General features: G+C 35.2%; 4 protein-coding genes across 4 annotated transcripts; 2 read left to right on the forward strand and 2 right to left on the reverse strand.

Moving 5' to 3' along the window:
* Nucleotides 1–7147: 7147 nt before the first annotated feature.
* LOC136805969 (uncharacterized) lies at nucleotides 7148–8983 on the forward strand. Its single transcript, XM_067062556.1, has 4 exons — nucleotides 7148–7447; nucleotides 7906–8184; nucleotides 8388–8488; nucleotides 8819–8983. Exons 1-4 carry the CDS (start codon nucleotides 7325–7327, stop codon nucleotides 8889–8891), a joined length of 576 nt encoding a protein of 191 aa, XP_066918657.1. The 5' UTR covers nucleotides 7148–7324; the 3' UTR covers nucleotides 8892–8983.
* Nucleotides 8984–10530: 1547 nt separating this feature from the next.
* LOC136805892 (uncharacterized) lies at nucleotides 10531–15461 on the reverse strand. The gene is made up of 3 exons (XM_067062463.1): nucleotides 15193–15461; nucleotides 12198–12390; nucleotides 10531–11652 (listed from the first exon to the last, which is right to left on the reverse strand). Exons 1-3 carry the CDS (start codon nucleotides 15451–15453, stop codon nucleotides 11267–11269), a joined length of 840 nt encoding a protein of 279 aa, XP_066918564.1. The 5' UTR covers nucleotides 15454–15461; the 3' UTR covers nucleotides 10531–11266.
* Nucleotides 15462–16387: 926 nt separating this feature from the next.
* On the reverse strand, nucleotides 16388–19884 carry LOC136805893 (uncharacterized). Its single transcript, XM_067062465.1, has 4 exons — nucleotides 18944–19884; nucleotides 18169–18464; nucleotides 17664–17815; nucleotides 16388–17162 (listed from the first exon to the last, which is right to left on the reverse strand). The coding sequence occupies exons 1-4, from the start codon at nucleotides 19837–19839 to the stop codon at nucleotides 16776–16778; spliced, it is 1731 nt and encodes a 576-aa protein (XP_066918566.1). The 5' UTR covers nucleotides 19840–19884; the 3' UTR covers nucleotides 16388–16775.
* Nucleotides 19885–29350: 9466 nt separating this feature from the next.
* LOC136805907 (G-protein-signaling modulator 2-like) lies at nucleotides 29351–50330 on the forward strand. The gene is made up of 14 exons (XM_067062481.1): nucleotides 29351–29750; nucleotides 30243–30385; nucleotides 31325–31448; nucleotides 36522–36637; nucleotides 37492–37543; nucleotides 38924–39027; nucleotides 42662–42770; nucleotides 44181–44257; nucleotides 45466–45521; nucleotides 47239–47252; nucleotides 47711–47758; nucleotides 48065–48380; nucleotides 49368–49468; nucleotides 50079–50330. The coding sequence occupies exons 1-14, from the start codon at nucleotides 29370–29372 to the stop codon at nucleotides 50232–50234; spliced, it is 1797 nt and encodes a 598-aa protein (XP_066918582.1). The 5' UTR covers nucleotides 29351–29369; the 3' UTR covers nucleotides 50235–50330.
* Nucleotides 50331–57267: the final 6937 nt, after the last annotated feature.

The following is a 57267-nucleotide window of genomic DNA, read 5'->3' on the forward strand; positions in this document are numbered from 1 at the left end:
ATCGTTCTTTTATAGTTCGAAATTGGGCAAAAAATTAAAAAAAAATTTAATTTGAAGGCTATGACATACTTAAACCGATAATCCGGTTTTTAGAAATAGGAAAATCCCGAATTCAGGAAAATTTTTCCGCCAAATTCGATAAATATTTTTTGGAAAATCAGAAAATGGGGAAAATATTCTGATTTTACTTTCAAAATGCCGAAAAACCCAAAAATTCCGAAAAAAATAGAAATATATAGCTGATACAGATGTGACTAGCTCTCGATCCTGATTACTTTTTGGGAATTAATTTATTACCCATCTGCCTGGCCTAGCTTGAAAACAACCTTAGGCATAAACATTAAATGTTAGATAAATCATATTCCTTACTCGTATTGTGTTTTCTTGGCTCCAGAAGGCGATAACTTGTACCCAAATCAACAATTTGACATTAGAGTTCTCAAAAAACGAGTCTTTTCGAACAGAGTAAGTGTTGGTGCATTCATGACATCTCCTGAGGTAAAGAAGGAGAATTCTTCACATTATATCCCATTGTACCGGGTGACTCAGAAAAAAGTATAGGGGTTTGACAGTGTAATACACTGGATTAACATTATAGTAACTAGCAATTAGCTGACCCTACGAATGCTCCTCGCAACATTGAATTCAATGATTATAGACACTTTAAAAAGCCAATTGACGATTCAAATCAACAAATTAGATCGAAGGACAACCTTTGAAAGCAAATGGATTGTATACTTTAATCGTAGAAATTTTAGCGAGACTAATTTTAGCGTTTTAGCGAGTTTTCCCTATTTTCGCTAAAATGAATCTCGCTAAAACACGTCGAATCGACAGATCGCTAAAATTTATCCCTGCGAAATTTCTGAAAATATTGTCTTGATACATTGTTATCAATAGGAAGGGTTTCAGTGCAAAGAAATACTAGAACGAATATAGTCAATAATGTAATACAAGTATTCGCTAAAATTTGTCCACGCAAAATCTTTTGAAATCGTGATTCGCTAAAAAAAAATTAGTCTCGCTAAAATTTCTACGATTAAAGTATTCGATTATCACATACGTATAATCGAAAGACTATGCTCATTCTCGAACCGAATTGCCGAAAGCCAATTTCCCTTGGATCGCAAGTTATCGATTAGTTTCTTAAGAGTATAGATTTGATGCTTATAAGAAAAAAAGGCCATTGGGCAGTTTGTTATAAAGTTGAAAAATACGGTCCTTATTAAAAGGTATGCTTCTGTGCTAGGTATCTAGCGCCGTCGATAACTGAAGAAACATATCAACATCTTCTGACCACCACCGCCGCCGCAGAAAAACTATCGTAATAATATCGAAATTAATAATAAATCCACTACTTACCAACGCTTTTGATTATTTGAAAGCTCCATATCCACGTCATATTCGTGTTTATTTCTATTTTTACATCTTCGTGACCTCGCCAAAACACCACGCTGCATTAGTTCGTACGTTAAAATTCCTTCGTCGTCGATTTGTGTAATCAATGCAAAATTCATCTTGAAATTATTTTTGTTCTAAGTGAAGTGAAGTTCTCGTGTGTTTTTTATCCTTATATAAAAAGTTTTGGGGAATCACCTTTTCGTATGAAATCTTTTTAACCAATCAAATATACTTTTTGTCGGCCCATTCTTTTTATCTACCACCACCTGCGTGTATATTGTTGTATTAATTATCTCCCAATTATCTGTAGATTATATACTGTAGAAACAATTTTTTCTGAACACTGTCAAAATACTACAATTACATAACAAGATAATTGCTGTCAAATAATGTCGGTCCTTCAAAAAGCTCCAGAAGTGTGAAACTTGAATTTAGAAAGAAAGATAGAAAATTATGGAATATAATTGGTTGGAATTAGAGACACTTAGTCACCTGCCTGTCAAAGAAAAAGTTAAGCGGTTATTAATATGCTATGTAATATGTGGGCGTACAAGGATCTGTGTCACCGAAATACCGACGATTTTTTTTGAATTCACCGAAAAACCAACAATTATTTAGCCAAACACCGACACACCGACATAAATTTTTTCGAAACAAATGAATTCTTTTGCCGTTTTCGTGTTGTATTTTATCACCTTCTTCAACTTTCATTTGAATATTTGGCCAAAGTATTTTTTACTATATCTCTGTTCTACAGGTCTCATGACGGATATTTTCCTTTAAAGGCCTGTTTCCATCGATCGCGCGAGCGTGCACGCTAGGCCAAAATTCTTAAAATAGATTTGGCCGCACACTCCGCGCGATCAATGTTTGATTTCCATAAAAAACATACACAATCTGTATGTTTACATTTTTTTGTTTACTCAGCAGTTTTTCGCTTTCTTGATTGGTTAAAAAATTGTCAATTGAGATGTGCGCTCCTGTACGCTCAAAAAAGTTGAACATTTTCAGCGTAGAAAAGAGCACAAAAGCGTACAAGAGCGTACACTTTTTGTGTACAAGAAAATTTAATTCGTGACGTCAATAGGCTATTTTAGGAAATTTTGCCCTAGCGTGCACGCTCGCGCGATCGATGGAAACAGGCCTTAAGTATGTATTACATCAGGCCATGCATGGGGTGATCATACGAACATGCTGACGCATGCAACTCACTAGCAAGTGCGAAAATATCCCCGGTGGTTATTTATAAAAACTTACCCTTAAAAACGTCACAACCCGTAAGTTGGATTATATGAAAATCTAATGTTTTGCAAGAATTTTTCAAAATATCAACTGCAGCGGGAGAATTTTTCGATTAGTTCGATTGTATGTATGTGACGTTTGAGCACCCAGGCGTAATGCCAATTTTAATGAATGTCTGTACTTTCTGATCTGTAATAGACGTCTCCCCCTGCTAATTAAATTTTTCGAAATTTTTTTACCCAGGACATTCTCATTCCAATTCCCCCCCCCCGCTTATTATTTTTTGGGAAAATGTTTTTGAAAGTTCCTTCTTTTGCACTAATTCTTCTGTATGTAAGTTTTACATTTTTTTCCAACCCCCCCCCCCCAGCAATTACAACTAATACTTTTTTCCATTGAGTAAATTAATCTTTTTGTGATGTTTTGATGTGATTATTTTAAATTTTCATCCTTAAGGTAAAATTTTCCTGGATCTTTAGAAAACATCGGTAACATAGGCAAACGGCGGCCACCCAAGGGTAATCGCGGCCACTTATTTTAGAGGCTAAATTTCACACGTTTTTAAGTGGAAAAAAGGAAAGATTTTTTATAGCTTTGGAAAGCTCAGGATTTCTAATTTCCAAAATTACTATACCTACATACAAAAAGTCTGAGACAAAACTCAATTATTCTCAGCCCAAAATCTTTTTAAACTTTTCAAAAAGTGAAATGCAAGGGCATCTTTCTATTTTTTCCAAGGGTGGCCGCGATTTTCCTACGAATTTTGCAACCATACATGTTGCCGTTCAATGACTTTTAAAACTTATAAATTGCTTGGTTTTAAAAACAATTGAACCATTCGATTACTGATGTATTTTACTATACTCAGCCGAATTTTCTAACGAAACAAACAAAGAGTCTTGGAGAAATCCTGACGTTTGTACAAAAATCCAATGGAGGCAGTTATTTCACTTTTTTGCATTTTTTCAACATACCCCAAAGAAATCTCGCCTAACCGCCTCTAAATCTTCTTCTTTTAGAAAATCAAAACAGAATTGAAAAATCTTTACTCGTTATCCTGGGATTACGTTTTTAGTGACCCTTATTTTTTGACTGGTCAGCGGTTGATAAAAGGTTTGCGCGATACGTCACCGCCTGTACGGTGACGTCATCAATTCCAAATTTTTCCTGTGAGGTCCTTTCAAGGTACAGTATATGGCCCGCCCAAAACGGAGACGGCCCCCAAAACGAAGGTTTTCATTAAAATGAAAATTCTGACTTGTAGATTTATCAGAATCAAACGATTTTTGTTTATTTTGAAAGAATGATGGTTATACTTAAAAATGAGCATGTTTTTGCTGGTTTGAGACAGATTCAAAATAACATATTTGCGTCTAAAGGAAATATTTTAACACCTAAATTAGATAAAAATTGCATATAACTCACTCTAGCTCCTTGGATATTGAAAATAAGTTATGAAAACGTGGTATAGGAAACTTTCTACATCTAATGACGTTCAGAAAATGCAAAAACTATGTTCAAAATTTTGTATTCATATCTTAAAGATATCTCGAGAAATCGCTAAAGTTTCAAACCTCCGTTTTGGGGGCCATTAGAAAAAAGCTACCTATCTTTAAGCGATTGAAAAATATTGTTGAAATTGAAAATTTTGAAAAAGAACTTCCAGGAAATAAAGTAGAGATGTAAAAGATTTTCATGCAGCAAAAATTTTTGTAAAATCTCTTTTCCTCTAGATTTGAGAGAAATTTCAAATTTGATCGCCGTTTTTGGGAACACATACTGTAAGGCCCATTCCTGCAAAGTTTCACGATTAAAACCCAACTAGATCATAAGTTATTAAAGCCTGGTGGAAAACACCCTCCCTCCCCCTTAGGGATACTACTCTCAAAAAAGCTTAGGGTAAATAGGGTTAAAGTTATGTATATACCTGTACAATAAAATATAAATTCACAGATTGCTAAAGAAAGAAATCGAGCGAAAATAGGAATTTTGAAATAATAAACTAACTTATTGCTACACGGTGTTTCATGCTATGCAATCGTCAGGCAATTGGTTGCGGTTTTTTTTTTGCAACCATATATACCTGTACCGGGTGACCCACGAAAAAGTTCGGACAGTTTTCGGCGTCTCGAGGCCGAAAAAATGTCTCAAAGTGCTTGAAATTTTAATATGTAGAAAGTAGATATTCTAACTTAAAGTTTGAGCTATTACTTTTTAAATTTGACCCACAAGTTCCCTACTTATGAGCTTTTAAAGTCAAAATTCACTTTTCGGAAAGAGCGAAATTACGTCAAAAAAGAGGTATCAAATTGTTTTATTATCAATCAATCAAGCAATGTCGTTAAAAGAGCATGTTAGATATTTTTATTCAATTTTAAAACTTTTTTTAGATTCTTTACTTTCACAAAGTTTATTAACAAGTTATTCGTTTAGAAAAGAACCACCACCATGCACTCTCTAGCATATTCCAGGCAAACCCACACTTTCTGTTCTTTCATTTCATAAGACGCGACATTTTCATGAAGAGGCAAATTTTGCCTATTTGCAAAATATTTTTGATAAAAATATTTACAATAAATTTATATAAATCTACTTCGTTGTTAATTTATTACTTTCCAAACTTTAATTACCTACAACACTAATTAACGACGTCGTAAAACATCAGCCCCACATCAGCACACTCGAAAAACACAATGTTAAAGAAAACAATTATAATTTGATACTTCATTTTTGACGTGTTTTTTCACTTTCCAATAATTGAATTTTGACTTTAAAAGCTCATAAATGAAGAACCGCTGAACCAAATTTAAAAAGTAATAGCTCAAAGTTTAAGTTAGAGCATCCTCTATCTTTTAAAAAAAAGATTGAGTTTATATTACTTTTATTTCAGACCCTAGCCAACGAAAACCGTCCGAACTTTTTCGTGGGTCACCCGGTATATAAACAACAAAAAGATGAAAATGACTCGCTCAAAAATGAAAATATTATTTATAAACACATATTATTATCCATAAAGCGGTCATTAAGTAAGCCATTAAATATTCGAACGGTGGGCGGTATTGAAAGGTTCTATGACTCAAATAGTCATACCCGCGCTGAGAAAAGGCGTCGCGCTTCAGAGGGCTAAAATATCAATAACCGCCCTGGTTATAGGGCGATAACGTCATTTGCAGCCCGCTCAGAACTTTATTGAAGTCGTTGCATTGAAGCGAAAAGACTAAACTAACTCCGCTTCGCGTCGGGCCCAAATGACACTCTCGGGCTAATAATCAAACTGCGCGGGCAGAAAATAACAACAACGACCTCAAACCGAATGCTATTGTTATATTATTCCGAAGGAATTCAGCTTTGAAGGGGTTATTTAACAATTTTTATGGGGGGAACATGGATTTATCGGACTTTATCGTGCCAAAATTTCAAGTTTTATTTTACACACGCGCGAACAAGGAATGGTGTGAGTTGTTTCAAAGTATAACATTAAGAATAACACTCTCCCTTTGAAACGGCTCTTCACATTTTCAAAAAGCTCCAGAAGTGTGAAATAACTTGAATTCCAATTCCAATTATGGAATATAATTGGTTGGAATTAGAGACACTTAGTCACCTGCATGTCAAAGAAAAAGTTAAGCGGTTATTAATATGCTATGTAATTGCACCCCAATAAAAAAACTTCCCTTTCTTCCCTGCCCAACTTATTTACACGATAAACAATAGTAAACGATTTTACTAGTTACCAGGCTTAATGATTTGAGGATTCCCAGGATTCGAAAATTACTATTTATTTGCATGTAGTGGATTTTTGAACTAGTAATTGGGATCTAGTAATTTGTTCAAGTAGTATCACGGTAACATAATGGCAGCGAATGCAGTACATCGGGGATTCATGCAAAGATGGGGTGCCCTACTTTTTGGTCGTGATAAGGCAGCAATTATTCACTTTCTGCAAGCTAGAAGTTTGATTTCTGTGCGAAAAGATTGTCCAAATTGCCAAAATCCAATGCACATGGAAAGAGATGCAAGATGCACTGATGGTTACCGCTGGTAAGACTATTTAATTTTTTTGTTAAACAGTTTTTGTTTTTTTTTTGGTTTATTTTATTGGTCTATTTTAGCCATTTCAGACCGTTTTAGCCCCTCTTCGGGGACTGTAACTTCTGATACAAGAAAGATATGAAAAATCTGACTGAGCACAGATTTGAAATCACCAAAGTTTAAATATATTCTAAAAAGTATTACAGTACTTCATGATTTCTAAATCAGTAGAAAAAATCTTCATTTTTTCTTCTTCACTTTTCATCTCCATTTTTCAAATTTCAAAAAATTTTAAATCTATTAAAATATTCTGCAAAAAATTATCTTTCCAACGGTGTATAACTTTTTAATATAGAATGAATGGGTGCTGAGATAATATCAAAAAAAATAAAGTGTCCACATAATTTTGAGACAGACTATACAAGGATTTTAAGATTTTGATTAGAATTGGAAAATTTTATGGTACATTTTCAGGAGATGCAACCGACCATGTCGGAAAGCACTGCGAATCAGGGATGGTACAATCTTCTCAGACTGGAAAAGAAAATCGCTACCGGACCTTTTTTTAATTATATATTTGTGGTCGAAGAAGATAAGCTGCGTGAAAGTAGTCAATATTGTGCGAATCAACAAGGACCATGTAATTCAAATGTTTCAAAAGTTAAGAAGAGTGTGTCAAAATGATCTTCAAAGGAACCCCATCCGGGTTGGTGGTGGTGGCGCAAATTTTGTCGTTCAAATTGACGAAAGCCAGTTTCATCACAGACGAAGGGTATAATTTGATCAATTGATTTTGAGCTGTAAGGTACCGGGTGTTAAAAAAACGGAACAAGTTTGAAAAGTTGTGAAAAAATTTTACAAATGCTATCGACTTAATTTGTTAGGCTAACTTAAATTTTGAGTTTTTAAATTTGCTTTATTCGTTCAAAAGTTATGAAGAAAAACGACAAATTTTCTTTTAAAATAACATCAAAAAGTTTTTCCGTTTTTTTTAAACACCCGTGTAGTTCATAAAATTTTAAAATTTTAAGGATATCAGAAGATTTAGATATCCAACGTTGTTTGGAATTTTATTATTCTCGATGATTTGAAAATTTGAGAAGATTTCTAAAAGTCTCGAAAAGTCAAGAACAGCGCCGAGTCTCGACCAAATTTTATCCGTTCTTATAAAATAGTGTGCGCCTTGAGAGTCTTTAAACATGCATAAACAAGTATTATTTTCATTTTTAGGCTGGAGTAGGACGCGTTGCCCAAAATCCGGTATGGGTTTTTGGCTTGGCCGATACGAGGTTTGTACCCGCCAAAGGATATATGGAAATTGTACCAAGGAGGAATCGCGCTGTTTTGACTGGGGTGATCAATCGTGTCCTAAATGCCAACAGCATTATCCATAGCGACGAATGGAGGGCATACATCAATCTCCCACAATTCGTTCCAAATTGTATTGGCCATGACACGGTTAACCATACGTACCACTTTGTAGATCCTCAAACAGGGGCTCACACGCAGGTAAGCGATAATTACTACTCTTTAGAAGTTTGAAATTTGTCTTCAAATTTCTCATATATTTCTGAACGGATCAAAAGTTACAGACCAACAAGCTAGAGTTAAAATGGCAAAGATGGGCGAAACGGGCCAGCTTTTTGGAGCTATAACTTTACATAAATCAAGTTAAGATTATTTCGTTAGAAACCTATTTCTTATATTTTTAGAATATAGAGTCATATTGGAACCGCTTCAAATTGAAAATCAAGGCTATGAAAGGGATCAGGCGTGTTGATCTTCAAAGTTACATGGACGAGTTCATGTGGAGGTAACTAAAAATTTAATAGTTTTTAGAAATTATGTTTAAAGGTTTTGTTTTTGTTATGTAAAGTTTTCGTTTGCTAACTCAGCTTTTTTTAAATTACAAGCTATTTTGTATTGAATAGACACAGATGTTTAGCAATTTTCGATCGAAAACCAAGAAAATTCAAAATATTTGTTTATCTCAGCGAAAAAAGACAATATGCCGACTCTGGTCTAATATGAAATATATGCCCAATCTGAGACAGAGTTACTTAAGCTAATACAAAGCCTTTATTTTATCCAAAAATAATTTAAATAAACTCTGTTAACTATTGACTGTCTTGTTTTATTACAGAGATTGGTACGGACTTGACCAGCCATTCGACAACATCATCGCTTGTATTAATATCGACTACCCCCAAACATGATTTTGATGTTGCTCCAGCTATTTTGTTTATTCCCTTGTATATATATTTTTATAGTACTTTTTCAACATGTGAAAAAAAAGTTGAAAGTTGAACATCTTTGTCCATCTTCTTATTGAAATAACCATAAAACTTCAAAGTGGCCTAAATACTTGTAGCTTGAGAGTTAGACAATCGTTTTGGTACCATTAGAAGGCTATTTTTATTCTCTTTCTAAAAGCTTCCAGTATATGCCCCCTTTAAATTAAGCGGTCAGGAGTTATCACCAAAAGTCTGTGGTTGGTATTTTGCATTATTCTGGACACATAAACTAAACACGTCTTCCGATTTTAAAGGGTTAACATTGTCAGAGCTCCGGATAGATTTTAGGTATACACGGGGTAGATGATATTTACTTGTGGTTTTGGACCTTAGAAAGGTTATTTCCTTAACATTGGACATTGGGGGACATTGTTAAACTGAGTCAAGGGGGCATTTTTAAACCGAGTTAAGGGGACATTGTTAGGGAACATTCTTGAACTGAGTCAAGGGGATATTCTTAAACCGAGTTAGGGGACATTGTTAAATTGAGTTAGGGGACATTGTTAAACTGATTTAGGGGAGATTCTTGAACTCAGAGTTAACTTTTTTCTATTGTTTAAATCCGCTAATTTCGCCATTTTTTATCCGTTGGCATGAGATTTTCAGTAACGAGATACTCTACAGTCTTGGTTGAATCGTTAAACAGTTTCGGGTGAATCGTTAAACAGTTTCGGGTGAATCGTTATACAGTCTTGGGTCAATTGTTAAACAGTCTTGGGTGAATTGTTAAACAGTCTTGGGTGAATTGTTAAACAGTCTTGGGTGAATTGTTAAACAGTCTTGGGTCAATTGTTAAACAGTTTCGGGTCAATTGTTGAACAGTTTCGGGTGAATTGTTAAACAGTCTTGGGTCAATTGTTAAATAGTCTTGGGTCAATTGTTAAACAGTTTCGGGTGAATTGTTAAACAGTCTTGGGTCAATTGTTAAACAGTCTTGGGTCAATTGTTAAACAGTCTTGGGTCAATTGTTGAACAGTTTCGGGTGAATTGTTAAACAGTCTTGGGTCAATCGTTAAACAGTTTCGGGTAAATTGTTAAACAGTCTTGGGTCAATTGTTAAACAGTCTTGGGTCAATTGTTGAACAGTTTCGGGTGAATTGTTAAACAGTCTTGGGTCAATTGTTAAACAGTCTTGGGTCAATTGTTGAACAGTTTCGGGTGAATTGTTAAACAGTCTTGGGTCAATTGTTAAACAGTCTTGGGTCAATTGTTGAACAGTTTCGGGTGAATTGTTAAACAGTCTTGGGTCAATTGTTAAACAGTCTTGGGTCAATTCTTAATCTGGTGGAGGGCAGATCGTTGAACAGGTGGGCAGATTCTTTATCTGGAGGGGAGTACATTCTTTATCAGGTTTGGGGCAGATGCTTTATCAGAAAGGCAGATTCTTTAACAGTCTTGGGTCAATTGTTAAACAGTCTTGGGAGAATTCTTTAACAGTTTTAAGTGCTTTTTTTCAATAAATCTGGTCAGTAAAATCATCGTTGGGCGAATTCTTTATCTGGCTCGAAAACTGATAAAGAATTCAACCAGCGCCCACGGAAACCTTACCTGATCCCAAAAATCAAATGTACAGAGATATTTATATTTACAACATGATAAACCATCGGGTTTGTTTCACACCTTCAAATAAACAGTATAGATATGTATAAAAACAATGGGCTTTTATAGAAATTGCCCGTGCCCACCCCTGTTGAGGATATCGGACATCCAGGGGGGTTTAATGCTATCGGCAGATATCCATGAGGTAGGACCTTATTAGAGGGAGAGGATATCTGGATATCCAGGGTGTAGAGGACAAAATCCATGGATATCCTCAGGTCGGGTTATCCAGAGGTGTCTTTATTTCCAAGCCAGACATCCAGGGGGTTGTGGGACTAGAAAAAAGGAATTCTACAAGTTGGTCAAAAGCGATCTCCGCAAAACCTTTGACATCTGTTGAAGAAGATTGAACAAATTGAAGTCGTAACGAGCATGTTATTACTGTATTTTTTATGAATTTCAGATTGAAACATTCTCGCTTATCTCTCAAATAGACTAAAATGCAAAACAAGGCAAAAATTAATTGGGTTTCACTCAGTACAGGCTTCTTATGAAATGGAAAAATCAAAACTCTTTCGAATGAAACTTAATAACCTTCGACTGGCAATTTTTCTTTTACTGGGTTCTGTTTAAAATAAATAAAAATGGGAAACTTGACGAACTTGATGGTGTTTTTTAGAAATTTCCACTATCCCGCCATAGATACCGAGACTAATTAATTTTACATATCTCTTGGTAAAAATCTGAAAGCCTTTGTTTCAAACCAGTTCTGGTCCAATTTTTCTTCTTCTTCTCTGATCATGATCTCCTGGATCACCAGCCATTTCCACTAAAGGGATATCCATTGGATTTTCATCGTCATTTCTTGAAGATGAGTAACGTGAATGGCGAGAATATGGATTAGTATTTTGAATAGCATTCGAGAATCTATTGAAGCCAGAGCTAACCATTGATTTGACGGAACTTGTCGATGAGGAGACTGATCTAGAACCACTACTGCCATCTGATTGTTGGTTGATAGGTTGTTCACTTGGTGTAGGATTGAAAGCTCGGTATTCCTTTAAGTTGTTTGAGCCAACGTTTCCCTCCTGTTCTCCAATGGAAATCACGCTGTGACGTGAACGACTTTCTTTTGGCGATTTTTCTGCGAGTGCAAAGAATGAAGATAAAATCAGGTCAGTGAATGGCACACCCATGTGTCACAGACCTGCTGCGACCCCAGCTCCACTGGAAAATTTTCCAAAAATTTACCCACGGTGGAAAAAAATACGTAGGGTATTTTCAGCCCCACTGGGAAATTATTTTTGATTTCATCTCCACTTAAAATTCAATGGAAAAGCTTGCATTTACAAAACTTGACTTTTTGGACTTGGAACAATAGAATTTCTATCCCCATTGGAATTTCGATAGAAATTTTTATCACCACTGAGGCAAAACATCTACTGGGGCTGTGAGAAAGGGGTGTCGGGTAATTTTGAGAAAAGCCAGTAATTTACAAATAAAACTCTCTAAAAATTGTAATCTTTTAGATTCAGTTGTAAAATTCTGATGATAATATATTGGCATATTTTTGGTGAATTTCACCATGAAGATTTTTAAGAGTATTTTTCCTGGACTATACTTTCTTGTTAAAGTGTAGTATTCGCATATTTGAATACCATTGTGCTGATCGGCCCAATATGTCATTACCTGCAATACTGGAACCAGAGTAGCTAAGTCTTATCTTCCTGTTGCTAGCTGCTGGTCTTTGTTTGGTTCCATTATTGAACAACTTATCGTAGGCTTCTTTCGCGGAATCAGAAGCACCAGAAGTGGGAGTGGTTGTGGAAGCTCGTCTCGTTTTCTTTTCTTCTTGTTGAACTGATTGTGAAACATTTTTCCTCTGTCGAAAAAGAAATTCTAATGTATCTATTTTATCTGAAACAGATCAATTTATAATTTTTTCTCAGAAATTTTCAACGCCCTTTCATAAGTAGAAATTAAAAAAAAATCACCCGGGGTGAAATTCACTCCGGTCTATAAAGAACTGTTTCTGTATACACATGTTTAGGCGGGGTGAAATCGTTTTTAGGCGGGTTGAACTCACCCCGGGGTTGATTTCACCCCGGTCCTGAGGACCGGAGTGAAAATTTTTTTGAGAATTTTTTTTTGCAAATTTTTGCAGATTTTTACATGTATATAGTCTAGCAAGCTAGACGACTAATTCAGACATAGTAGAAATAAAGCAAAAAAGTAAATTTTAGTCGTCTAGAAACCTTTGTGCACTAACTCCAAACAAAAAAAAAGTGTCAATATCGCTATTAAAATTTTTCCCGCTCAAAAAAAATTTAAATGTGTGTGGATTTGTGTGTTAAAAGTTTTTTCATTTGAGTTGATTTTATTTTGAATGTTTGTTGTTGCTTGATAAATTGTTTTCTCGCTACGCAAGTTTCTGCGTAGCTAGCCCCGGTATCTATAAGGCTGGAACACCGGATTCTTCCAGTCGTTTATACAAACTAAATCCCGTATCATTATTTGTGTTTATTAGGGAGGTTAAGTATCTAAGATAAATCAACGCGACGAACGAACGGGTTTGGACCCGCAACCTGCAGTAAACATGTGGACCTGCATTTTCTTGAATCCAGGCTAAAACAGCTTAAGAACGAAAAACCGTCAAAATCTTCATTGTTGAACAAAGAAGATATAACATCTACTTTGCTACCCTTAAAAACTTTCAGAGAAAAGGTCCGTTCGTCGCGTAGATTTATCTTTGATACTTAACCTCCCTATTATTAGTATTACATCCATTATAAACGACTCCAGTCTAACATGTATACACAATTTCTTTTTCACCCCGGGTTGAATCTAAAAGTTATGCGTGATTAAAGTCTGTTCACGATAAGTATGCACTCTTTTTTCTTTTACCTATAGTTTTTGAAGGAATTCCTCAATCTTTACAAATTTGGTATCATTGGAAAGATATTAGTGAGTGGAAAAATTTGAAATAAAAAAATCTTTAAAAAAATTCTAAAAATGAAGATCTACAATCAGGGTCATAATATATTGGCACTTTTGGCTAATTTACAATTTTTCGAAAATTGAAGTTCGAGCGAGAATGTCAATTTTTAGGCCTTCAACTTGATTTCATCAAGTATTTTGATCTGGGAGGGATTTATGGGTTTCTAGGCTATATTTCAAGCCCTACTAGACCATTTTTGAACTTTTAGATCCTCAGATCCTAAGGTCCTAAGTCTTAAGTCTAGCGTTAAAACTCAGAGTTAAAACTCTACCCTTCGAACCTACTTTAGAGCACTTACAAATCGATTGTGGTTTCAAAACACCCCGGTGAATTTCCCTTTTGTGCCAAATATTTTGTCCCTGATTGTAAATGAAGAAGAAAAAAATGAAGATCTTGTAGAATTAATAGTAGGGGGAATTTTGTTCGATTTTTTGGAATCGCTCGACTGTTTTGTTAGAAGCACTTGTTATACATTTTTGGAAAGCTAAGGGGTAGGGGAATCGAAATTACTATGTTTCCAATTTTTTTTCGGACACTTTGGTGTGATTTTCGGACAAATATGACGGTCTCAGGCAAAAATCATAGGGTTAAAAATTAATGAAAATTTTAGCTCGAGAAAACGGAGACCTGTTGTATATTTTTGGAAAAGCTCTCAAAAAATTAGGATTAGAGATATATTGCAAGTATAGGTGATTTCAGTACCTAACTCGAGATATTGAGCTTCAAAAAGCGCAAAAACTGGACAAAATAGCTGTTTCTGGCTGAAAAACACGGTTTTCAAGGGTTAATATCTCGAGTTAGGTACAGAAATCACCTATACTTGCAATATATCTCTAATCTTAATTTTTTGAGAGCTTTCCAAAAATATACAACAGGTCTCCGTTTTCTCGAGCTAAAATTTTCATTAATTTTTAACCCTATGATTTTTGCCTGAGACCGTCATATTTGTCCGAAAATCACACCAAAGTGTCCGAAAAAAAATTGGAAACATAGTAATTTCGATTCCCCTACCCCTTAGCTTTCCAAAAATGTATAACAAGTGCTTCTAATAAAACAGTCAAGCGATTTTACAAAATGACCTCTACTATAAGTGCTATAACTAACATTTTACAAATACATTATACAAATTTAATAAACAGGGGATTGGAATAAATGAGGGGGTGAGAAAAATCGTCAAATTTTAATAATAAATGGGGAGAGGGGTAGCTAATTACCTTGGGGTTTGGAAATGTACCTCCAAAATAAGTAACTATAGTATAGTTACTTAAAACAAGTAACTATAGTATAGTTACTTATTATAGGCTAAAAACCTGGCCGTCAGCTGAAAAAAGTTCTTCAAAAATTAATAAACAGTTGATGGGGGGTGGTTGGAAAAAATCGACTAGCGGGTGGTACCCGGTAGGATTTTTTCTGCCAGTGGGGGTAAAAATAGCGGACTGACACTCTATGGTATTAATATTCCCCATATGTTTTTTATGGCTGGGTATTTGAATCCAATTGCTTTCAAGTCAGAAAATTCGAGAGGATGGAAAAAATAGCTCTGTACAGTTAGGATATTCTTATTTGAAAATTTCATGAAAAAAGACTGTCATCTCCACCTTTCCTTGTCACAAACAATTAATTTTCAACAGTATGCAAGCATTAGAATCTGCCCCCAAAGGATGCCCTCAGAAAGTGAATATATACCTGACGTAGTTGAGAAGAGGGTCGTTCTCTGGGCTGCAAAAAGTTCATTTTCTTCTCATCACTCTTTTCAGAATCTGAACAGTTATTGCTCAAATCTTCTGGTAAATATGAAGTACCCCTATACAAAGAGTTAGAATTGACTCTGCAAATAGTTTCTTGTGCAGGTTTAACATCAATTTTAGTTACATTCTTTGGCTTAAACTCTACGTAGTTTATTTCCACTGGCTGAACACTGTCAACATTGCATGTTCCCAGCCACATCTTTTTGTTTGATTTTAAAGTTTGAAATTTCGAATGTTTTGAAGTTTTCAACTTTCGAACTTTGGCGAGATTCGAATTTCGAACGTTTTTTGTAGTTCGAAAAGTATTCTTATTATGCACCCATATTGAGCAAGTTGCGATTTTGAAAACGACCGTACGTTCGGCCAAAAATCAGGTCTCTAATGGCTGAAAATCGACCCTTATAGTGCAATTTTTCGAAATTGTATGCCCTTTTCAGGGCAAATCTTTTTTAAATTTCTCAAATTTTACCTCAAATTTTACACCCTTACAGTGCACTTTTTCCGACTTGCTCACAAATCAACCCTTGTTACAGTGCAGACAGTGCACTTTCCAAAGTTCAAAAAACCTACCCTTAAGGGCCGCACGTCTGGTAGGTCACTTACCTGGAGTGCCCCCCCCCGGGTTACTTACATGTTTTTTTTATAAGCAAGTCAGGCTTATATACGCTTACAGACGCTTAAGCTTTCAAAACATCAAGGTATAGCATTTGCTCATTATGCTTATGAATTACAATGCTTATAATCGAGCTTATAATTCACCCGAGTCAAGTTTTTGAGAGCTGTGGAATATGGCTAGATCGTGGAATGTCGATGGGGGCGACTATAAGGTACCCGAGAGTATGTAAACTGCCTTCATATGCTTATAAGCGTTATGCCCGGTGGTGGAAAGATTACAACTTACTGTACTAAACTGACTGAATGTAAATGGGACAAAATAATAAAAAAAATTATTGAATATATCCTTTTGATAACATATTATTTCAAAGCTAAAAAATTTGTTTGATGTTTTTTTTTTCGTTCGCCTTTTCAACAATATCCTATTTAATTGAACCAGTCAGAATTTCTTTTGTTTTTCCCCAATTAACAAATCTATTGCTATTCTAAGTATACGGTCACTGGAGTCTGTGGCATGATTGGTGTATTTAATTTTACAGTTCTTTTTACGTGTCAAACGGTTAAAATAAATACTCTAAAATCTAAAGATATTTGCTATGATAAAGCATGAATGAAGAACTCAAAAACCGAAGATTTGAGAACTAATATCAACCAACCAATTACATAAGTAAAATTGTCGTGAAAATAAAGATGAACGTGAAGATATAGCCGATTCTCTCTAATTCGATCCTCAAGGGACCACGGATTTTCTTCGAATTAAAGAAAGATACGATTTACAGAGAATATTGTATACTAATTTCTAGAAGAGGGAAATATTCTAGTTCGAATTATTATAGAAACATTCGAATAATAGAGGTTCGAATTAGAGAGAGTTGCCTGTAAAAGTATAAGATTTATATAAAGGCATTATGAAGTAGAAGAAATCGCAGCATCATGAAGTAAGGTTTTCATTTCCAGAATAGTGTCTTCAGTTAAGGGTGGATCATCACCATCAAAAGGCCCAAGAGAATGGTTCTGGTGAACTTCTGGTAAAGGAACACGAATCCAAAAGCCTTGTTCACCATGAACCTGATCATTAACAATGTCCTCCCGTAATTTCGCTAAAATCATACCACGTTGACATTTATTGACATATGTTGTTCGAGATTCTGATTTCACTGGTTGAATGTTATTGATGCAATTATATGTTGGGAAACGATGTACAGTTCGTATGTGAATTTGTGCTGGGCAATCCTTTTTCTTTGATTCTCGAATAGATTTCCGTCTCTTGCTTGGTGTATCCAAATCACAGACCTTGTAAAAATATACAAATATTTATTGTGATTACAAATTAGTCTAAATCGCCGACCTCTACAAAACAGGTAAAATATAAGGAAAAGGCGAATCCGGTACATAGTGGATGCCAGCAGCCTGATTACAAATGAAAACAAATGGAACGTCTAAATCGCAAAGAAACAGTTGTTAGAAAAATAAGGATTGTGACTGTAAACTTATACCATTTGTGACTAATGTAATTTCGAGAGCTGTTTAGCTGCTTCCCCGTTCAAATTTATGAAAGAGAGGAAATAGAGTTTAATTAAAAACTGTTCACTTGTTCCAAGTACAAATACCATTACGCCAAAATTTTTGACAGGAATTTAAACATAAAAACTGTTTTCAGGCCTGAAATATCACACATTTTAGGAAATGAATAAAATAATTTAAATTTGGCGGGAATTTACTTTGGCGGATTTCCGAAAAAATTAATTACAGCGGGAACGAAATTAGCCAAACTTTCTTCCCACCAAAACTTACATCATCTTCTTCAACATCGTTGTTCTCCTTCGACATTTTAGCTCTTTTAGGTCCAAATACACATTGATAAGTGGTACTGCCTTCAGTTGTGAAAGGAACACCGGTAAATGGGATCGGAGGTACCCCAATATTCTTTTCCCATTTGATTTGACCTGGTTGTTAGAAATGAAAAAAAGTGTGTGATCCAATAGCAGTGTTCAAAGCAAAGTTCTTCTCCTGTGAAGGAATTTATGGGTTTTACACAGCAAATTAGCACATATTTATCCTTGGAATTTTAGTGAATTATACAGAAGAAAAAAACCTTTTTCTGAGACGGGAATCAGTTTGAGACGGAAGAACTTTTAACACTGACATAAATCATGTTTTGGAAATTCTTGTTTTTTTTCACATTTCTAACATTCTAAGCCATCACCTCAGAAGCAATCACCAAGATTTATTTGTTTGAATCAGAGGGAGAGGAGAAATTTGGTCAAACTACTACACTACTACTAAAACTGGCACATACCTTTTCCAAGATAACCTGGCTTGTATTTACGAAGAGGCTTATCCTCTGGTTCTGGGTCATCATTAATTTTGGACTTTGACCTACGAATCGAAAATGCCGACCCTGTGATGATTCGAAAGAACTTCAGAAATTCATCCAATTTATCAGTACCATCTATGAAGCCAGAAATGTAATATCCTTCCTTTACAATGTGTTCGAGATATTTCTTAGACAATTGAATGGTTTTGACATTCAGTGCAGTCAAGCCTAACAACTCTGTCATGTCGTTTGATGCATTCCTTTCTGGAACAGGCTCACTAAAATATATCAAATATAATAAGTTTATTATTTTTTGAATAAAGGGCAACAAGATGCAGATTTAAATTCTCTTAGCTTCAAAATCTAAGGTGATAAAAACACACAATGAGTCAATTTCGAAAGGAAATCAGCCTTAACATAGACTTTTCACTGGTTAGGGTTTCTTGTTGAATAATTAAATTAATTAATTCCAGCATTAAAACAATCACACATTAATGCAAAATTATTTCAAGTGTGCATTAATTTTTTCTTATCATTGCTTCAAAGCTGGAGTTCTAAATTATTCAACATGACATCTAGCAAAAGGTTTTTTGCTGTGTTAGCTATGTTGATTTACAAATAGAATAGATTTTTATTGCTGAACAATGTTGAAATGACTATTCAATCATCAAACGATATAGGGCTGTTTTATGCTTAGTATCTTAATCAGTTATTTATCATGTAAGCACATTTAGCAAAAATTTATATTCCTTCTTACTTCATTATATTAATTGTGACTTCTTCATTTCTTATGCCTGATGGTTCCATCGTATCACTGCCATGCAGCTCATCTGTTGCTAACCGTGGTGTTATTATCTCATTATCCAATGTTTTTGTTTGATGATGGTCAGTGGCTGCTGACGACGTCGACAGAAGTTGCAAAATAGCCTTTGTATTTTTGTTGCCATCGTCAACAATGCACTCAGTAGTAACAACAGTGGAATTTAAGTATTTCTTTTCAAGCTTCAGCATATGTTTTAGCATGTCTAAATTTGTTTTGATCTGAAGGCGTTCTTTAAGAGCATCAAATTCATTGATTACTTGAGTTGCTTCAGGTGAACATCCAATAAACAAGGAACTTTTAGGTCGTTTTCTTTTAGTTCCAATAATATTCTGATGATTTGGTATTTTTATACCAAGTGGCAGCAACATATCCTTCAAATTCCCAGCTACATTTTCATTGTTACCTTGTAGTTGTTCACGCTCAACAACCATTCTTGCAATAATTTCAGCATCCGATGGAACTGATTCTACCCCTTCATCCTGTTCAACATTTTCAATAGTCTCTTCCTGAGCAATCACTTCTTCATTAGAATCAGCCTCTTTTATTCCTTCACCGTTTTGTCTCTTTAATTCGTTAATTCCTGCATCAGCGGATTCAAAATTCAACTCGACAGGTACTGCTTGTCCTATTGTCTCATAATATTCATCTGTATTTATAGCAACTACCTCACCTTTTTCATTCACGACTTGCTCCATAGGCTCGCATGCATTTCCATCTTGGACAACAGCTATAAATTGGTATTCTGACATTTTTGAGATGATTTCAGCAGCTGAAGCTTCACTGCTAGAAAGGTCATCGATACTTTTGGTTAGTTTTCTTGCCGTCGCCATGTTCTTTTCTTTTCTGTGTTTATGCACCGATATTGAGACACCCTTCTTCTTTTGAATTCGAATTTATAGAATTTAAAATGGTAGCCTGAGCTGTGGAAAACAATTATTACAGTCGACTCCTCAGTCAGTCTGCGTAGGTGTTTTCGTAAGTATAGTTTTCTTTACAAAATGTTTTATTTCAAACTTTCAAAATGTTAAATTTTATACTTTCTAAGTTTTTTGAAGTCAATAAAGCAGTCTAGTATTGATTTGAGTATGAATATTTTTCGGAAATCTACTTTCAAATAAAGTGGTTGTTGGTCAGAAGTGCAGACAGACCCTCCTGGTTTTAATATTTTTCAATCACAAATGCTAAGGTAGACGTCTTCATATTAAAATCCGATATACTTAACAGATGAGTTATTTGTTGAATCCTATTCTTATTTTGGTTTTGGCCATTGCGAGGAGAAACGGGCTATGCCCCCTAGGACCCTCCCGGCGCTCCGGAAACGTCCGGTGCAAAAAGTGCCGTTTTTTCCGTGCACCGGAACACCGGAACGTTCCGGTGCACTTCCGGTGCTTCCGGTGAACGATTTTTCCGAATCGAGCTGCACCGGAACACCGGAAGAACGTTCCGGTGCTTCCGGTGCATGATTTCCGCGATATAAATGCGATAGCGTTCGCTGCGCTAATCATGTAAAAAGTAACTACGCACGCGCGAATTATCCAAATTCTAAAACCAAAATAAACATGTTTTAGCAGATTTTTTTAGAAGAGAAATCAGATTCTTGGTGATAAAAGTGTGATAAATTGGATAAATTAAATGACAGTCACGGAAATCCTTGCATTTGCACGGGGTCGGCTACGCGTATTTTTTTTACGTCAGCGGTCTAAACCCAACTTTAGGGTGCGCACTCGTCGGGATTTTTTGCGCGGAACGAGGAAGAATTTACAAAAATGAACTTCAATGCATTAGTACTTACCTTTAAATAATCCAAATCTGTTCATTCTTTTTTTAAATCAATCAGGAATTATCAGGGAAACAAGTAATAAAAACTGCATCCAGGTATCTATTTTCTTTCCAAAGATATTCATGTTTTTCGACGTCAAGGTGAAAACGCGATTTAGCGCTGACCACGGCACCGGAAAATTCTCGACCCACATTGAAACAAATGGCTGTCGCTATTGAGCTGGTTCATCTTTTCAATCGCGGTTTTTTTAGTAAACCCAGGGTAAGATTAGGCTACAATCTATCACAAAGTGCTTTATTTGAAAATCTACAGGCCGTCTGGAATTTTGAAAAACAAGAAGAAATTGCGATTTTTGAACAAGATTGCAGATTTTTTCATTTAAGCACCATACACCATCTGAAAGCTGAGGATTTCAGCTTTCTAGTGGTGAAATTTGTTTTTAGCTATCATTTCCAGCTCATTAGCGATAAGCTAAAGTTTAACAGTCATCGGGCCGATTTTCAGACCGCGCCAGCAAAACTCCTCACGCCCCGCCACGCGGAAGGCTAGAATTCACCCGCCATCTTTTTAATGTTTTTCGGTGCTGTCCAAAGGTCATTTCTTGGTTGCGAGTGGTAGGGAGACGATTCCTTGAAAAGGTGTTTTTTTTGTGGTTTGAAAATGGAATAACTTTGGAACTACTTAACCAATTTTAACAAATGACCCCTCATTTTTCTTACAAAGGTAAGGACTTTCAAATGAAATTAGTTTGGTTTTCAAAATTTGAGGGGAAAATTTTGGCCTGACCACCCTACCAACTTCAGCGGTCGAAACCCAGCTTAGCGGTCGAAGCCCAACCTAACGGCCGAAACCCATTTTACCGGTCGAAACCCATGTTGGAAATGGAAGGGGGAATTTTTAGCGACCGAAACCCAACGCAGGTGAGTAAACAAACTCACAGTTGAATGATTCTTTTGTTTTGATAGCCCACGAACAAAACAAGATATTCTAGCGTTCGAAACCCAAGAATTTTCTCTTTTATTTGCTTGAAAAACTTTCGCGTATGGAACATTAAACTTGAGAGAAGTTTTGGGTTGATACCATGAGTTTGAGTTTGATTTTTTTACTTGAAAACTTGGATAATATATATTATTTAAAAGTAATTATCAATCTAATTATCACCTAGCCTAATTGTCAGAATATTCCTATAGATAAATCCCGACGAAAAAGCTTGAGATTGACTTCTTTCGCTCGTGGGCTATCAAAACAAAAGAATCATTCAACTGTGAGTTTGTTTACTCACCTGCGTTGGGTTTCGTTCGCTAAAAAATCCCCTTCCATTTCCAACATGGGTTTCGACTGGTAAAATGGGTTTCGGCCGTTAGGTTGGGCTTCGACCGCTAAGCTGGGTTTAGACCGCTGAAGTTGGGTTTAGACCGCTGACGGAAAAAAAATACGCGTCGGCTACGTTGCATTTGCAACGGGTCGAAATCGAAAGTAGCGCGAAAACCCGGTGCAAATACACTGGTTTTTGGAACTCTGTGCATTTGCATGGGGACCAACGAAGTTACAGTCTATATTCTATTAATTTGATTGTAATGATCAATGGCCTCATTTTTAATTTGGGCCACTTTTTTTAATGTTGTATGTATTTCGTAACGTATATTGTTTTATAAATTGTTAACTTTAAAATAAAAAAGGTGCGTTCTTATTTTCTTCTTCACGACTCTCGAGCAACACGCTCTCCCTGAACAGCTCATAATGGTAACAATCGGTAACATTGGTGGCGGCACTCTAAATAAAGAATGAAAATTAAAGTTATGACTGTGGAAGATCCGTGGTACGGTAGATTTTGTTAAGCTTGAAACTAGACAAAGTGACCGTCGCTCAAGTCTGTGGATAAACTGCCGAAGTTACGGTAACAAGTAACGCACACTAATTGATGGGAAGCAAAAAAATTGATCTAGATTTCAACATAGATCTAGATGAGATAATTGTTTCATACATACAACAATGTAACTTACGCTGCCTAAGGCTCTCAGGCACTTCTTGAGTTTAGTGAAAGCAGTCCGTAATGATTGTGATATTGACGAATCGTCTCTGCTTCGGTTGATCCATTTTTCCTGAATAAAAAGAAAGTAAAAACATTATTTGAACTTGAACTTATTATTTACTTTAAAGGTATACTAATTTAAATATAAGATCATATAAAGATCAGATGCGTACTTCTTTGTTCTTTATTTATCGATGATGTTCCCATGTGTGATGCGCGTGATAATTTTTTATAATTGAGCAAAGTCCGCCATATCGTATATTCCCGACTAACTCTATCGCTGGATAGCCCTGTATCTAACGATCATACCTTTTATTGCGCAGTGATCAAATAAAAAGTTTGGTTGGTACTGGCTAATCACTTTTTTTTTTTCATGACCCTGTCTAAACGGCTTTTTAGAGAGTGCGAAAATCCCTTATACCGGAAGAGCACCGGAATTTTCCGGTGTGAAAAATGGCGTTTTTTTAGCTGCACCGGAAAACACCGGAGATTTCCGGAGCGCCGGGAGGGTCCTTGCCCCCTGCCCATTATTTAGTTTTTGAATAGCAGACCTTTTATTATTATAGACCGATTCCGCTGTGTTATGTATGTCATTACATTTTCACCCACAATTCCAGGGGGGGGGGCACTTAGGCAAAAATGGGTGCTGGGTACGTGCGGACAGTAAGGGTCGGTTTTCCGCCTTTCAAAGTCTCTCTAAGGGTCGGAAAAATCATAAAGTTTTAAATTTTTAGTCTCTCTTCTAAAGGTCAGAAAATTCTCAATTTTTATAAGGAAATCTTTTTGGTTTCAAGAGAAAAAATTGGCATACTTTAAAAGTCGGACCCGGACCTTGGACCCTGACGAGCCCTATTTCGGACCGAGGATTGAGCCGAGAACTCTCGCAGAGCGCCTGAGCTCCCGCGCGGCGCGCACCGCGGGGATGAAAAACTTCAATCTGTCAATCATTTTCTCAAGCGAAGAGTACGCAAAGCGATTCTAGCTTTACGATAGTGCCGCGGATCGTTAATGGATAGTATTTAATTATCATTACCCCTTTATTTTCATTCCTAGAACCTTTGCAAAAAAAAGGAAAAATAGAAAAGTTGTATTTTTTACTGGCTCTATTCACATACTGAATTTGAAAGATCTTCTATGTGGCGTTTTTTTTGCAAACTTCAAAAAACTGATTTTTGTCCCGCCTTTGCGGGATTTTGGCTCAAGTGCTTGAGTGAAGCATAGGGTACAAAGTCCAAAATATGCGTTTCCCGTAATTTTTGTATGAAGAGTTAGGTGTACACTGTCAAAAGTTATTTTCCAGCCCCTTTTTTTTTAATTTTCACTTTCCAGAAGAGGGGTCCGACTTTTGTAGATAGGGGTCCGAATTAGGGTCCGATTTGAGGTTCAAACTTGGGTCCGAAATAGGGTCCAAGGTCCAGGTCCAACTTTTAAAGTATGCCGAAAAAATTTGTAAAAAAGTCTCTCTTAGGGTAGGATTTTTTTCTAAAATGGAGTAAAATTTTTCAAACAAGTCTCTCTAAGAGTTACCTTTTCAGCAAAAATCAGTCTCTCTAAGGGTGGGTTTTCGGAGGTCCTGTCCGGACATACCCCTCATCCGCCAACCCTAGTACCCCCCCCCGGCCCACGACCAGCCATTTTTTCTAAGAAATGGTATAAAGAATATCTACAGGATGTTTAGTAACACCTCTATTATAGCTCAAAATCTTCAAATATTTCCTGTTTAGACCTGCGCATAGTCTTTTGTTTTGTGGGTAAAATTTTTGTCACTAAAGGAACAGGCAGTTTGCTTGAGGTTTGCTTGAAGATAGTCCCTAACTGGATTTTGTTGAATCAGACTATACTTTAGATGCTATGTGCTAGATATGGCAATGGCAATGATAGTCGTTTTTAGGAGAACGTGGCCCAGTGTTTTGAATATACTGTAGATTTGTCTATTATTGACATTCCTCCTTTTAAACTTAACACCGGATCTGTAAAATAATCAAAACAAACCTTGAATAAAATTCTTGGTATTATTCTTATCAAACACAAGCTCATACATCAAACTAGAAGTTCAGTAAACATTGCAAAATTCTTTCCATAAAAAAAACAACCAAATGAGAAGTAATTTTACACAACACATGAAAAATGAAATGCATGCAAATTTTGTTGTGTCCATGCATTATTAAAATTTTACAACTCTATTACACTTCAAGTCATGTGATCAAAACAATTTGCACGCTTAGGGCCTGGTTTTCCTGTCCTTACTACTAATCCTTTTAAATACAGGCTCATACAACCCCCTATTTTCATTTCGATCGCCCAGACAGCCGGGCAGAGTTGTTGGCGGTATGGCAGTCATATTAAATTCAAAATGAAACCAGGTTCCTTTTTATTAGTTTCGGTTCACAAAATGCCTGCTAAAAAATTCATTGCGTGCCAAAAGTTGTTCTGATTTGGATATCTAATTTAGTTTTTTAGTGATGACTACAGTGTTAAAGTTTTCTTTTCAAAAATGACACTTCACATTTCTCATATATCAACAATCTGTGACGTGATTAGAGTACAATTTACTGATTGATTGGTAACTTTGGTATGTATTTGTTTATGTTTGATTTTTTATTTCGAAGACCAGCCTACAGTTATGTTGAGTATAAAAGGAGGGGTGTCAATAATAGACAAATCTACGGTACCTTTTGCTAATCAGAATGACAGCTTGCCATTTTGCTAATACCTAATCAACCAACCAAAATTTGCCATTCTTATTCCAGAGATAGTGCTTCAATTAGTTAGGCCTTGATTATTATTACACGCTAAAGTAAAAATAATTGAGGTTCGGCCAAATTTCTGTGATATCATGTTGAATAATCAAATATTCCAGCATCAGAACACATATAGTGTGGAAAGGAGTCTGATCCCCCCTTCTTAAATGACCCCCCTTCTTGCAATTCCTCCAACCTTTAAAAATCCCCCATGAAGACCAAATTTCTGAATACTTGAAAAAGATCTACAATATATATGTAAGCTAGCTCCCCCCCCCTTCTTAAAAATGACCCCCCCCCTTCTTGCCATTTCACCAACCTTTAGAAATCTCCCATGAAGACCAAATTTCTGAATAGTGCTTGAAAAAAATCTACAATATATATGTAAGCCCCCCCTTCCTTGCTAACCCCCCCCCCCCTTTTCATGAAAATTTCTGATACCCCTTTTTCATTTTTTCCTAAAGTGTAACCCCCCCTTATTAAGAAAGGGGGGAGATAAGAAACAAAAACACTTGTTATAATAGAAATTGATTTTTATTGATTTTGCTAAACCAGTGTCTGCCCGTCAGACTAAAAATTACATACACAGTTGCTAGGCTATTTGACATTTTAAAATTTTGAAACCTAAGCAACCCGGAGGTACTAGGTTTGCAAGGTGACAAGTATGTCAGAGTCAAAAAATGAAAATCGACCCTCAGAGAGAGGAACAATTGGCGTTTTTGGGACCCTTAGAGAGATTCCTCTCAAAATTTTTGTCGATTTTAACTCGACTTTTGTCCAGCTGGTCCAAATTTTAGAAAATCATGACCCTTTTGAGAGAGGAAATTTCTATTTTTGTGAATTTTGGAATCTTACAAAGACTAAATTTGCTTTTTATTGGTTTTTGTACCCCTTTGAGAGACTTTCCAGAGTGTCAAAAAGGGGCCCCTATGGCTCGCACATACCCAGCACCCATTTTGCCTTAGTACCACCCCCTGGGCTAAGCAACTAGACAAAAATGAAGGAAAACTTCCAGACATTTTTATAACTGCAGATTTTAATCACATGTTAATTGGGAATATAAAAGCTTTACTCCTGGTGCCTAGACAGAGTAACAAAAAATGGAGGGACAAATCTTAGGTCTTAGGCCAAAAAATGATTTGTCTCCGAAAATCGACTGGGTGAACTTTTTTTTGAACACCCATCTGCAAAAAAAAAATTTTTTTCTGGTGCTGTTGAAAAAAATAATTTTTTTTACTGGATATTCCAGACAAATGCGCGCAAAAAAGCAAAACATTGTCTCAAGAAAACACAATTCAAGTTTTGTAACAGAGAAAATACTAAATAACTATAAAGTATGATTTCTCCTTTCGCTTTTTCTTCCATGCTCATGTTTATTATATTTTATTTGTTTGCCAAAGTTAGGATGGAAGGAGGTCACTAACCCCCTTTCAAAATTTTCATTGAACCCCCTTTAAAATCGGGGTGTCATCAAGGCTTTTTTTCCCACTTTCCAGACATTGCACCACACATGTTAACTAAAAGAGGTGCTTTGGATTGGATTTGATTTTCTTCTGAAAATTGTTAAAATAGATGGTGAGCTAAGTAAGCAAGAAAGTTTTTAGGATTTTTACCCAGTCCAAGACTAAAAACCTAGAAAATTAGGATGATAGGTTCAAAGAACTTTGCTAACCCTTTAACCCCCCCTTTCTAGATGCATTTCCTCCTTTTTTTGAAAACTTCCCCCTTTCTACAAGAAATTCTCTTACCCTCCCTTTCTACGATTTTTACGACTTTATAAGGGGGCGGAGTGGTTGGAAACTATGTTCACTTTAACCTAATTGCTTTGCAAAATTCATATTACATTCATGTAGAACAGGAATGATTATATTTTATTGATGTCAAGTGAGATTACAGTCACTTGTTTTGGTAATTGATTAAAATTGCACCTATTAACATCCCACAACTCCCTTATTCTCGATTTTTACTTGAGACAAATTGAAGTACTAACTGAAACAAGTAGTTTGTTTTGTAAAATGAATGGTTTGCCAGTAAATCAGAAACTATATATTTATGAGAATACGAAATTTACTTCCAATAAAGGATAATTCATTGTCTGAAATCTTGGTTTTGTAAAAAAGTAGGGTTGACTCCCCACAACCAGGAATTATTATTTGTAGTCTATTGAAATAATATTAAGTTTTATAACATATCTAATCCTCATCTGTTGTCTGAATTTCTAGGCTTATGTTGATATTGTTCTTGTTATGTTCAGGATTTCATTTGTAACTCGCATGGACACCTTTTTACAAGAGGCTTTTCTAGAAAATATTTGAATATGGGGGGGGGGGTGTGGAGGATATAACATTTTTTGGAAATTTACCTTCCTCCCCCAGACATTGTGACTTTTAACATCCCCCCCCCCGAACAGCAGGTCTAACCCTCTGCATTAGTTGAGCCCCTGGACATTCAAGATTACCCTCAAACAGAGCAAAACTACCCCCAAACAGAGTAAGTTTACCCCCCCCCCATACAGAGTAAGTTTACCCCCCATACAAGGCAAATTTTGTAGATTTTTCACTACCCCCCGGACACTATATCCTCCACCACCTATGTATGAACATTTTCTGGAAGAGCTCAATTGGGGAAAGATTTTTAGTCAGCCAAAAGCAAAGGCTTGTTCACGTTGAAATCATATATTTTTTAATACGGAATAAAACCAATCATGGGAAATGACAAGTATTTCTTGAACACTCAAAATATTTCATCTTAAAATCAAATAAATGATTAATAGGAATAGGTGGTTCTTTTAGTTAATGAAATTCCAGCATGTCTTAATACTATACATTGCATGGCCACTTGCTTTTTTTCCATTGTGAAACATTACAATAAACTTCATCTTCAACTGAAAACACTCTACAATTCTTTTTTTGTAAGAATCCACAAATTCGTGACCCTAGCTTAAATGTATTTGTTGTAAGATTAAGATATGTATGGGGAAATGAGTATTATGGTTTACCCTTAAAAAATATTTAGGGTAACACAATAGAGGATGTTTGAATGAAGTTGTACCATATATATTGAAGCATTTTTTGTAATAATTTTCAGTTTTAGATTAAGTTAAGTTAACACCAAGTGAGCTTTAGTTTTTGATAGGAGTTGATGTTTTGATTACAATGCAAAAAATACAGATTTCTTGTAAACTGAGTTTTGAAATAATGGCAAGCTGTTTATTTGATAAAAGATGTACGACAGAATCTCTTTTCCTCTGATAACGAGCTCTAGGAGAGCTATTTTATTTTTTTGTATCTAAGATAACGTATCTCTTTATGGAGGCTTCATCGATGATTTAAAGCAAGAAACTTAGTTTAAGATATGTTTACTATCTAGATTCTTGTCTGGCAAAGGAACATTTCTGATCCTTTTTGTCAAGTTTTTGATCAGTTAGTCGGTATGTTGCTTTGCATTTTAGATAAAGTCTGACTCAATATAATCCACAACAGAGACGAAAAAATATATAAATGGTACTATGATCACTGTTTATAATTCATGATATGCACCATTGCAATGTCTTCCAAGGACCCAACAGTCAATTGGTTGAAAGTGACGTATTGACTGATTTTATGTCACTTACAACCAATCAGCTGTTGGGTCCGTGATGTAATGTCTGAAGACATTGCAATGGTGCATATCATGAATTCTGATTCCATCAAAGGATATAAATTTGTTGTCTCCTTTGCAGATTATGTTGAAACAGACTGTAGTCAACCATTGGTAATTATTTTTTTTGATAAATCAAAAAAAATCACAGGTTTAAGAATATTACAGATGGCAGCCTCTCTATCAGCACAAGATGTCAAATCATGTATGGACCTTGCATTAAAAGGTGAACAACTCTGCAAGAATGGTGACTGTAGATCAGGCGTTCAATACTTCGAAGCTGCCATTCAAGTAGGAACTGAAGATTTAAAAACATTAAGCGCTGTCTACAGTCAGTTGGGAAATGCATATTTTTATCTACAAGAATACGAGAAAGCACTCGAATTTCATAAGCATGATTTGACGTTGGCACGAACTCTAGGTGATAAGCTTGGCGAAGCAAAAGCCAGTGGTAACCTTGGAAACACATTAAAAGTATTGGGTAAATTTGATGAAGCCATATTTTGTTGTACAAGACATTTGGATACTTCAAGAGACCTTAAGGATAAGGTTAGTATTGTTCATTATTCTGCTTTTCTATAATTTAACGGTCCCTGTATGGTCTAAAAGATTACAAAAGTATATTATAACATTTTGATGTTGGAAACCTATAAGGAAAGGTCTGCATACACTACATAAGATATTGTCAGGTAATGATATTATATGCATGAGTAGTGGCAATATATTGTAAAAAGTGCTCAAAGTATATTGAAAAAGTTTCCGTAATATACTTACCAATATCGAGGGTTTGTTTACAGAAAGTGAATTTCCTTCTGGTTGTCATTACGGTCTGCAAGCCGAATTGCGAAGTCTAAGGATCCCTTAAGGATTCGTCTATCGATCGTTTTAGTTTCTATTTTTGCCCAAAAAGGAACAAACTGTTTTCAGACTTTTTATCTGTTAAATTTTGTTGAAGATTGATAGATAAAAACTACTGCTTCAAAAAATCGTTTCCTTTAGTTTTATAATTCCATTTTTGGTTTCTTATTTTTGATTTTATAGATTGGAGAGGCTCGTGCATTGTATAACTTAGGAAATGTTTATCATGCCAAAGGAAAACATTTAGGTAGAAGCAGACATCGTGATCCTGGCGATTTTCCGTTCGAAGTTCAACAAGCGCTTAGTAGGGCTGTCGAATTCTATGAGTAAGTTTTTAAAAGTTCAATGGTACATTTATTCAAGCGAAAGCCCTATTGTCTACTCATCGTTTCGCTATTTCCCCCATTACTTTCAAAATATCTTCTTGTGGTTTATTCGATTGAGAAAAAAAATTTCACTCGTTTTCTTTTCATTTCATTTTCTTCTATTATTTTTGCTTGATGGCTGACAGATAACTATCGCTTCGAAATTTTCAAGAATCATTGAGGACCATTAGACTGTTCCATTTAAAATCCATACATGGGGTGGACGAAACCTTTTCAAGTAAAAAAAAATTCTAAAATGTGTGATGACGAAATTTCCAAAAAAAAAACCTTGGAAAATTTTTCTTAATGCTTTAAAGTGAGGCTGGATAAACTAAAACTAGTCTTTTGCCCCTCCTCTTATAAGCTAGAGAATAACCTTTTGCCCCCTGGAAAAACAAAAAAAACTTTTCTAAACCCTTGGAAATTCCTCTCGGATTACCCCCTGGAAAAGTTCCTCCACTCTCTGTATAGGTATAAAATGGAATGGACCATTGTCGGTTCTTAATGAGATTTTTTACCTAGTGGAAGATGGAATTAAAAAAGCTCAATACAAATGGTGAACTACTCGGGGAAAAACTTTTAATGCAATTCCCAATATGGACAAGAGATCGGTGTAGCTAGGATAAAATTTTAGGAAATTGTCTAGTTCCATAAATTATTTTGGTGTGCAACGACTGTCTCGTTTTAAAACCATTTCAAAGGTAATTAAATCCTATGAATCTTCAAGTTTTACCTTTATAAATATAGAAAATTTTTTAGAAACTCCTCTCTGGTGACGTAATTTTATGGTATTATCTCAAGATCTTTTGGCTAGTTTTTTTTCCAGTGGGTCTCGCCGGTCTTCTTGACACGGGGGTATTTTTAAATTATTTCCTGCTAATAACGTTTCTCTTTCACCAGGGCCAACCTTATACTAGTCCATGAACTGAACGACCGTGCTGCAGAAGGAAGAGCTTACGGAAACTTGGGAAATACACATTATTTGTTGGGAAATTTTGAAAAAGCTGTGCAGTACCATGAAGAGGTAACTTTACTTTTGTAGATGAAATTTTGTTCTATTTGTATCACAGATGAAGCTTAAACAATGTTTTGATGTTACGCGGTGCCAACTGAAACTGTTTGAACGTTTTGGAGCCTTAAAGTAATGCATATCTGTAAGGGTAGTAACCCTCCTATCGTCAGAGTGACATTTTCAAGTGGGATGAACAATTTTCAGGTGAGCACGAATTTTTTTCAGGTAGTTGCGGAGAGCTGCAAGCCTTTTGAACTAGAGCCCAGTGCAATACGAAGGCACGACCATCTACATTTGACCTGACCTAAAATCACCTAAAAATCTTAAGAAAGCCTCAGTTGAAATGGACACCACATAACTTTAGCTTTTCCTAAACCCACAATATGTTTTTGTAACGGAGGGGGAACCTTTAACCGCAAGTTCATTTATTCCCTCAAATTTCCCTTGATAACGTTTTTTAGTAAGTAGTTGCAAAAAGGAAGCAACTCAACCTTATGCTTTCTCCCCTCCTGTTTCCTCCAAACTACGGCCTTTCAAAAAAACTAGACGTACACTTCTTTTCATAAGCGAAACCGAAATTTTTGAAGCCTTCAGATGTTCTTAATTATTTTGAGTTTTAAGGGCCTAAAAATGTTCTTAACGTGTTCTTATTTTCGCCATTCTTTAGTATTGTTGTCCATTTCCCTAAGAAATCGGGTGTTTTAGAGTCCACAAAGCTTTCAAATGTTCTTAACTTCTTCTAACATTTTGGTCTTATGTTTTTCTTATGCTTTTTTAGCCTTATGTTATCTTTTGTAGTTTATTCTTATAAAAAACGTGTAATTTTGATTCTAAGGTATCTGATAGCTCACTGATAGTCTTTCAATTGCAACATAACATTTTTTCAGTTTGCTGGTTTTTACCAAAAAAAGTTTATTGATTGAGTGAGATTTAGAAGTGAAACAAAGAAACTAATAGAACATACTATTAAAGGTTTTGTTTTTAAGTAAGAGTGATATCGTTTGCTTACTCATCAATTTTAATTTTCAAGCTTTTTCACACTGAATTGACATAGATGTGGAGCAAGATTGGTCAGAAAAAGGAAAAGAAAAACATTTTTTGTTTATATCAGCACAATATAACAATAGGCAGACACTGTCCTGATATGAAACATGTGGCTGATTCAGACATGTGTCTGAACATTTTTTTATCAAAATGAAACATAAATAAACCAGCCGAGGCTGGAAGGTCAGCCAAAAAAGGGATAGAAAGGGATAATTCTGATGAGATGCGAGCAAATGTTAGATCAGCGTTCGATACAATGGCAATTAGCTGCCGGTTGAAAAGTCCAGGAACTCCGCTCGTTTGGGATGTTAGTTAGTCTACATAGTGTAATTAAACTTTTTGTTCATTTTAGTCAGTTATAATACATTTTTTCTGTTGGGTGTAGACAATATCCATATCTGACCAAAGTGTTATACTACAAATACCGTAAATAAGAAAATGGACAAAAAGTCAAACCCAAAATAAAGATACATGCCATAGTTTTAGTGCAGAACCATTATTAGTTTTCATTACATAGAAACTGTACTTTTTTTGTTTACTTGATAAAACTCCAATAACACTTTGTCGTAACTCTCTGCAGCTTCTTCTAAAAATTGTAACTGATTGCCATTAAGCTACAAACTTTTTGTTATGGCTGTGCAAGTTGTGACAAGAGTGGCCATGTTGTGTGACTTGATGGTATATATACTTCATTAAAAAATCTATAGAAACCATTTCTCGTAACTTTCCGCAGTCCGCTTTCTGCAAGTCCGATAAAAGATATGTAAAAACTGTTGTCGCCATTCATTCCATATCAACCATTTAGTTAAAGCCAAAAAAGTGCGCAAAGATCAGAAAAATCTGCTGTTCCGAACTGCGTGAAAAATAATTTGATCAATTTCAACAAAAACTGTATATTATATATCAATAATTGATCAAATTCCAAAGACCATTTGTCATAATTTTGAAAGTCCAATAATAGGAGATCGTCATCATTTGGTTCCCGTCATCTGACCGACCCTGATTTACGGTCAACAGGTAGAGTCTGTAAGTCTGAAAGCTTTTCCGCTGCTTTGCTGGATTCCCACTGTCAACCTCTGCACGCTCTGTGTTTACACGTTTTCAAATCGAAGTAGCGAGCTGCGTGCTAATGGAGAGTAAACTGAAAACTAGTTTATCCACGGTTGACGGTTTCTCAATTTTTCAATTCGGACCAGTCAACGCGGATTTCCTTTCAACAAGATGTAGCTGCTTCTTAAACAGAAAAATATTTTCGAACGACCCACCTTTTTAAAGTAGAAATGATGGGAACCAAACAATTTTTTGTGATCCGCCTTATATAATATGACTGAAGCCACAACCTTGCCGATACACAGGACATTCCGGTGCAGTTTGTCAGGTGCGCAAATATATGGATAAATCACTGGACAAAAGTCCACAATTTCACCGAACCTCCAAAGTCATTTGCATTGAGTTTAATGAACTGCGTATTAAAAATTACACAATTTCTCTTTCGCACCAAATAGGCTTTTAAACTGTTTTAAATCGAAATATGAAAAAAATCCGTAGTGGAACACGCGTGAATGTGATCTATTTGTTATAGACAGGCAGCTGAGGTCACAAAAAAATTGAACGGGGTGCGAACAACCCCAAACCACTTTTAATTGAAAATATACAACCTAAATATCTAGAAACCATCAACGGGGATACTTATTATCTCATCGGGCGGTTAGGCGGCGGGAATTCTCTAATTCTCCTTTCGGCGTCCGGTCATTTGAAATGAAAACAAAAGTTAAAAAGGGCGCGCTATCAGTAAAAGTTATCGTGACATGTTATGACAGAAAGTATGATTGATAAACTTGGTGGAATTATCAAAACAAATTTGTTGTCAAAGAGATTTAACAGTAAGTGAAAATACAGGCCAGATATCAACAAGTCCCATGTTGCGTACTCGTCCCAAGTTGGAGCAGTTGATGGTACTAGACAGTCCGGTGTAGTCCGGTGTGCACTTTTGAAAATTGAATGAAGAAAACACCAGACAAAAAATAACACCGGAATGTCCGGTGTATCGGCAGGGTCGTCTGAAGCCAAACACGTCCAAGTCCAAAAAAACACGATTGCATCCAGCCTTTATCAAATTTAGACAGTAGCTGTATGCACTTTTGTATACTTTATCAAATTCCAATAACATTATAACACCATCAATCCCCCCTCTAGAGGCAAACAAGAAAAATATGTTTTTATTTCAAAAACTACTGTAATAAAAAGCAAAAATAAAAAGAAAAATCAAAATCAGAAAATTCAACATAAACAAAAACTTCAGCAAACAGATTTAAACCTTCATAAGATGTAGAAAAAGAATCCCCTTGATGAAAATCATGTGTTCGATTTGCCAAGTTAAAAAAATAAATGACAGATATTGAAGCTTGCAACAGATTCACACTGGAAATACTTTGGAACAACACTTTATCGACTTTATCGCTTGAGCCGCCATCTTGAAACACCACATTATGATCTGTAAAAACAACACACGCTAAAAGTACCCAAAAAGTTAACCCGATCGGAAGAAAGTTTAGAAATCAAAGTGAGATCGGGAGATCGGATTTTTTTTTTGGCGTCTCATGGAACTGGAAAATTTTACCTATTTGAATGCTCAGCTTAGGCTGACCAAAAAGCTGGATTTTAACTTTGTTTCAAGTGGCCCACGTTCTGTCTAGACAGAAGCTGTTGATTAATTTTCCGAAACAATTTTTGTTTCAGAAATCGATTTGTTTACGATTTCTTTTCATCTTTTGAGGTTGGCCCACTAGCATCTTTTTCATAAATGTTAAACTTTTTACATGTTTTAGTTGTCAACTTCAGTTGAGCTACAATCTGACAATGTCTGTCTGTGTGAGTGTGTGTCTGTCTGTCTGTCTGTCATAAAAACTTTAGGGCAGCCTGGAGACTTCAAAAATGGTCGGATTTGGCTGAAATTTGGCACACTTGTTCCTTGGGTGAATATCCGGGGTTTTTTTTTTCATTTTTTGAAAATATTGACTTTTGGGGCCTGGGGACGAGTTTTTCGCCAAAACGAGGCTAAAACTTTGGGACCGCCTGGAGACTTAAAAAATGGTCGGATTTTTCTGAAATTTGGCACACTTGTTCCTTAGGTGAATATCTGGGGTGTTTTTTACATTGAGTTTCAAGCCCGAAGGGCTAGAGGTCAATCTCTAACCTTTCTCAGGCAAGAAAAATTGAAGCCTTAAAATATGCGCCATATTTTTGATAACGGATTGAATCTAGCAATTCCTTTGTTTTCGAGTGATATATTTTTCGAAATTAAGCGGTAAATTTTAGTTTCAATCTGTCATTTGTGTAAAAACCTGGCGGGTCGCTCAAGGCCGCGCAACTTTGGTAGGATTTGTTGGCTTCAAATCCTACCAAAGAGATTGACCTCTAGCCCTTCGGGCTTGAAACTCAATGGTTTTTTATCATTTTTTGAAAATTTTGATTTTTGGGGCCTGGGGAAGAGTTTTTCGTCAAAACGAGGCTAGGGGCAGCCTGGAGACTTCAAAAATGGTCGGATTTGGCTGAAATTTTGCACACTTGTTCCTTGGGTGAATATCTGGTGAATATTTTGATTTTTGGGGCCTGGGCTGCCTGGGGACGAGTTTTTCGCCAAAACGAGACTAAAACTTTGGGGCAGCCTGGAGACTTCAAAAATTGTTTGATTTGGCTGAACTTTTGCACACTTGTTCCTTGGGTGAATATCTGGTCTACAATTGGACCTATGAATAATTTGAAGCCACTGAAGTTGAGCCCAGTGCGTTGCGCACTTTCGACTATTTTCAAATGATCTTTAGGTCAAATAGAAAAGGGATTGATATCCACGAAATGAGCCAAGATTTTTTTTCATTGTCTTTAAACTAATTGAGTATCAATACCAAGGCAAGATTACCTAATATTACCATGATATTCAAGCTCACTGCATTTTGGTTCAATTATAAATAATCAATATATAGTGTTAGATTTTACAACAATCCATAAGACCCTCACATTTTTTTTATTTTCTTTCTTTAGCGTTTGCTGATAGCCAGAGAATTCAACGACAAAGCAGCCGAACGACGTGCCTTCAGCAATCTTGGTAACGCACACGTGTTCTTAGGGGAGTTTGAAATCGCTGTCGAATATTATAAGTAAGTAGTGTCTTTTTCATTATAGAATTCACACTTCTGCTTCCGACTTTAAGGGAAGAAATTTTCGCGGAATTTAATTTCGCGGTTGAGAGGATTTTTTGTTTAAAATATGGCCTATTTTGCCCTAAAAAGACCAATTTTATAGGTGATTTTTTAAATCATGAGAATATTTCTGTTTCGCGGAATTTAATTTCGAGGATTTGTTGAAAAACCGCGAAAATTTGTTCCCTTGGATGGGTGTTTTTCATATCTCTGGGACCAGCGGAATACATAAAATGACTTTTCTTTTCTTGTTCGCCTAGTTAAGAAGTCGCCCGAAATTTATATTTCTCCATCATTGATGGTGTTTTGAAATTAACCAAAAAGTCTAGGGCAGAATTTCAAAATTCTTTTTGTATTCCCTCTGGTATTGGTTATCGGAACGTGAAAACGATTTCAGGACATCTACCTTCGCTTTGCACAAGATTCCACTTCCCAAACTAAGATTCTACTGTCACTTTTCCGGGATAACTGACATTAAGATTCTACTGTCACTTCTCTATCGGAAACAAAAACTCCGGGTAGTTGAAAAATGAGCTTCGGAAAGTTAGGCAGTTTCGTAATTAGACCTGAGTAAACACATGATTTTTCGTACCTCTAGAAAAAAAACCATTTCTTATCTCATGCTGGTTAACCCGAGAAAAATAGCGGGAAAAAATCCCGAAAAAAACTTAGTGAGTGAGCTGGAGTCTTTTGTGAAACGACTGTACCAGCTGCTAGTCTAATGATTAAAATTAAAGGGATGATCTTGCAACGGATTCATGTTTTGACTTGATCAATGTACAATTTCAATGATTCGTTCCCTTTTTTTATAGAAAAACAAGAGATCTTGCAAAGGAGCTGAACGACAAAGCAATAGAAGCACAGGTACCGTCATACACGCTTTTTGTTATAAGAATGGTGTAAATCCATTTCATCATGGTCTTAATTTTTTTGGGAAAATCATCCTAAAATATTCTTACAGCATTCTTAGGTTAGGATCCTAATTCAGACTAGATTTAACATTTAGTACATACGTCTCAAGCATAAAATGGTATTTTTATGAAAAGGAGTGAGCCTTACTTGGGGGCAATTAGCAATTTATAATTGAAAATGGCATTCTTAGCTTGTTCTTAGCTTGAGTAGCAAAATTCCATGATGGTGATGTTCTTAGCATTATTCTTAATTTTTTGGCCATTTTCATCATGGACATATTCTTATAGAAAAAAAGCGTGTACACGCTTTTTTTTTTATAAGAATGGTGTTTTTTCATTTCATCATGAATATTCTTAACTTTTTGGCGAAAATCATCCAAAAATATTCTTACGGTATTCTTAGGTTAAGATCGAAATTGGCAATCTACAGGTTAAAATGCATTAAAAATGGCATTCTTAAATTCAGTTGTTAAATTCCATGGTGGTGATATTCTTACAATATTCTTAATTTTTTGGCCATTTTCATCATAGACATTCTTATAAAGTGTATTCTTATAAAAAAAAAGCGTGTAGTCCGTATAAAAAACCCTTGCCTGGAAGCTTATTGTTTTAACTTTTTGTTGGCTTTTTCCTTTGTTAATATCAAAAGATAAAAATCGATTTGCTCAGTTTTTTTATCACGTTACCAAGTAATCCTTTTGGGATTGGTTTAAGATTTAATCACGTGATCAAAAAGTGAACAAAACAAACTAATTTCTCAACGCAAGTTCAAAAGTTTAAATAAGAAAGAAAAGAAACAAAAGACTTCCAGGAAGCCTATGATAACGCTACTCTTCTTAAGTTTAAAAAACAACTTGATTATTGTTGACATTATACTCTCCATCCAATCCCTCAAAATATAAACAGATTAATGAGAGAAGGCTATATGTATTGGAACAACATATTTTCGTCATTAATAAAGAATGGCTAAACTTTTCAGCTTAAAGAGGGGAAAGGTGAAATTTACGTAAGGGAGCAACGACATTATCTCACATTAAAATCTAATTGTTTTTTTCAATCACCATACAGGGGGGTGGACGAACATTTCCAGTAGGTAATCCAAGAAAAATTTCCAGGAGGTATTTTCTCATTTTTCCAAGGGGTTAAAAAGTTGTTCAAAATTTGCAAGGGGTAAAAGACTAGTCTAGTTCGTCCGCCCTCACTTTAAGGGATGAAAAGGTTCGGCCACCCCCCCCCCCTGTATGGTTTTTTAATGGAATAGCCCATTATCATCAAGCTAGTTTCTTTAAGATGTTGTCACCAATAGCCAATACTTATCATCTCACGTTTACAGGCATGTTACAGTCTTGGCAATACATACACCTTACTGAAGAAATACAGCTCAGCAGTTGAATATCATAAAGAACATTTATCCTTTGCACAAGAACTAGAAGACAGGTATTGATTTATATACACTTTTTTGACCGTAGTCGCGCGGACAGGCGCGTGTCATTTTATTATTTACTGTGATTATCCCCTTAAACTAGATCCAGTCTTTTTGATACCTTTTTCTTTTGTACTTATATGTGTGGGAAAAAAGACTGATAAGAGTTTAGGGTGGTACACAGACCAAAAAGTGCCCGCGCGACAATCGGCGGCTACGGTCGAAAGCATAATGTCTTGAACATAAACAAACTTTATCCCTACTCTATTACAAAAACATCAATAATATAATTAAAAGTTAATAAAACGAAATAATTTCTTGAGTATTTTTTACCAATTTCATAAGAAATCTGTTGAGTCCGTAAAGCCTTAAACTGTTCTTAGCTTGTTCTCAATATTTTTGCTTTCGCCTTAGCTTTATGTTCTTAGATAGTTTGTTTTTATAAAATAAACGTGTAGTGAGGGATGCAGGAGATTATCTAAGATTCAGACGTGTTAATCTGAATGACCTATGTCACTATCAAAAGCTTTTCTCACAACAAAATTATGATATGTTATGTCTTTAGGGATTATTGAAAACAAATATGTTTGTTTTACTGAGATTAACAGTTTGATGTGATATGTCGTGTAGACAGGTTTTTTATGAGAAAAGATTATATTAGAACAATAGGCTTCGTTTGCCAAAATATTAAGAACAAGTTAAGAACATTTTAAGGTTTGGCTGACTTTAAAACACCTGATTCCTAAGGAATACTCATAAAATGGTGAAAATAAAATCGTGTTAAGAAAATTTCTAGGCTTAAAACTCAATAAGTTTTGGATGTTCTTATAAAAAACGTGTACCGTGGTGTAGCCTCTGACGTTTTGAATTTTTGAAATGTCCTAATTAAGGTTTATATCCTTCCTAACCTTTCAACTAACTTATTTGCAAACAAGATAAAGTCTGTTTTGATGTTTGTAATTTTTTCTAAATCACGGAAAGCTGTACAACTTGATGAGACCAAGTAGGGATATTTTCAAAATAATCTCAAATCACTTTTGACAGTTTTTGACAGAAAAGGAGTGAGCCTTACTTGGGGGCAATTAGCAATTTATAATTGAAAATGGCATTCTTAGCTTGAGTAGCAAAATTCCATGATGGTGATGTTCTTAGCATTATTCTTAATTTTTTGGCCATTTTCATCATGGACATATTCTTATATAAAAAAACCCTTGCCTGGAAGCTTATTGTTTTAACTTTTTGTTGGCTTTTTCCTTTGTTAATATCAAAAGATAAAAATCGATTTGCTCAGTTTTTTGATCACGTTACCAAGTACTCCTCTTGAGATTGATATAAGATTTAATCACATGATCAATAAGTGAACAAAACAAATTAATTTCTCAACGCAAGTTCAAAAGTTTAAATAATAAAGAAAAGAAAGAAAAGACTTCCAGGAAGCCGCCTATGATAACGCTACTCTTCTTAAGTTTAAAAAACAACTTGATTATTGTTGATGTTATACTCTCCATCCAATCCCTCAAAATATAAACAGATTAATGAGAGAAGGCTATATGTATTGGAACAACATATTTTCGTCATTAATAAAGAATGGCTAAACTTTTCAGCTTAAAGATAAAGTCTGTTTTGATGTTTGTAATTTTTTCTAAATCACGGAAAGCTGTACAACTTGATGAGACCAAGTAGGGATATTTTCAAAATAATCTCAAATCACTTCTGACAGTTTTGTTTTGGTGTTTGCTCCAGAATTTAGGGTGTTAAATCGCTTTCTTATTAGTAGGGGGGGGGGAGATCCCTTATGATCCTTAGCATCTCTCGTTGGATGTAACTGCATGTGATTGACTCGAACGTGGATATGATTTTTTTCTCTTTTTTTTTTTTGGGGGGGGGGGTGCGAATAAGGCCTCTCAAAAGTTTTTGTGGCTAAATAAGGCAGTAGCCAAATCTCCTAACCCCCAAAATGAATAAAAATTCACGATTTTCAAAAGTCGAATTCAAGAAAAGTGATTGGTACCATCGGCTAGAGCATGAAATTCTGAGCAAAAAAGTATACTGCAACAAGTCTTATACTCAAACACACCGTTACGTTTAAGACAAGTTTGACATCAATCGTACTATAACTGACAGAATTTTGAACTGTAAAAGCCTGTATTTATTAATGTGTTCGATTAGACTTAGTATACCATTTGTTTTGGAGTCCGCCGCATTGCCTTGTTCTTCATATTGTGGCCACGGAAGCCTTACGTTCTTATATATACTGCTAATGCTTTAAATAAAGATTAATTAACTTCAAAGTCTAAAATTTAATTTTACAAAGTAGGTGTTTTAGCAATTATGGTTGCTCATTTAAAGTTCATACACCCTGATGTGTAATACAGTATTAGGCATCATCTGAATTTAAATGCACATCGGTAAACAAACAAGTTATAGACATTATTCAGGGTATGGAAAGGTGTGTAGGTGGAGAATGTTGATTGTCAACATACAGCTTTTTTAAAGGACGTCCAAAGCTTCGAATGTTTTAAACTTTCTTAGTTTTAAGCCTAAAAATTTCTGTCTATTCAGAAGCAGCCACCGACCTAAAATTCGCAAATATCTGTTCTGATTTGCCAGCTGGAAGGATTTCCACGAAATTAAGAACAGTTCCTCGTTTTCCAGGGGAGAAATTTTTACTTCAGAACAGTTATATTTTTCCAGCTAGGAGGTAAAAAAACTTTCAGAACAGATACGAAATTACCAGGCGATTGATTTTACGCGAGTTAACTGTTCTTATCTACCAGGGCTGACAAAATCTTATAATAAATCTAATAAATCCAGATGTTTTGTAGAACAGATGGAGAATTTTCAGCTGCCACTCCAGGCAACCACATTCAGGACTTTTTGGAAATTCCCTCAGAACAGATAGGAAATTCTTAGACACCTTATTTATAAATATAAGATATCAAACTATTTTTCTCATAAGAACAGATCATATTTTTCCATCTGGTCCAAATCTTCAGTAGAACAGACCACTTTTTTTCAGCAGACTTTTTTCTTTAGTTCACTAAGAACAGACCGCCATATCCAGCTGGAACGTGCCTTCAGAACAGATATTTTGAAGTCCCCCTTCGGTGGATGCTTTCGTCTATTTATGTTTGTCTATTTTCCTAGGGGTTGGGTTTTAGAGTCCGTAAAGCCTCAAAACGTTCTTAATTTGTTCTTAATGTCTTGCCCATATCGAAGCCCTATGTTCTTAAATAGTTTGTTCTTATAAAAGACAATTCAAAGTCAGGTTATGGGAAGTTATGTGGGTGGAGAGAGTTGATTTTGTACCTATAACTCGGTTATATAGCTCTTTCTACCAAAGGTTCTGATTCCTTTATATCCATCTTTCTATAATTTTTAAGTATTGAAGTTGGTATTTCTTAAAGACAAAAATAGAAATTTATTACAATGGATGTGGGTGGTTTTAATATTGGCCCATTTATATATTTGTAGAACCTTTATTGCATGAATTTGTTTTTCTCACGGGAACTTATAATACATCTTATTTAAATGAGGATCAAATTTAGATTGTTGTGCTCTGTCCGTGTTGTTGGAACCTTCAATGCCTTGATTTATTTTCACTTTGCTTTATAGGATAACTTACATTGGCCTTGATTATCTTTTTAGGGTTGGTGAAGGTCGAGCTTACTGGAGCTTGGGAAACGCATTGACAGCAATCGGTCAACACAAGGAAGCTTTATCATTTGCAATGCAACATCTTCTCATATCCAAAGAGGTTCGTTGTCACTGAGATTTTTATATTCATGAGTGCAATATCTTCTAACATTACATCACGGACCCAACATTATATTTTATTTTACGTTAACTACAACCAATCAGCTGTTGGATCTATAGTGTGATTTCGAAGAAATTGCAGTGATGCATATCATGAATGAAACACTAGATAAAGCTACAACTCTGTATTTTTATTATTGGATCTTGGATCAGTTTTCTTGAATATTTTAACAAGGGGTCAACAACTATACTATGTGCTCCCGCTAGTTCAAACTTCTATTGTTCGAATCTTTCTATAATTTGAATTTTAGATTTTTAGTTCCCGTCAAGAATAAACCTTCCTAAAATACTTTATGTAATTCGAATCTTACTGTAGTTCGAACAAATTAAAATTCCACATTCGAGCTAGAATTAGCGAGAGTCAACTGTAGTTAAGAAATAATATATTTTACGGAGAGATCTGTTATGAAAACATGGATTTTACAAATGAATTTGTACTTGCCGGTAACTTTAAACTTTCATAACTTTACCGAATTAAGTTTGTTGTCGAAATAAAATTATCAACAATGATGTTATCTTCGTCTTCGGAGGTTTAGAAAAATGTCTGGTTTTATAGTCTTATCAATATTATTTGTAATACTCTTTTCTTTAAAAAATTACGGGTGGGGTTTGAAAAATTGCCTAAGCTACAGGATGTCAGAGTGTCTTTCTCCCTTTTTTAGTGGTAGGCTAGTAGGGGCTAGAGATTGCAGAAATTCCCGCAACAAAATATTAAATGTTTTAGTGATGTGGTTGAAATAAATGATATAATTGACCCTAAAAACAACGAAGTTTTCATATGTTAAACGCCATAACAACAACAGATTTTGATGAGTTGGTCTACTCGTAGCTCTCCTACATTCCCGAAAGTGGAGGGGAGTTTAGATAATCTAGGCTGGATTGTAAGGAATGCGGTGAGGTTTTTTCTGGCGATGGCTGAAATCCTTTAAAAAGTTAAAAAGTTAATTTTTTCTCCCCCTACCCCAAGGTTCTTTTTTAACCAAAGACATCAATTTGTTTTAAGGACTCTGAAATCTATCTAATTCATGAAAGTTCGAGTTGTCGATAAAACTATTTTTGCTACGAGGATTTGACAGATCATTAACAAAGTGTTAGAGATTGGAATTAACTTTATTTTAATTCGAGTATTACTTTGGGAGATGTGAAATATATGCGTTGAGTGTTTATTAAAGAACTGCTTCGTCAATTTTTTTTGAAATTTGTTTACATACCAGTGCCGAAAGAAGCATTTTGATATTAGGAAGAATAAAGTCATGTGACACCGGGGGCTAATGAGACTGAAAATCACTCCAATCTATTCTTTCCAGAACTGTCAAATGTTTAGAATAATAATTTTTGTATTATTTTGTAGGTTGGTGACAGAACAGGTGAATTGACAGCTGAAATGAACATCTCTGACCTTCGTGCTGTGCTCGGCGTTGACCGAAGGTACAAAGAATACACAGGTTGCAAAATAAAAAGTCTGAAGACAAATCACGCTTTTACTTGAAACTTTTATGTGATTGTTACATGAGATTTATTTATGATTGGTTCGAACAGGTTCGAATTTATTGACACTTATAAAGTTATCAGCTGTAGGTTGTAAAGCAAGTAACATGGAAACAAAATCACGTGAACTTTTTCGAGTAAACACATGTTTTGACTGCACCTGATATAATTTTGCAGCCCATGTATTGACTGTCTTTCATTGAACTATTCCATTCTGTGCAAAGCACGCTCTATAAAGCGATATGGTGAATGAACGATCTGACCTATTTGTTCAGCTAAAACAGTCAAAACTTCGTTGCCCTTTTGTTTGAAAGTGAAAGCGACTGGGTTCTAATGTTTAATTTATAGTTAGCGGTTTATTTTATTTTGGTGTTTCGCTTTAGCCAGAATAGACGATATCGGCTTAACATGAAAACTCAGATTTGATCCCCGAGAATTCCCCACAATGCTTTGCGTGGAAAAAAGTTCGCAGTGAAATATTTTCCGCGCAAAGCATTGTGGGGAATTCTCGGGGATCAAATCTGAGTTTTCATGTTAAGCCGATGTCGTCTATTACCGCACTAAAAACCTCATTTTACATTTACTCTTCATCTGGATGATAAAGATCAAAGTGGTGATCCAACCTGGGCAGATTCTCTTAGGGGTAACCTTTAGAGTTTATACGTGTCATGCTCTCATGCACAGAGTAATCAGAATCTACTTGGAGATTCATCTTTAAAACAATTACAAACTAAAAGCCAACCTCCCTGCATATTAGTATCCATAGTAAAGTAGTAAATCCTCTGCGTTCATCTTCGTCAAAAAAAATTGTAAAAGCATTGAAGTAAGGATTAAAGAAGAAAGGCATCAGCTGGTTGATTGAAGGTTGATTCTGTTTTTTCTTTAATTACGAAACACCGTGTTGCTCTTTTGGTATACTATAGTTAGAGATTTTTTAAAAAGAATTGCGAGAAGATAGAAAAAAATAAATTTATTATAATTTACTATAAATTAATTCTTTGCAGGTGATTGCCCTTTTCATTACCTTTAAATTATATAGACTACGTGGAAAATTTCTTTAAAAAAATCCAAGTGACCTGTCTTTTAGGTCAATCAGTTGGTTGGTTTTTTTATTCTTCATTTTGGATATATTTCCTTTCTTTTTTTAGCGCTGAAGCATCAAATGCGATGAGCTCTGGAGAAGTCCAAAAGTTGTTTGGATCACGTAAGCTAATATATTATACTTCATTTATACAATAATTTCCTGGGAATGTAAGGTCAGACAGGCTTTTGATTTATTGAGATCTGATTCTTAGATTTTTAAGATCCTATAATCTGTTGATCAAAATTCAATCAATTTCATTTTTCGTAGAATCTGTATAAGCTTATATACATAACACTCACCCATAACGACATTTACATAAATGTTTTTTTCTCGGAACGTAAAAAGTCTCTATAATAATATTTAGTTCATGGAAAATTTGTTCCTTCTAAGTCAGGTGCTCTACCTCTGTTCAGGACTTTCCAGAGGCCTCGCTCTTCTCCGTCAAAGTTAGTCATGGTAGTAATAAAAAACTTGTCTCTTATGAGAACAGAACTGGGATTGTTTGATATTGAACAAAATAAGAATACGTTAAAGTGGATTCATTTTGGCCGGGATTAAATTTGGCGGGATTAAATTTGGCGAATTTGGCGAATTTAACAAAACAAATTACAACTTTTTAGTATGTTTTATAGTAATTTTCACTCATTTCAGTGTCTCAAAATTTCCAATTCACCAAATTAAATACCCGCCAAGTTTTACGAATTTGCTCTATCACCAGATTAAATCCCCACCAAAAATTGTATTTTCGCCAGCCAAAATTAATCCACTTAAGGTAGTACCCAAAGCCCAAAGTTATTGGTGATTATTTTTAGTCATCATAATCAATCTTAAATGAATCTGTTTTATTTTTATCTAAATTTTCAATTATAAATTGATACACCCAACCCACAGTTTCCATGTAAATGGTAACCGAAAACACACGGAGCCTCATTGCTACTGCTCCTTTTCCTTTCTCCTCTCGTGTTGCGAAATGACCTTTTTTCTTTCCCAACCAACCTTCTTTCAACATGTTTAGTAACGAAGGATCTCAGCTTGGGAAAGTGGGAACTATAGAATCCCAGAAGCCTATTAATAAACTTCTTTTTCTGTTGTTTCTGTGGGGGAGGTTATGCAAGCGATTTGTTAACTGAGAAAAAAAGCGAAAGAGATATTCTCTTGAAACCATGTTTTTGTTTTTGTGGGATTCTCTGATTGCTTGCTTGTAAATATGCGGCCTACACCCTTAAAAGTGATACGAGAATGATTGTCAACTTTCGACCAAATCAAAAGCACATTAACCTCCTTAAACCTGGAAGGCTTAGATGCCCTTAGATGAGTAATTTCTTCTACGTGAGTAGTAAGTTTTTATCTTTAAATCAAAAGATGTTCAGGTCAGCTTTTCTTAGAATCAAATTCTAATAAAAAAGATACAAATCTTTTGTCTGATCCATCGAATCAATTATTCAGTAGTTTTTAACCCTATGTTTCGAAAAACCGCAATTTATCTATGTCTCTCATCTTCTTTTTCTTCTTCATTCTTCATTCTTCATTCTTCTATACAAGTGTTGTTTGAGGGGAAAATAACGTTTATATACTTAATTGAAACAACCAAAGTTTAACAGTTATAAACAGACTTGATTGAGTGCGGAGTTCAAGGAGAAACTATTCCTTTATCTTCATCACACAGTCTGAAATCGAATTACCGTCAGAACTGGTCTAATTGATAAGATTTAGAATCGTTACCTAAATACAATCGTAAAAACACAAACTTGGTAAACAATGGGTGTGTTATTGCAAGCTAAACATAAAAACAAAGTGAGTTTTTATTTCAAATTTTCTTCTTTTTTTTTTCTTTTAGGACCTGGAAATGTGGTAAGTTGGATGCTTCAGTTTTTTTTCTCTTGATATCTGTAATATCCCCTTGTCTCGCTCAACAAAGCTTAAAAAGGCTTGACGAAAGCTTTTCATCGGTGTGTCTATATCTCTAAAAAGTTTTTTTTGGCGTAAATGGGCCATCCATACAGGAGGAGTCTAAAAAGAATGTTTTTTTCATTTTTCCAGTGGGTAAAAGACTGATTTTAGTCCGTCCAGCGTCGTATTAAGATATGAAAAGAACCTTTTCATTGTTGCAAAATTTTGTCATTTTCCAGGGGGGTATCCATACATTTTTATGAATCTTTTTTTTTTTACTTGAAAGGGTTCGTCCACCCCTCTGTATGGAAATTTAATGTAATGGCCCAATGATCATAACACATAACAGCCTGACCTTTATTATATTTTGTATTTTTTTTTTTGCTGAAATTAATACTGTTTTCTTCTTCTTTTTTCAGCCTGTTACCGATTCAAATGATATCACCTTGAATGTCAATGGGCATAAAGTAAGTTTAACCAGCCAATATGTATATGTCACTTTATACTTTGTGCTAGCCAAAACCAATAACAGTGCTCATGTTAATGATAACAGAGCTTTATACTAATTTGAGTAAGGAAAACGATTTAGTTTAATTTCACACTCAAAGTTTCATTTCCATCCAAGATGGCAATCTTCAGTGATTCAGTGATTCGAACTAATATGTCATTTTATACCAAACTGTTGCCGCTATCCATCATTAAGTCATTGTAAAGGAAATACAATTTGTTATAACTTTTCAAAGATTTTAATCTTATCAAATCTTTACTTCTAGCGTCGAAACAGTTACGAGGGACGAGGTGACGGCCCTGGAGAAGACTTTTTGGATATGTTATTGAAATCCCAGGGTTCACGACTCGACGACCAGCGAGTAGACTTCCCCAAACAACGTGTATCAAGCACCAATGGCACAAGGCCATCAAAAACAAAATCATCTACCAAAAACTCTAAAAAGAATTCCAGTAAAAAACAATCGGCCAAACCCGAACACAGTAAGGAGGGTTTTATGGATCTAGTTGCTAGGCTACAAGGCGATCGTATGGATGAGCAAAGATGCTCGTTACCAGAGCTACCAGGACTTGTAACAGAAGGTATTTTATTAAATTATTCTATTTTGGGATCCTAAAAAAGTTCCGCAAAATATTAAATTATTTAAAATGAATTTCAATGACCAAGACCGTTAGTCGAAATTATTTATGAGATTAAAAGTAAATAAATTTATTAACCTAGTAACTTAGGCAACATCACCTTTTACTTAGGACAAAAATAAGATGTTTCCTGTGCCACACTTAAGTAGTTCTAGGGTCATTCGAAAACCTGACCTACTTCTGTGGCCCGATCTTATGGCCTTCCCTATGGCCTACCTTATGGCCCACTTCCGAAAATGTGGAAACAATTCTAAGGTTGGCCTTTGTTTTGAGACTAAAATAAGTTTGAGTCTGCATTTTATACACCTGATTTTGCGTGCTTTTGAATCCTTGTAATTTGATTGACATAATGAAGAGATGTCAGTAATTTGATTGACATAATGAAGAAATGTCAGTAATTTGATTGACATAATAAAGAGATGTCAGTAATTTGATTGACATAATAAAGAGATTTTAGTAATTTGATTGACATAATGAAGAGAGAATCATAACACAATGAGAACACCCGTTGCCGTCAGATGCTAAAGGTCGCTGTTAAGCATCTTCGGGTCGTGATAGTACTTGGATTGGGGACCGCCTGGGATCTCCCGGTGTTATGGGAGCATTAAGATTGATTGAATTGATTGAGCAGAAAGTTTTAATCTTATTTCAATGATTCTACGCCCAGTTTAGGTAATGAGTTTTAAGGATTTCACCTCAAATAAAAATTTGTAGCTTTTTTTTTTGGGACACACTGTATTTTCTATACATGTTTTTTTTATAAGCAAATGTCTGTCCCTATATAATGTAATAATATGATTAGCCTTCTCTTGTTCTCAAAAAATAGAGCTATTGTTTCGGTACCAAAAAGTGAGCCTGCATATGCTTTTAAACGTTATGCTTGTGAAAGAAAAAACATGTATAATTCTTACATTTTGTTATTAATTTTAGCAAAAAAGAAGCTAATTGAGAACCAGAAACAACAACAACAGCAAAAACCGAACCAAGAAGTTCCTGATGATGCTTTCCTTGACATGCTCATGAGGTGTCAGGTAAGTTCATTGTTACACGTTTTTTATATAAGAACAAACTATATAAGAACATAAGGCTTCGATTGCCAAAATGTTAAGAACAAGTTAAGAACATTTTAAGGCTTTGGAGACTCAAAAAGACCTATCTACTTAGGAAATCGCATAAAAATACTCACAAAATGGTGAAAATGACAACATGTTAAGAACATTTTTAGGCTTAAAACTCAAAAAGTTAAGAACATCCGAGGGCTTCAAAAGTTTTGAATGTTCTTAAAAAAAACATGTAATGTTATAAAAATTTTCCAGTTAATTTCTTTACGTAGCCTAACATGTCTCATTCAACAGTTATGCAAACCAAATTTGCTACAAATTTTTTCTAAATATGTGAGTCAGTTCAAGTCCAGTTGAAGACAGTTCCCCTTCCCCAAAAACAATGTTGTTCAAGAGAACGAGCTGTTGTTGCATCTGGCATTGTGTATTGGGGGAGGGTGATCGGATTTTTTTGGTAGATATTTTGACTGTCGATATTTTGCAAAAGATGTCAGCCTTCTTTCTTCTTCGCAGTTTGCAAAGATTATCAGACAACCTTTTAACACAGATATGTTAACCGATATAACCTCTCCTTGTTTAGGCATCTCGTATCAACGATCAACGAGTAGAATTCCCTCCTATCCCGCGCGGTCCGACCGTTCCCGATGAAGATTTCTTCAACTTGATCGCACGACTTCAATCGAAGAGAATCGATACACAACGAGTGAGCTTTGATACGAGGAAATATAGTTGCTGAAGTTGGTGATTTTATGTTTATCAGGATGGGAAGTAACATTGCCCACATATAACTGAATCAGTATTGAGGGTATGATGACTTGGAGTAACCTTGTATTTTTTGGGTATCTGGCTTCATCTTCGAGCCTCGCCATCTGGTAAAAGCTATGGAATGCTATTAACCTTGAACCATATTTTGGATTTGGGGAATGGATAACGGATTATAATGATGTATTGATGAAGTAAAGCCCGTTTTTCAAGCATAAAATGCGACTTTCTTCACGAACATATTCATTGAGCAAGAGATTAGATGTTTTAGAACGTTTTCTCTGTGTTTAGGTGTTTTAGAAAGTACATACAATTTAATTCAATTTTAATACTTTTAAAAACTATTTAACGGTCAAAATTATTTTATTTTATAGTTAGCCTTTTTTCGGTTTTCTGATTATTTATCATTTTCAAGGAAGTGGACAAATTCATCGGTATTTTCAGCTTCTTTTCATTTATGAGTGAAAGTAGAGAGTCTATCACCATTAGTGTTAGTCTTATCTAGATGGTAAGTGAATGTATACCGAGTTTATCCTTCTACACCTACAATTGGTAGTGTGAAGGTTTCGATTGCAGACTTGCACTGCACTGCAATGGACTGTGTTCGAATGCAAAGCATTTCCAGGCAGAGTGTTAGGGAAATATGGTTATAGACTCTCTGCAATCACTCTTTTCTCAATCTGGCTGCATGAGCAGATGTAGAACGATAAACTCGGTATACATCTTTCCATTTGAAAGAGGCTAGATTGATTTATTGTTGCGAATCTTAAAGCGTTCTTTCCCAATACATAGTTAACTCTTGTGATTAGTTAGATTTTCTGAACAGTTTTCATTGGTAATGCCAACATGCTCAGTAGCGTAGCCAAGAGAGGCGCAAAATTTGTGTAGGAGGGCAGTTTTTATGACACTGAAAATATCTATTCACGGTATTATAATAATAATTACAGTGATATAAAAATCTGCTCTCCTACACCAATTTTGCGCTCCTCTTGGCTACGCTACTGGCTGAAGGAATCTCAAGTTTGAGCTAGAGCCTAATTTAAGTCCAACAAATTGCTTATATCTAATTTGTAGTTATTTCTTTGTAATTATTATTCTATTGTTCATTTTTCATGTCGGTTTTTTTAAATTATTATTCTGAACCTTTTAATTATAACAATTTTAGAAAAATTATCATTGTCAATTATTATTTTTATACCATTGTATCATAGTGTTGAAGCAGAGTATTTTTTTTTTGTTCTTTTTCCTTCCCTCTCAGAATGGGCTATTCCAGAAAAAGTTTGTACCCCCTTTATTGGGGAGGTCTTTTTTATTTTTCAGGAGCCCCTTGGATTTTTTTATCCCATTGTTTTGGACCACCCTGGATTTTTGACCTAGTTATGCTAACCACCCTGGATTTTCAACCCGATTTTACTGACCAACCTGGATTTTTTCATTCAAAAAACCAATCCAACCTGGATTTTTTATTTTCCAAACCACCTTGTACGTCACACATCCTTCACATAGGGGTTACAGACTATTTCTGGAATAGCCCAATCCTCTCGCATACATAGGTATATGTTTTTATTATTTTGTAGCTAGTTTTTAATAACTTCGCCATATCTTTCCTATGTTTTTGCTTGTATATATTCCAAATTTCTCGTGTCAGTATATAAAATACTTGTGAAAATGGAAAAATTCAGAAGTGCCTTTGAATTTTACGAGTTTTCTCGGTGTGCTAAGGCACTCACAAAAAACTCGAAAAAAACAAAATACCTCATGCGGTCATTTGTGAGTGCCTTATATTTTGTGGGGTAGTACCCTGAGTAGGTTAATTACCTTCCCAAAAAGTATCAGTTATCAATGTTTTATACTTCAAGAGATACGATGATGAAAAAGTCCCACTTTCATCTTCACTGAGAAAGACTCAGTTTTGTATTTTATTTATTCTATTTGAACTTGACTATTGACACATTGTTGCCACTTGTTCCAGGTTATGATTACTTAGATCAGTTAGATCGTTAGATATGATCATTTCTTTCTGGTATGTTTCAATTTTCTGGTCATATCCTTTAGCTTTATATTCGCTGTGATTTTTTATTTTTCAGTGATTTTTTCCACCATTTATGCTTTGATTTTTAGATAACTATAAAATAAAACAAAAAAATATGGAACTAACAACATTCAAAAAGATAAAACTTTATTTTGACGCATGGAGATTCAGAGATATTGAAGAATGAAGATATTAATAAAACATCAATCAAATAATTAGTCAAAGCTATAGCCTGAAGTCTGTGTTATCATGCTGTCATGGTACAGTTGACGCACGTGGTAGGCTATGTATTTTTATCATTAATCACAATCAATCAAACTTCTTTTTTGATAACAATAAATGAGTAGAAAATAGTTGTTCGCTTTCTTGTATTGTATTCTTTGCAGTGCAGAAAATTTAAATTGCTGAAGGCCAATTGCATTGACACTTATTGATAATATCTTTTCCTCAATTTCTGAAAAACACAGTTTTTCAGGTAATCTGCTTTATTCCATCTCTGATCATCTTCCCCAATTTCACCTTATCTGTGGTTCTTCTAACAAACCAAAGCCTGGTAAATCTTCTAGGAAAGATTGGAAAAATTTTGACCAAAATAATTTTATTCTAGACTTTCTTGGCACTGATTGGGCAAACAAATTATATCACATAACAGATGTTGATCAAGCTTTCAAAACATTCTATGATCTAATTCAAAACCTAATTGATCAACATGTTCCAACTGTAATTGTGACAAAACGCCAACAAAAAACCAGAGCTAAACCATGGATCACCCCTGGGATTATCAAATCAATTTCTCAACGTCAATTTTACTCAAGGAAATATATCAAAACCAAAGACCCAATTATGAAAACTTTTTATTATCAACGATACAAAACTTACAAAAACCTCATAGTTACTCTTACACGTAAGAGCAAAAATAATCATTATTCCAGGTTTTTTCTCTGTCCATGCTACTAATATTTTGAAAGTCTGGGAAGGTATCAGAGAGATCATTGGCTCAAATTCTAATCATCATCTCCCTCGTCTATTCGTGTTAATGGTCATCTTACCTCAGATCCAAAGTTGTTGCCAATGGCTTCAATAACTTTTTTACATCATTGCAGAGGGACTGCGCCGTCCAAAATTGGTCCAACCAACCATCACTTTTCCCATTATCTTAAGAACCGCATCAGAAATTCTATTTTTCTTGACCGTGTCAACCCAGCTGAAGTTTTATTAATTATTAAATCCCTTCCCCTAAATAAATCATCTGGTCCCAATAGCATCCCCCAAAAAATCCTTCGCCTTTTAAAATTTGACCTTTCTGGACCGCTATCTTTTCTTTTTAACCTTTCTTTTGAATGTGGTTCTTTCCCCACAATGCTTAAACTTTGCAAAGTAATTCCTGTTTTCAAAAACAAAGGCTCCCCTCTTGAGATCTCTAATTACCGCCCGATTTCTTTACTTTCCAACATCGAAAAAATTCGTGAAAACTTATGTACTCTCGTATCATTACTTTTCTAGATTCTCATCGCGTATTTTTTGAACGTCAATTTGGTTTTCGTAGATCTCACTCAACAATCCACACTTTGCTTAACATTGTTGAACGTATTCGTAAATCTCTTGATAGTGGTGACTTTGCATGCGGTGTGTTTGTTGATTTGCAAAAGGCTTTTGACACTGTTGATCACTCTATTCTGATTTCAAAATTAAATCATTATGGAATCAGAGGCAAAGCTAATGAATGGTTTAGATCGTATCTATCCAATAGATCTCAGTTTGTTTCCATCTCCTCCACTGAGTCTTCTATTAAAATAATTCCTCATGGAGTTCCACAAGGCTCTGTTCTTGGACCCCTTTTATTTTTTAATTTATAGAAACGATCTTCACAATGCCATCTTTCAGTGAAAACTTTTCATTTTGCTGATGATACCCACCTCTTACATTTTAACCCTGATCTGCTTTCATTATGCAACAGAGTCAATCGTGACTTGAGATCCCTCCAAACATGGTTGAAAGCGAATAAAAATTTCCCTTAATGCGGGGAAAACAGAATTTTTAATCTTTAGACATTGTCGCAAACCTCTTCCTTCATCCCTTTTTCTTAAAATCGGAGGTAAGAAAATCTTTCAAAGCTCCCATAGCAAATATCTTGGTATTTTTGATTGATTCGCATCTCAATTGGAAAGCTCACACTACTTTTTTGTCAGCCAAACTTGCTCGAGCAAATGGTATCTTATCTAAGCTCAGGCACTACGTTCCAACAAAAACTCTAGTTAACATCATCTACTTCGCTCTATTTCACTCTCATCTCCAATATGGTTGTCAGCTCTGGGGCCTCACTGAAAACACCACATCCAAACCTATATTTATTCTTCAAAAGAAAGCCTTACGTCTCATGACTTTTTAATTCCTTTCAATGTCCTTCTTCTCCGCTCTTTTCTGATCTTAAAATTCTTAAAATCTTTGACCTAGTCAAATCTCTTAATATTTCATTTGTTCACAAATTCTTGAACAATAGATTACCCCAAGATCTTCTTAATTTTTTTGAATTTGTTCAGCTTGAAGCTGAAGGTGACGATAATCAAGGTACCAGAGGAGCAAGATTGAAGCTCCTTTTTGTTCCTTCCTACAATACCATTACTTTTGGTAACAAATCTTTTTCTAAAATCTGCATAATACAATGGAATAGTATTCAGCGATCTTATCCAAATATTACTCTGAGCTCATCTGATTCTAGCTTTGTCAAATCTCTTGCCTTTACTCACTGTCTTAGGGAATACTGAGCACACTCCCTACCCACAGCTTATCTTTAATCCGTAAATAAACAAAAATTTTCAAATTAATCTACTGAAATAATTTATGTATTTTACAATTGTTACTTGCACTTAGGTGGCCGCATCTTTATGATTAGTCCAGGCTATAAGGCGGTCTCCATCCTTTTTTATTTTGTGGATACCGTCTCTCATGTATTTTAAGTGTTCAAATGGTAAATAAATAGTTACTTACTTACTTGCATTTATTTCAACCCCCCCCCAATTGAAAATCACTGCAATCTACGTCATTATGAGTCAGCTTAATTTTCGAGGGCATCATTGTACAAGCTGATTAAAGGTTTGATACAAGGTGAATATTCAAGGTTCTGAGGCAAGTTTTATTTTGAGTTGAACAGGTTAATTCAAACTTTTCTCAGCTTGACTCCAAATATACAAATAATTGACTGAAAAAGTTCCTATTTTCAAATTTTTCCATTTTTCATTTTTTTCTTTAGCTTAGAAATAGCCCACACTTTTCGCAGATGAAAATTTCTGATAAGATATAAATTTTTCAAAATAAGAGGGACAGATTTCTTTTTATTTATCGAAGTCCCAGCATGATGTTTTAGAATTCTTTTATTTGCCACATGTCAAAAAGCGATAAATTTTGGGTGAACAGTTTTTAAGACTTTTTGAAACTTTTTCGTCTATTTTTCCACCCAGTGTTCATTCTCTATTCGTCCTATTATAAGGCTTTATTTTTTCATGATAAAAAATTCATGTTTCTAGAGTAGAGGGCTTATCGAACTCAATCAGACTTCTGGATTAGTTTTTTAATTATTGTGACTTGTTTTATAAGGAGTGGTCTCTGTTTTGACTTCAATTATTTTTATCTTGTCTTGGAATCTAATCCTCCACGGCTCGAGGAAAAGAGATTATGCTGCTTCCAAATGCATTTGTCTGACCTACACATTTTTTATAAGGAACACGTTTATAAGGAACTAGAGGTTGAAAATGATCCGAAAAATAAGGAATTGTTAAGTAACTGCTCAGGCCTGCTCAGGCTGAGAATAAGAAAAACAAGTTAAGGAACAGCGAGTTCTTGAACTTGCAAACATTTACAAAAGCCTAAACAAAAAGATGACAAAATATTATTGATGAAACAACATTACATCTTATCATTTCATAAACATCTTTGTCTGTGCTTTAGTCCATTTTAATACTTAGCAAATCGAATCTTAGCAGCTAAGTATATAAGGAACTCGATAAGGAACTTTGAGACTGAAATTCTCTGGAAAAATAAGGAACTCTCCAGGCTCGGAGCCAAGTTAAGGTTCCTTATTAAAAACGTGTATTCCCTTTCTTTGCTCTGGTAAAAGAAGAATTAAACAAAACTCTGCTCGACTCTTCTTTGCGGGAACCCTAGGCAGTGTTACGTTACGTTGTCATTTTTTTGCTTCCGCATTCCATTCGCTTTCGAATGTTGTCACTTTAAATTTATTCGAAAAGTAGCACAAATTCGAATTTTTTGCAATTCGAATGTTTTGGGAAAATTTTTCGAATTTTTCGTCAAAACAAGATCGTGGTGCCAGCCACGTGCATTCTCGAGATGAGTACAGATATAATTGGATGCATTTAGCCTCTAGCAAACTTTTCGAAATCTATTCACAACTGATGGGCTACTGGACTTAAACTACAGGGGGGACCCATCGAAGCATAAACTAAAGAAATAAAAGTTTGATAACTTTGATACATCTGGGCGAATTGCTAACCTCCTTTGTTGTTTTCAAACACATGATTTTGATTTCAATATTACACCCCTGTCTCACAGCCCGGTGGAATTTTTCTAAATGTGGATAGAAGTTCTTTTGTTCCAAGGTTAAAAATCTAGTGGGAATGGTTTTGGAGTGCAATAATAAACATTGGATTTCTAGTGGAGATGAAACCAAAGTCAATTTTCCCAGTGGGGCTGAAATTCCAGTGAATTTTCCCACTGGGGGCGAGATTTTTGCCAAATTTTCCAGTGGGACTGGGGTTCAAATGGGTCTGTGACACAAGAGTGTGATATTACTGTTGATGCCTTTGTGATGAGGTAAAGTGAGCTTTAGTATTGAAGTTGTCACACGTTTGGATAAACTACCCTCCCACTAGAAAGTAGAATTCTGCTTAGTAATTTAAGATTGCTTCATCACAATCACGTAAACTTCGTTGCATCTTCATTTTAATTAAGTTTTGTTAAT

Source organism: Clytia hemisphaerica, unplaced genomic scaffold (assembly GCF_902728285.1).
Source record: "Clytia hemisphaerica strain Z4C2 unplaced genomic scaffold, Clytia hemisphaerica genome assembly, whole genome shotgun sequence".
NCBI classification, from domain to species: Eukaryota; Metazoa; Cnidaria; class Hydrozoa; order Leptothecata; family Clytiidae; genus Clytia; species Clytia hemisphaerica.

Excerpts from the sequence above, each read along its gene's own strand:
- LOC136805969 (XM_067062556.1), top strand. The coding sequence starts at position 7,325 with ATGTTTCAAAAGTTAAGAAGAGTGTGTCAAAATGATCTTCAAAGGAAC. Across the intron at positions 8,185-8,387 it reads AAACAGGGGCTCACACGCAG|AATATAGAGTCATATTGGAA; the intron begins GTAAGCGATAAT and ends TTATATTTTTAG. Across the intron at positions 8,489-8,818 it reads ATGGACGAGTTCATGTGGAG|AGATTGGTACGGACTTGACC; the intron begins GTAACTAAAAAT and ends GTTTTATTACAG.
- LOC136805892 (XM_067062463.1), bottom strand. The coding sequence starts at position 15,453 with ATGTGGCTGGGAACATGCAATGTTGACAGTGTTCAGCCAGTGGAAATA. Across the intron at positions 12,391-15,192 it reads CCTCTTCTCAACTACGTCAG|AGGAAAAATGTTTCACAATC; the intron begins GTATATATTCAC and ends CTTTTTCGACAG. Across the intron at positions 11,653-12,197 it reads CTCTGGTTCCAGTATTGCAG|AAAAATCGCCAAAAGAAAGT; the intron begins GTAATGACATAT and ends TTGCACTCGCAG.
- LOC136805893 (XM_067062465.1), bottom strand. The coding sequence starts at position 19,839 with ATGGCGACGGCAAGAAAACTAACCAAAAGTATCGATGACCTTTCTAGC. Across the intron at positions 17,816-18,168 it reads GCCAGGTTATCTTGGAAAAG|GTCAAATCAAATGGGAAAAG; the intron begins GTATGTGCCAGT and ends TCTAACAACCAG. Across the intron at positions 17,163-17,663 it reads ACGATGTTGAAGAAGATGAT|GTCTGTGATTTGGATACACC; the intron begins GTAAGTTTTGGT and ends TATTTTTACAAG.
- LOC136805907 (XM_067062481.1), top strand. The coding sequence starts at position 29,370 with ATGGCAGCCTCTCTATCAGCACAAGATGTCAAATCATGTATGGACCTT. Across the intron at positions 37,544-38,923 it reads ACAAAGCAATAGAAGCACAG|GCATGTTACAGTCTTGGCAA; the intron begins GTACCGTCATAC and ends TCACGTTTACAG. Across the intron at positions 49,469-50,078 it reads ACATGCTCATGAGGTGTCAG|GCATCTCGTATCAACGATCA; the intron begins GTAAGTTCATTG and ends CTCCTTGTTTAG.